The sequence below is a fragment of the Pinus tabuliformis genome, chromosome X (assembly GCF_031772625.1).
Source record: "Pinus tabuliformis cultivar Carrire ecotype Pingquan chromosome X, CPIR1, whole genome shotgun sequence".
NCBI classification, from domain to species: domain Eukaryota; kingdom Viridiplantae; phylum Streptophyta; class Pinopsida; order Pinales; family Pinaceae; genus Pinus; species Pinus tabuliformis.
The window spans coordinates 367,118,124-367,190,212 of NC_142308.1; the positions used below are offsets into that span (position 1 = coordinate 367,118,124).

The 72,089-nt window shown below is 34.1% G+C and overlaps 1 protein-coding gene and 1 pseudogene across 2 annotated transcripts; one reads left to right on the forward strand and one right to left on the reverse strand.

Annotated features, from left to right (window-relative positions):
- Nucleotides 1-369: 369 nt before the first annotated feature.
- Nucleotides 370-1,245, reverse strand: LOC149140024 (reticulon-like protein B21). The gene is made up of 4 exons (XM_089446994.1): nt 1,148-1,245; nt 986-1,060; nt 542-692; nt 370-452 (listed from the first exon to the last, which is right to left on the reverse strand). Exons 1-4 carry the CDS (start codon nt 1,237-1,239, stop codon nt 414-416), a joined length of 357 nt encoding a protein of 118 aa, XP_089303120.1. The 5' UTR covers nt 1,240-1,245; the 3' UTR covers nt 370-413.
- Nucleotides 1,246-38,245: 37,000 nt separating this feature from the next.
- LOC149140025 (alpha carbonic anhydrase 7-like) lies at nt 38,246-43,697 on the forward strand (annotated as a pseudogene). Its single transcript, XR_016265059.1, has 7 exons — nt 38,246-38,374; nt 42,298-42,457; nt 42,544-42,650; nt 42,743-42,845; nt 42,939-43,106; nt 43,207-43,260; nt 43,522-43,697. The product of XR_016265059.1 is annotated as an alpha carbonic anhydrase 7-like (transcript).
- Nucleotides 43,698-72,089: the final 28,392 nt, after the last annotated feature.

Here is a 72,089-nt window from a genome sequence, read left to right on the forward strand (position 1 = left end):
GGGTGATTTAATCATCTCAGAGCTTACATCATGTCTTCTTGTTGTTCTGTTTTGCTACATGCTACTTGCTCAAATACTTAATTAGGCCTGTCACTGTTCTATTTTGCTACGACCTAATCGCCCTGATATAATTAGATGTGTTGAATGATTATAACATAGACAAAGCACTGTAAGTATAAGACACCACCTTATCTAGTTTTGGCATCTCTGTAAGCTTCCAACAAGTTCAGAGTTCGAACATCGAAACGAGACTTAACAAATTATGAATCAATTAAGCGAGAGAAGAAAGAAAGAACTACATGAGATTTGAGCATATTCAAAAACCAACTTCAAAATCCAGCATGCAATTAATGATGCAATGGAAGGTGAGCTTGGAACTTACAAAGCTTTGCTAGAGTCCATATGGTCATTTTCTACCCACACTGTGCAAGCAACCAAATAATAGATGCCAACTTCCAAAAAATTTCCTTCTAAGGTTTAAGATGCAGAAAAGAAAACCCAAGAACTGGAGAACCGGAGATCTGTTTATCAAATAATGTACCTTCATAGTGGTAGCTGGATCGCCTGAAAAGAGTTCTCGGAGCTTGGCAAGCAATCCATTGACAAATGAAAGCACCAATCTAATGATAGAAAGTGCATAGGCCTCACTAATTGCTTCATAATTTACAAGGCTGCAGTCTTGTTCAAGTCCCCTGGCCAACATTAAATCTCATAAATCAGTACTTATCAATCTTTCACTTGGATCATTTTTTTAAAGCCTTGGAAAGGCACATTCTGCTGGAAATAGCCTATTCAATACCAGGAGGTGCTCAAAATCAAAATAAATAAATAAACGAAGCAAAATATTTGACGATTCGTGCAAGGGTAGAAATAATAACCGAGTGAAATGACCTTACAGAACATCCTTCAATGTGGCTACCGAGATAAAAGAAACAGGAATGTATTCATATGCCTGGAAAATGTTGAGAAAGAGAGAGCTTGTTACCTTTGCAAAATGTTCTTGTAGAAGAAAACTACAGCCAGGTATACAAGGGCTAAGTATGATACAAAGGTAACCAAGCTGCAACAAAATTCCACAACATTGTCAGGCGTTATCCATCTTTATCAGTGACATATTTCAGTAAATAATCAAGAAAAAGTTCTAGACCTGAAATGCAAGTCCTGGGTAAAGGATGAAGATATGACACAAAACGAGCCGATTCCAAACATTAATGCTGATTTCGGAGTATCCTTCCACATGATCAAATCAGCTGGAACACCACTAGCATTTAACCCCGTGCTATTTGAAATAATGATTAGTTCAATAATTAGTTTTTTAGTTAGAATAGCCCTCTAACTAAGTAAGCTTAAGAAAAGTATCTCACCATTCAGTCAGATCAGATTGGGCCTCCTTCAATCCGCTCCGTCTGTAGATCGAACCTGATAAATTAAATAAATATAATGCGTGGAATAAAATAAAATAAAATAAAAAAGTTAGTGGACTATGTGGGCCTTCGCATGAGAGCCACATGCCTTAACCACTCTATCCTATATCACCATTACATAGCATGCAATCCGTAACAGCGCCACTTAAATTTTGCATCAAGCTAACATATGTAACTAAGTTCAGAAAGCCAGCGTTTAATTCTGCAATGAATGTTCATTGAGCTTTACCTTTCGTGGCTTGAAAATGAAAAAGTTGTGTCTGTTTTCCTCACTGCCATCGTTTTCCGAATTTGTCAGCGCGATTCCATTGTTTATCTCATTCTCTGAAACTGTTTGTGTGATGCCAATAGAGCGAGTTCCGAGAGGGAAACAGAGCACCCACTTTGCAGAATTCATGGATTTCCCCCAAATCCATCTTGTCTCCTTAATTTCCCCAGAGGTTGCCACCAAACACCCAACAAGAATGGCAACCCGAATCGCTAGTAGTCCCAAATTTTAAAATGCTGGAATTGGGCCCAAGGGCAAGGGTTTCTTCCTGAAAATGAGAACCAGTTTGAGGAACAAAATGGCGAAGATATATAGAGAAGTAGAGCTAAGCAGGAACGGCCATGAAGATCCCCAGGCATTATGATCCCATCTAAAGTGCACAATTAAGGCATGATCTGCGAGCCCAGTTGTATTAGTATCCAAATCATAAGCCATCTATCGATCTAGCTTAGTAAACTAAGCGATGCTAACAAGCAGGATATAAAGAAGTGGAAACTAAAAGCAGCCACCCAGCTCTCAGTCCCGGCTGCTCCCGCCCCGTCAGAGAGCCGTAGTTGGAGGTCGAACAACGCATTTCGCAGGTGCTCTACGGGTATAGATCCAGATCTAGTTGCAGTCGAGGATCCTGTGTATAGAGAAGACCCATTCGAATTCAGAGCGAGGGCTTTGACAGGCGAGTTTGAGATTAATTTGAGTCCCTGTGTTTGGTTTTCCCGTGTAGGGTTGTTAACAGAACGTGCGACGAAGGCCCCAAAATTTTTCTCCATATTTTCACCGTGCAGTCATCCGACCCAGTGAAGGTCAACCTGTCCCGCCCGACAGCAATGGCGTTTACAACGTCATCATGAGCCTGAATCGTTTCGACGCACTTGAGGTCCGAGACTCGCCATACCTTCACAGTCATATCTGAGGAGCCTGAATACAAGAAACCATTGGTGTAAGCCAGACAGCATATCGCGCCCACATGCTTCGGGGACTTAGGGTTTGTCGACTTAGGGTTTTCAGTACCGCCTGACCAACATCCAAAAACGTCGCGCTTCGGCTTCATCCAGCGATGTATGTAATCCAGCAGCGTGAGTATTGTGGCTATTCGCTTGTGGCCATCCCCAGAACTCGAACCAGAGCGGCCTCACACGCGGATTTCGTGGTCTGCGTGGGCGCTGAAAAGCTTGTCCTCTGTAACTACTATTGCTCTCACCATTCCGCAGGGCCGAGGAAACAGCACCTAGTACCTCGGAATAACAGCTGTTGAACCATGGTGCATCATGGCATGCACCAGCTGCCAACATGCACAACCTTGTAACAGGGAACCAAACCTTACCAAACCTTAGCATACCCCTGCAGATAATACGAATCGAATTAATGTTAACATTAAAACCAGACCGTTGACGGTTAGCGATAATGCAGCAGGCGTAAAACCAATTTAAGCTATGCTCGAGCCTCTTCCGCCTCGGGAAGAGGCCAAATAAGATCGCAAAGTCTCAGGTGGAAATGGAACTTAGGTTATCTGGGCACATCGGCGCACAGGGCATTTGCAAACCTTAGCATAATCACCGAATAACCCTCGGCAGCGACTAAGAACTAATGCTATATCCCACCCGAACGATTACTATAGTCCCTGCCGAATGCCAGATGGCAGGGACTAATAATAATGGTTATATTATTTTTCTTCTCTACATCATTTCTATAATCTTCTAATTATATTGACAAGTACTCTAAAATTTATTATAGAGAAAATATTTTAGTGTTAGTAAATGAGTATAAACGTTTTAACCTAAATTTAATATAAGAGAAAAATTGTATTATTTGTAAAAAGAAATATTGTATTTATTATTAGTAATATTAATATCAACTCTACTAAAAAAATTAATAAATAATAAATTAATTCAATTTAATTTATTAATTTGTTATATTATAATTTTTTGTTACAAATATTTTTTTTTAAATCATAATAGGTATATCACATTAAAATAAATTAAAATAATAATGATTCATACATATAATTAATAAACATATAGAAATTATATATATATATATATATATATATATATCTCTCTCTCTCTCTCTCTCTCTCTCTCTCTCTCTCTCTCTCTCTATATATATATATATATATATATATATATATATCGAGTATGCCCTAAAATTGCTTCCTCTAACGCAAGGAAATGGGTTAAAGACTTAGAGGCATTTAGCAAGAGTGAAAGTGTTAATTTCAAGTGGCGTGTTTTTCCTTAAATAATAGAGATGAATCAACCTACAATTGCTAGGAGTGATCATAATGCCCATTACTGGTTTGACAACTAAGTTATGATGGTTACAATTGCTATCATAAACACAAAAACATGCATATCATATATCACTACTACATGAAAGGGTGTTTTGAGACATTTATTTAAGACAAAAATATCATTTCGTTTTAAAATTTATTTTTGTCTCAACTAATTTACCTTTTAATTATTTTAAATAAAAAATAGCTTGCAAACCCTTTTGCGAAAGAAATGGCATCTGGGCTTATGAGAATTGCTTTGGAATGCGAAAGGACGACTGGGGGAAATTGTTTTAGGAGCCAATTTGGACCAGGTATTGCAAACGGCCGAAAGACATGTTATTCCATGAGGAGAAATGATACAAAGACTGATTCCCAGTTTTTGGGCATAGTCCAGGCCATTTCCATGGGCATTGGGGTGCTTTCGTTGGAAGAGGGATCAAAGTGGGAACTCATGTACATGACAACCAGGTTTGAGAGAGTAGTGTGTTTCATAGATTCTAAGGGCTTTTACATCATGAATCCTGATGGTACTAGAGGACCGGAGTTGACCATTTTTCTTTTGAGGATTTAGATCTTTGTGTTCTATTTTGTTACATTTACAAATTTAATTCGTGATTATATATATATATATGAATTGATTTACAAGATTGTAAAATTGTGTAAGACCGAAACTTCCAAATTTATATATTCAATGTCTGCATTATGTTTCATACTTGATGTTCATGTGCCCTCAGTATCTGGATGTAGTTGCAGGTGGGCACAATCAAATTTTTGTATAATAAGATTTTTCTAATTGTTGGAATTCCCCAACACAAAAAGAGTTTTACTGATTTGAAATTAAAAATAAAACAATAAAAAAACCTTTTCAAAACCAAAACCACTAGTTAAAATTCCATAGAATTTCTCCTTCTTGTTCCTCCTTGTTCGCTTAACATCTGCGAGAGAATGTTTGTAGCTTTGATTCAAAACAATTTGAACTGTCTACTGGATTCATCATTCACATAGGGGTTATTAGGACATGGACTGGTATGAGTAGAAAAACAATGCCTCCCAATGCCATGGTTGACCTATGGTTCATAATGTTGGTGTGTTTCTGAAGAAGAAACTCGTTGCGCCTCTGTCGAGAGCCTGATAATGGTTTAAGATACATTTCTTCTATGGTTGGGTGATTTCGTGCCCTCCATGGGTGGAGATTAATGGAATTGGGATCTCGCTAATGAAAGCAATGTCACTGACCCAACACAGGGACAGGGTCGACAAGGAACTGGTTGAGGCCACTTATCTGAGCACAGATAGTGTTCAAACCATCACGACTTTTGATTTCAAGGTTTTTTATGATGAAGAAACCCTATTATTCTAGAATTCTCTGGAGAGGTTGAACATGAGTCTGGTCATTCGAGGGTAGGCGGAGGTACCAAAAGTAGGGTAGAATCCCAATTTATTATAGCTTAGTGCATAATTTAGGGCTTATAGCTATGGGAAATATCTAGTACTATGGTCGAACAAAGGCTTCAGGAACAATAAAGGTGTGCTTATCATGGGATGTGATTGTTTTAAATAAATTCTCTTGGATGAAGGAAATTAAAGGCTTGGATGAGGGGTTCTTACCATTAGCAATTGCAAATGGTGTTCCCAAATCCTATAAGTTCCTATTTCTTTTTCCTTGTAATTTCCATGTTTTACTTCCTAAAATGGTGCTCTGTAAGTTTTTACTAAATGCGGGTTGTCCTTTGGCATGCATAATAAACATAGCTGGCAGATGTCGAGCTTTACTCGGTCATTCAACATCATTAATGGATGAAAAGGTAAAAGTATATAGGGGTATGACATCGGATGAAAGAAAATCAAATAATATGTAAATGAACATTTCCTTGAGAAGCGTCTTTCGTAAACAATTGCTTAGCCCTGGTGCTTATGTGGGAATCCTTTGTTTCTTAAATAAAAAATTTAGAGTGCTGATTTTTACAACTCTTTGGGGTGTAAAGATGTATTCAAATGTGTATTCCATTGGAGGTGGAGCTCCAGGGCACCCCTGTCTAACAGTATGTTGTAGAAAGTAGAAATAATCCATGGAAAAGTGGTATCAAAGATCATGGGTTGGTTACACCCCAACACCCTGGTTGGGATTCATAAGTCAAGGCAACCGCTACTTCACCATAACAAAGGATGTGTATGGAGCTTGTAAGTCCTATTTATTTATTCTAATCATATTTATTAGACAATTTCTTAGCCCTCATGCCTATGTGATAATCCTTTGTTTTTTAAATAAAAAAATTAGGACACTGATTTTTACAGCTTTTTGGGTTGTAAACATGTACTGGATGTGTCTTTTGTGGGAGGTGGAGCTCCAGGGCACCCCTAACAAAAAGTATGCTGTAGAGAGTAGAAATAATACATGGAAAAGTTGGTATCAAAGGATTGTGCGTTGGTTACGCCCCAACCCCCTGGTTGGGATTGACAAGTACGGCAACTGCTACTTTACCAGAATAAAGAATGTTGATGGAGCTTGTAAGTCCCATTTATTCACTCTTTGTATTAATTCTTAGGGGCAACCATATTATTTGTATGAAAAATAATGTATTGGGTTCATAAAAAAACAATAATCGTATGGGATTTATGAGAGACTAAAGTTTGAACACGCCCTTTGTAGAATCAATAAATTTTGGATTACTTCAATTATGAAAACAACTTCCACAACCTGAATATCACTTTTGAATTCGAAATGTAATGGTTTGGTCATCGTTATTGGATAAAAAAATGAATTTTATCAATGTACATTGGGAAGGGAACTAAAACATGGTTTCATTAAAATTCCTTGGGAGAAACTTAGCCTCCCATAATGGTACCCTGATATTTGCTTATGCATGGGTAATGACAACATTTTCTAATTTAATTATCAAAGGTTAGGGCTTAAACTTGACTCCATGCTTACTAGTCACCCACATGTTCACCTTGGCTTAGGATGCTTGCACCATCTCTATATGAACTTTTGATCATGATTGTCTGGCCACATATAATTTCTGTCATAGTGGTTCTGCCAGTTGTTTGGGTCACTCTCTAGTTCACGTCCTTGAAAGGATCCTAGAATTTTGAGAGCAAAAAATTATGAAAATTTATAAGATCTGAAGTTGGAAGGCTAGCAAACTAGGGATATTCATACTTTTTATTAATTAGACTTATTAGATATATTCCCTTAAAATTGGAGTTCACCATATGCATAATAATCTCAAAAGATAAATGGACATTGTAGTATATCACTATCCTACTATCCATAAGACACCCCTTGTGGAGGTAAAATTTTATTAGCATTATTGTTGAGATGATGTTGTAAGATTTACTTGAGTCCAAGGCTGACTTCACTTTGTAATCACTATTATTGTGCTATTAGGTTCAAAAATCTTAAATCCAACATAGTCAACACTCAATTATTTTATACCCATACAATTAATGTTGACCTAATCATTGTAGTGGGTCCATAACCTCTCCTGAGGAAAGTTCCTTTGAGTTGTGTATAAACTCAGCTGTCATTTGTAAATTTGTAATATCATTTTGATCATTGATAAAAGTTCCTTATTCTTTAGGCTATGGGCACATATATCTTGTGTTAGGATCTCTTTTGATGGTGAATTTAACTTTCAAGTATTGTTATGGATATGGGTATGGCTCTCTCAGGTAAAATTTTATTAACATTATTGTTGAGATGATGTTGTAAGATTTACTTGAGGCCAAGGTTGACTTCACTTTGTATCATTATTATTGTGTTGTCAGGTTTAGCTTAAAGCCAACCTAGTCAACACTCAATTATATTATATCTAGACAGTTAATGTTGACCTAGTCAATGTAGTGGGTCCATAACCTCTCTTGAGGAAAGTTCCTTTGAGTTGTGTATAAACTCAGTTGTCATTTGTAATATCATTTTTTTTCACTAATATAAGTTACTTATTCTTTAGGCTATGGGCACATATATCATGCGTTGGGATCTCTTTTGATGGTGAATCTATCTTCCAAGTATTGTTATGAGTATGGGTATCTCTCTCTCTCTCTCTCTCTCTCATGCTTTTTTTTGTTTTAGATTGCACGCTAGTTGTGGTTTATCTTCTAATTGTACATATTTAGGGCTCGTTGGATCACAGTTTTGTTTGATTCTCTCCCCTTTTTCATGGATCTCTAACATTGTATTCGATCAGATGTGAACCTCCTTCATTTTACTTAGTGCACTTGATTTGAAGATGTTTGGCTAGAGGCATATTCGTAAGGGTTATTGATCTAGGGTTTTCTTTGTTTAGGGTTTCCTTCGATTTTCCCTATGGTCTAAGCCCTCTGTCAAGGTTCACTTTAGTGGCTGATTTAGAATTTCTTTTACTAGTAGCAATCGCTTATTAGCTCCTTAACCTTTTTTCCATATCATCCCTTATTTCACATTTTCTCTAGCATTATTTTATTGCTAGTAATTTTTTGGAGTTAAGTCAGTAACTAGAGGGCACTAATATAAGCCCATCTTCATAATCTACTAGTGTTGACTTCTGAGATGCCTCTAGTAGTATTTTTTGAAAAACTAGAATGGTTATAATCTATATGTAACGTTGTTGTGGTCACACCATACAACATAGTAATGCAAATAAAAAGGGGCTTTCCATAAAGCCAACCTTTCGAAAGGTTTCCAAAATTTTAAATTGTTTCTTATATATTGGGCCATTGTAACTTACATAAAGATATGGTTGAGAGTTCTTCTAGTGTAGATCCTAAGAAACTGGCATATTATGAGATATGCCTTACAAAACACAAATAAACCTAGAATCGAGATTTTTTTTTCATGTTATCAACTTCTTGCCTTATATATGTCAATAACTGAAGCTCCCAGTCCACATGTTGCATGTTCAAATATCCTAGAGATTGATGGACAATTTTTTCATCTTTTGCAATAACTGGAGTAGACTAGTTGATATCCTCAAGAGAACCTAAATGCTGAGAACTAGTGAGGCCTATGACCAATTGGTAAAGCATACCCTACCTAGCTTCAAGCTTCTCATTTTTACTTTTCCAAATTTTCACAATCTCTTGTAATTCTGCATGTTTGGAATTATGAGCTTCAACTTCATTAGAAATTTTATTATTCATATTTGAGATAAATAGCTAATTGTCAACGAGGATATGTTCATTTTTCATCAAAGCATGATGTGAACCTGATGTCTCAAATGAAAAACACTAACATGAGTGACTGTGTCAAGCCATCCTCCAAACCCTCCAGGATTTACATGAAATGAGCTTGAAAAGGCATGGTTCCAGACTTGAAATGATCCTCTATTATAGAATGGTGGATCCCAGATTTGGTAGCAAGTTTTCCAAAATATAGGCATAGAAAAAATCTTAGTGAACCAACAAAATAGTAACTGAAGGGAGGGATTTAGTCCCTGGAAGCCACTACCGTCCTTGAACCCAATACATTCTAGAACAAAACAGACTAGAATAATTGCACTTTCAATATCTAGAAACATTTTATGTCATTTAAGGTACTACAATGCCATTGCAAGTGATATGTGAGAGAGTACTCATGGATTGTGGTTTATTAATACCCATAATTTCAGATTAAATGCACTACGCCACCTAGTCTCTACTTGTGTCCTTCATTGAAATTTGACATTTTCTATTGAACAGTAGCTAATATCAATTATTCTATGGGATATGGGATGAAGACATTATCCCCCCTTTTTGTCTTTGCGTTTTCCTCATCTCGGAGAGCTAAATGATTAGCCAATTGGTCCACTTTGCTATTTTGTGCCCTTACAACATTAAAAGACTCTATTGACTATAACCTCCTTGCTTCCTTTTGATTTCTGAGCATGAGTCTTGCTAAGTTGTAGTCCTTGAGGGTTGTAAAATATTGCATATCCCTGATAATGATTATTGAGTATTATATAACCAAAATGTTCTTGATCCTTCTTGAATCTCAAATCTGAAGGCCTTGACAAAGTGACAATGTATCATCTTTATTATTAGTAGCTTCCATAGTCCCCACTCAAATTTAGTTTCATGGTTTCCCTTCAGATCGAAGATGATCCCCTCACACCCTTTCCACCCATGTTTTTTTTCCATTCTATCCAAATAGGGCATTGATATTAAGAGCTTTATTTTCTAACTAAGTGGGACTAGTTTTGGAAACTTATTTTAGGTTATTTAAGCCTATTTTATGCATCTAATTGCACAATATTGGATCATCTTCCATCACGGTCTATTGTTGTTCTATTTCAGGAATTTTCCCTATCAGTAAACCTATGAATTTTCACTAGTGGAATCATTATTTTTTGTGATTGTGGAACTATGGTTTTAGACCATTTTAGTTCCTTATTTTTGAAATAAGTATGTGAATCTTTTGGATGGTGGCATCACAGAGTTTTTATGACCAAGGAACTAGGGCTTCTAATCAACTTACTTTGTTGTTGATCTAAAGATTGTTTGCTAGTGGCATTGCCCTTATGGCTGGGAACTAGAGTTTTTGAATAATCTATCTTCTAGGGTTTAAAACCTTTATTTTGATAAGTTATTCCTTAGGTCTTTTAACAAATATTTTTAAGACTTGATGAAGGCTTCCTCTATGATGTTCTTGGAATACTTTATGAAGGATTCCTCTCCACTATTCTTAGAAGTTGGACCTGATAGAATCTTTTTATAGTACAAATATGATGGTGAATTTTTCATATTGGGCCTCACATGTTGTGAGGATATCACTATTGATCCCACCATATTTGGATTTTTTTGTGTTCTAGGAGTTGGCGGTTTTACAAAGGATGCATTGATTTATTATGATGGGAGGAATGATTTTTTACTGTTGATTCGTTTTGACATATGTGATCCTATGACCACTTATTGTTGAGGGGAAGCTGCATGCTTCCTCTCTTATATGTCTAGAGGATTTATCCCCACTAATTTTTGATAGATGGTTCTTCCATGAAGAAGTCTCAACCTATTACAATGGATTGTGTTTTTCCACATTATGACTCTAGATCTTTTTGGTTGACAACTCTATTTTTAGGGAAACCTTGATCCACTCTTTTTAATTTTAGTTGATCAACATGTTTTAGTGGATCTTTCTTCTTTACCTCTACTCAAGGCCACCTTTGTTAGGTTTTGAAATATTGGTGCAGGAAATAAGGTGTTTTGGGGGGGTTTATATGTGACATCTTCATTACATGGTCCATGGACCATACTTAGCATTAGAGGGGGGAATTGTTATGTAATGCTCTCTCTTTGAGGCCTCCTATTCAAATTAGGGGAATGTTGTGCATAACACCAACTTGATTTTTAGATAGGTATCCATATGCCCAATCAATTTTGTGTCTTGGCCATGACCAACCTATATCAAGCTAGGTATTCAAATAAATTCACTCTTAGTATTCGAGTTCTCTGGCTACTCACTTTGATTTCTCACTATGATCAAACCATCTAATCTCCTGGTAAACACATTTTTGAAATGTCAATAATTGAATGTGTTTCATAAGCCTGCCACTGGCAACAACAAAGCAGTACAATTGTAATGGTGTCACGAGGAGAGATGTAGCTACAAAAACTACAATAATTAGTGACTAGAAACTGACATCTTTACAAATATTATGTGTAGGCTTGTATAAGCTACCCATGATACTTGAAAACAAGAGATAAAAAGCAGGCAGTGAACACCCATTCACAATTGTTGCAATGGATCCCATTATGATCACTGGAGCCTTTGGCTTGTTGAGAGATGGTAAGTGTAAAATAAGAACATATTTTATGAGATTATGTTGATCGTATTCTACATCCTAGAGACTCTCTTCACTGGGGAAGGAAATTGGAAAAAAAATGGAGCAGTGACTACCACCAACTCCAGATGAGTCACTGATTATAGACCTAAGAGTTGACCTCCAAATCTCAACCTTGCTAATAGATTTTGAATTATCTAAATGTATTTCAAGTTGGACAGGATCATTTGAATGTTGGTCTTTTGATTGATGCACCTTATGCAAATTTATAAGTTGTGAATATGCATCATAAGGGATCTTGATGAGTCGAGATTGTGGACTTGGATATTTCATTTCTCATATTCATTAATATATTAGCATGGGGAAACAAGAAGAATCCTATCAGCAAACTTGTCATCAAACTTGAGTTAAAACTTAAAACTAGTGACATGAGAAGTTTAGAAGAGCCATTTTAGAAAGTTCATAGCCACACATGTTAAAATAATTGGAACAAGGTGGGGAGAACTCATTTAGTTATTAGATTTCTTATTTATTCTTTGTTTATAAAGGTGAAAAAATTAATGCAATGTACAGTTTTACCATTTTGAACAATGGTACCATGCTTAACCATAGCAATCATACTAAAATTTCTTGCAGTGGTCATATGATGAGCAACAATAAGTGTTTTTCTAGTTATCATAATTCTATTAGGAGCTTCTTGAACCATGTTTTTATATTCTACATCCAAGGCACTAGTGGCTTCATCAAGGAGAAGAATTCATGGATCTTTTAAAATATCCCTTGCAATCACAATCCTTTTTTTTTTATCTCCAGATAATTGGGTGCCATGCTCCCCTACCATTGTATCAAAAACTTGGAAATAACAACTATAATCATCAACAGATGCAATATCCATTTGCAAAGAAATACATATTACACAATGAAGAAACTTAGAAATAATCAAAGATCTTTATGAAAACCAACAAAACATGTGGCATATTTCCTATAAATTTTGCTGCATTAGCAAGATCAGAAACAACAAGTATTTCCTCTAGTGTAGCTCCATCTTTACCGTATGCAATATTCTTTTTAATAGTGCATGCAAAGAGGATAGGTTCTTGGCTTACAAGTCCATTTTTTTGTCTTATCCATTGAAGTTGAAACTGCTTAATATTGAAACTGTCTATAAGCACTTCACTAACTTGTGGACCATAAAATATCTCTATGAGACTTATCACTATGTATTTTCCACTTCCACTCTTTCCAACTAAAGCTGCAATGGTGCCTCTGGGTATTCTCAGTGAGAACGCAAAAACTATTTTAACATCAAGCCATGCTCGATACTTGAAGTATGTGTCTTTTAGTGTTGAAATATGCAGCAAGAAATTCTCAATTTCCTTTTGTGTTGATTAAATTGATAAAATCTGAATTTCCACATTAGCAAAAAACTTGGATACAATTAACTTGTGTGACATGGCTTATGTCACCCAGTTTACTCAGTAAATTTGAGTTGGAGGAGTTAGAGTTCAGTTAAGCATGTGTGATTGCTAATTTGTAGCAATATAGGCGAGTTATCTCAATTTGTTTTCAGTTAAACTAGATCCAACTATTGGAGGAAATAGTGTAAGGTCAGTTGTGCAGTGGGACTTTAGTCAAACTCAGTGATCATCCAATTAACTGATCAATTAAGCCAAAATAGCTAGTGCATGCAGAGAATTCAAGTCCCCCAGCTGTGGTGGAGATTCCAAGGCAATGTAACATCACTTGTAGACTATCAAATGATCAACCTTGAAAATTACACAATCCATTTTGGAGAAAATCCTAAATAATAGGGGCCTAATTTCTTAATAAATTGCAGAAGGAAATAGGGGCTCAAATAGAGGCAGAAATTGATTAATTTTAGGTTAGAGCTTCTCAGTGAGTAGGGAGATACACTATTCACTTGCAAGGTGTCCTCAATTGAGCAAAGAAATTGTAATACATCTCTATTCATCATATTAATGCAAACAAGCATTGGGGTTTTTAGTAGATTGATTTCCCTAGGAAAACTACTATGTGCATGTGTGTTATTTCTTATTGCATGTATGAATTTTTTTTTCTAAATTGTGAATTAAACTATGCAGAGCAATAAAGTAGCTTTGTGTCTTGTTATTTTGATTAAAACTTGAGAAGTTGCAAATATACACCATAATTTCCACATGGTATTAGAGTAGGATTTACATTAGAGCAGGAATTTCGAAGTTGTTTATTAGGAGAATCGAATTTGAAGTTCAGTGCAATAGGATCTCTTCCAAGCTGAGAAGATGGCCTTCAATGGAGTGAGGCCTTGGAAGGAAACTCCAATTTCATCGCATGGAATGGTCGCATGGAGGCAGTATTGGATGACAATGGATTGCTATAATACATCAAGACATATGTTGCAAAACCAGTGGAATTTGATTCCCATAACCCTTCTCAATGGAAGAAAGATGTAGCCAAGGTGAGGAGAATAATATTGGAGGGATAAAGGGATCACATTGTCTCAAATATCCATGGGAAATAAACTCCATTTGCAAAGTGGAAAGCACTGATAGAATTGTTTGAGAATAGTAGTGACCACAGGAAGTTGGCGCTCAAGGTTAAACTTCGAAATATCAAGATGTAGATGAATGACACTATTCCTTAGTATATGAGCAGGTTCACACAATGTCATGGTGAACATGGTGGGGTTGGTGTTAATGTTGCATAAGATGACTTGGTAAGCCTAACTCTTCTAGGCCTTCCCAAGAGTTGTCATAGCTACTAAGATTCGGTGAACGAGAGGGAGAAACTACCAAATTGGGAACTTAATGGTATGATTTGGTACAGGAGGAAATAAGGCAGAAAAGCGGTGATGCTATAATACACTTGTTTTTTTAGCATATTTTTAGCACTTTAAATTTTCTTATGTATTAAGTATGAACATTTTTTTAAAACGTTACTGATTTTCATCTTGATTTTGAAAAGTGTTGATGCGACATCAACACATTTTTTTAAAGAGTTTATTTTTGACACTTTAATTTTTTTTTATGTAGCAAGTATGAACACATTTTTTAAATGTTAGTGATTTTCATCTTGATTTTGAAAAGGGTTGATGCAACATCAACCATTTTTGTTTAGAGGGCTTATTTTTTACACTTTAAATTTTCTAATGTATTAAGTGTGGATATTTTTTTTAAATGTTTGTGATTTTCATATTGGTAAAAAAAAAAAAAATCAAAAACAACAACAACATGACCAAAAAAACTCAAATAATAAAAAAATATAATAAAAAAACACCCATAAAAAGTAAAAATAAAACAAAATTAAATTGTAAGAAAAAAAAAAAAAAAAAAAAACAAAAAATAAATAAAATAAAAAATATTTCAAAAAACATAAAATTTAAAGAAAAAAATTGAATATTAATAAAAAAAAGACATCCATAACGATTTTTTTAAGTTAAAATAAAAAAAATACAACCACACAATAATAATTAAAAAAACAAACCTAAACAAAATTATTAAAAAAAAATGAAAAAAGTATTTAAATTAAAAAAAAAAAGAGTTCAATTAAAAAACTAAAAAAAATTCATAAATATTATAAAATTAAAATAAAAAAAATAAAAAAAAAAAATGAAAAAAAGAAATAAAAATATTTAAATTAAAAAGAAAGAAAAAAAACAAAAATCAAAACAACACAATAAAATAAAAATTAAAACAAAAACTTTTAAAAATAAAAATTAAAAAACAAAAGTTGAAAAAAAATAAATAAATAAAGAAAAAAAAATTTCGGCCAGTCATCAGCGGGGTTGGTTGCAGGCGCGGGCTGCACATAGCCACCTCCCTGCTCGCACCCATGGCCAACCCCACCAATGGGTGGCCTAAAAACCTTTTTTTTTATGAATTTTTTATTTCTTTTCTTTATTTTGAGAAGAATCTTTGGCGAAAATCACATAGAAATATTTTTGCCGACGCGTTTCGAACCAACCAGTGTGGTTCATCGTCAGGACAAGTTGAATGGGCAGATCTTGCTATGCATTAAAAATAGATTGGGCAGAATGTCTAATGACCAAATTTCCAGATCAAGTAACGGCTAAAAAGATAACAGCTAGATTGACCAGGGAACGGCTAGTTAGACCATGAAGGGCATAATTTATTTAATTAAGTAAGTTCAGTTATTAACTTCTTAATAAATGGACCATTTTTATAATTGCAAATATATGCTAGAATAAGGGAGGTAATATATTATAATTATAAATATAAGTTAAGGGACATTTAAATCTTAATTTAAATTAAGAAAATAAATGAATAAATTAATTGGTTATCAAAGATGTTTATAAATATTAGTTAGTTGAATAAGTTAAAAATAGAATAATCTATAAATAGTTATTTCTATTTTAAAATAAAAGCTAAAGGACCTATATTTATGAATATATATTAAAATAAATAGATTAGTATCATATTTGAAGTCAAAGAATATCTCTATAAAAATATTAGAGATTGCAATATAGATTATTAAGGGTAAAAATAGTAAAAAAATAAAAATAAAAATAAAAATAAATAAAATTAAAAATAAACAAAAAAGTGTAATAGTCAAAAATAAATATTAGAGAATTCAAGTATTCAAAAATAATAATAATAATAAATTAATTAATTAAAAAAATATAATAATAATAATAATAAATAAATAAAATAAAAATAAAAATAAAATAAAATAAATAAAAAATAGAAACAAATAATAATAATAATAATAATAATAATAAAAAAATAAATAAAATCAAATAAATAAATCAAAACAAATCAAATCAAATAAAAATAAAAATACTAGTTTAAAAGTCAAAGGGTTTAAATATTAGAGAAATCAAGAATTCGAAAAAAAAAAAAAAAAAACTAAAGGGAGAAAGCGATTAGGAGGAGAGGGCTGGCACCTAGCAACTACTGATCTTCCAGCCCTCCTCTCTATTGAGATTGTTCGGTCTTTTTTCAATCTCAAGGGCTTCCCTAAATTTCCGATGATGAAATTGCGACACTCTAGCAATCACACTAGCTTCTTCGAAGCAAGACATGATGATTGGTTTTCTCCACATGCCCTGCTAAAGCGGAAGACTTGGTTCTCATATGCTTGAGGTCAGCTGCGTGCTCACTAATCCTTTGGTTAATGGAGCGACCAGTCTCACCGATATAGGGGGTCCCACAAGAACAAGGAATAATATAAACACCTTTCATGTCCTTGGGGTCGATAGGATCCTTCACAGATTTGAGGGACTTACGAATGGTGTTAAGAGGTCTAAAGGTTGCGGGGACATTATGCTTCTTAAGAATCCTCGCAATCCTATCCGTGGTCCCTTGGACATAAGGAAGATGTACACCAGGAATCCAATCCTTAGGTTCTTTTCTGGATAACGAATTCTTAGTAGCTTTGAGGAAAGCCTTTTGTCCCAAATGTCTGCTATAACCATTCTCAACAAAGACATTAAGGAGATGGGACTTCTCCTCCTCTAAGCTCCTTTCATCAGAGATCCTTATGGCACGAGTCGCTAGGGTGTTGAGAACACCCAACTTCTGGGCCGGGAAATGGTGGGAACTAGCATGAAGATACTGCTCTGTATGCGTTTTCTTGCGAAACACTCGATGGGAGAGGGAACCATCCTCATTCTTCGAGATAAGAATATCAAGGAATGGGAGGTAACCATCGACTTCTTGTTCCTTAGTGAACTTGATGGCTGAGGATTGATTATTGAGATGATCAAAGAAGAGATCTAACTCCTCTTGGCCATGAGACCAGATGACATTAGTGTCATCCACATATCGCTTCCAAAGCTTCGGCAGAAGACGGGCTGAATTTAGAGCCTTCGATTCAAAATCCTTCATAAAAAGATTAGCAACAACAGGAGATATGGGTGAGCCCATGGCAACTCCACAGGTTTGCTCAAAGAACTCACCTTCAAAACTGAAAAAGGTCGAAGTGAGGCAGATCTAAACCAACCGAGCAGTATCAGGATCAATTAGACGATTGATTACTTCTATGGCCTCATTTATAGGGATGCATGTGAAGGGGGAAACAACATCAAAACTGACAAGAATGTCCCCAGAGTCCAGCTTGATGTCCTTGAGCTCCTCAACAAAGGAAGCTGAGTCTTTAATGAAGGACCCTGTGTGACCAACTAAGGGTTTAAGCTTCAAGGCAAGGAACTTAGCAAGAAGATAGGTCGGACCTCAACCGATAGGGTGTGATTGCTAGAGTGTCGCAATTTCATTACGGAAATTTAGGGAAGCCCTTGAGATTGAAAAAAAGCCGAACAATCTCAATAGAGAGGAAGGCTGGAAGATCAGTAGTTGCTGGGTCCCAGCCCTCTCCTCCTAGTCGCTTTCTCCCTTTAGTTTTTTTTTTTTCGAATTCTTGATTTCTCTAATATTTAAACCCTTTGACTTTTAAACTAATATTTTTATTTTTATTTGATTTGATTTGTTTTGATTTATTTATTTGATTTGATTTATTTTTTATTTTTATTATTATTATTTGTTTCTATTTTTTATTTATTTTTATTTTTATTTTATTTATTTATTTATTTATTTATTATTATTATTATTATTATTATATTTTTTTAATTAATTAATTTATTATTATTATTTTTTTTGAATACTTGAATTCTCTAATATTTATTTTTGACTATTACACTTTTTAGTTTATTTTTAATTTTATTTTATTTTTTATTTTTATTTTTTTACTATTTTTACCCTTAATAATCTATATTGTAATCTCTCTAACATTTTTATAGGGATACTCTTTGACTTCAAATATGATAATAATCTATTTATTTTAATATATATTCATAAATATAGGTCCTTTAGCTTTTATTTTAAAATAGAAATAACAATTTATAGATTATTCTATTTTTAACATATTCAACTAACTAATATTTATAAACATCTTTGATAACCAATTAATTTATTCATTTATTTTCTTAATTTAAACTAAGATTTAAATGTCCCTTAACTTATATTTTATTTAAAATATAATTAGCTTATATTTAATTAAAATATAATCAACTATTCTCTATGACTTGATTTATTTTATAATTATAATATATTAACTCGCTTATTCTAACATATATTTGCAATTATAAAAATGGTCCATTTATTAAGAAATTAATAACTGAACTTACTTAATTAAATAAATTATGCCCTTCATGGTCTAACTAGTCGTTCCCTGGTCAATCTAGCTGTTATCATTTTAGTCGTTACCTGATCTGGAAATTTGGTCATTGGACATTCTGCCCGATCTATTTATAATGCATAGCAAGATCTGCTCATTCAACTTGTCCTGACGATGAACCACACTGGTTGGTTCGAAACGCGTCAACAAAAATATTTCTATGTGATTTTCGCCGAAGATTCTTCTCAAAATTGATATAGATCACAGAAGCCTAAATTCTTTTCTTTAATTTTTTTTTTTCATTTTTTTAATTATCTTAATGGTTATATATATATATATATATACACACACACTTTTAATCTTTTTAAAGTTTTTTTTAATTGTTTTGTTTTGTTTTTTATTTTTATTTTTAATTGTTTTTATTTTTTTTGTTTTCTTTAATTCAATTTAATTGTTTAGTTATGTATTTTTTTTTCTTTAAAAAATTTGTTTTGTATTTAAAAAATGTTTTTTTTTTTTTTTTTAATTTTAAAAAAATGTTTTATTTTTATTTTGTTAATTTAAATTTTTTTTTTAAATTATGTTTATTTTATTTTATTTATTTTATGATATTTAAAAAAATTGTCTTATTTTTTTATATTTATAAGTTAATTTTATGTTATCTTTTACATTTTTTTAGGTTTTTTTTTTTGGTGTTTTTTATAGTTGATTTTTTTGTCATGTTTTAAATTTTTTTTGTGCTTTATTTCTTATTATTATTTAAAAAAAAAAAAAAAAAAATTTATTGTTTTTTTTTTCCATATTTGAATTTTTGGTGTTTTTTATTGATTTTTGTGTTTTTTTTAGTGTTTTTAATTTTTTATAATATTTTTTTTCTTTTGTATTATTTTTTGTGTTTATTTATTTATTTTTTTCAATATTTGAATTTTTGTTTTCTTTTTTTATTATTTTTTGTGTTTTTTTCATTGTTTTTTCTTTTTTATCAATATTTGAAAAAAAACTTTTGTATTATTTTTTTGTGTTTTTATTGTTTTTGTTTTTTCTCAATATCTGAATTTTTGTTTTCTTTTGTATTTTTCATTTGTTTTCTTTATACATTTATTTGTTTGTTTTGGTTTTTATTTTCATTTTCTTTCTATAGGGTCTATGTCGATGCTTGTCTAACAACCTGATCCCATTATGGGCAATTTGATAATTGATTGTAAAATTTTCGTTATAATGAATCGAGCCTGCCCCCACAATGTATCAATTTCATGGTTGATTTTTAAGTTTTCATTATAACGAGTCGAGTTCCCCTACACCGCGTGTCAATTTGATGGTTGATTTATAAATTTTTGTTGCAATGTATCGAGTTGTCTTAGGCTAAGATTTTAAAATCGCTATATATTTAGCATTTAAAAAATAAATTACTCTTGGGTGTTCATTTTTAAAGTTTTTTGTCATAATTTTTTTTCATAATTTCATGCTTGAAATATTCTGGAAACTTGAAATATTTTTGTAGTCATAATTTTTGGTTTTAATTGCATGGTTGAAAAATTGTCAAGATTTTAATGTTTTTCTAAGTCATGATATTTTATCTTTAATTCTATGGTCGAAAACAATTACAATTTCAAGGTTTTTTAGAGTCAAGATATTTTATCTTTAACAACATGGATGGAAATATTTGGAACTATCAAGATTCGAGACATGATATTTTATCTTTAACATCATGTCTCAGAATTGTTGGAATTTTACAGTTTTTCAAATTCCGGATATTTTCTCTTTAACTCCATTGCTAAAAAATGTCAAAATCGTAACCCGATTTATTTTTTCTTATTCCGGAATAAACAAAAAAATATTACGGGTGTTTTTGTTCATCCATTTTTCAAAAAAAATAAAAAAATTACTTCCATTTAAAAAAAATGTTGAAAATTTACCCTAAAAAAAACATTGTTCTGGCAAAAATATTTTTCATTTTTGGGTTGTTTTTTCATGTTTTTTTGGGGTTTTTGGGTTCGAGTACTCGTTTTGAGGTAATAGTTCCTGTTTCAACGGTAACTATGTTCTTATCGCATGCATGACTAGCACAGTGATGGGGAGTGTATGGTACTTAAACTCGAGTGCATCGTTCCACATGACAGAGTGTAGAGAGTTTTTCAGTGACTTAGAAGAGAAATATTTGTAGATGCACATTGAGTTGGTGGACGACAGAAGGTACAACATGATCAAGATTGGTAGAGTCACCTTTCAGAGGGATTTGGGCTCCCCTCTCAGGCTAAATGATGTCATGTTCATTCTGGGCCTAATGAAAAATCTCATCTTTGTTGCATTTTTGGAAGACTGTGTTTATGATGTGATCTTTAGCAAAGGAAAGGAATTACTAAGACACATAGCCACAGACCAAGTGAAGTAGATCGGGGTTTGTGTGAAGAACCTGTATAATCTAGATGTGTAACTCTATGTTGCATTAAGCATTAAGGCATAGAAAGTGTGGGGTTGTGATGTTGGTGAACTTTGGCACAAAAGACTTGGCCATTTGCATCATGGCACCTTGAAGATTATGCAGCAAGTAACCAGTTGCCTCCCTAAAGGAACAATTGATCAACAAGATGTATGCAAAGGATGTACGTTGGGGAAGTACACAAGATTCACATTCCAAGATCGTGACAACAAAGCACATGTAGTCTTGGAAATGATCTACTCTGATGTCTGTGGACCTTTCTTGACAGCCTCCACTACCAGACACAAATATTTTGTTATTTTTATTGATGACTTCTCAAGGAATTGTTTAATCTTCTTCATGTGGAAGAAATATGATACATTCTTCAAGTTCGTAGAATTCAAGGAATTAGTTGAGAAAGTAATTGGAAAGACGGTGAAGGCTCTTAGGAGCAGTAATGGAGGTGAGTACGTATCAAATGAATTCAATAATTTTTGTGCGAAACAAGGAATTCAACAAGATTTCACAGCACTTGTCAGCACCCCAAAACCCATAGAAGAATGGGGTGGTTGAAAGAAAGAATCCTAGCATTGTGGGAGAAGTGAGGGTGATGTTGCATGACCAAGGCCTACCTCTACATTTGTGGGCTAAGGCATGCAACACAATAGTCTCTTTGCGGAATCGGAGTCCTCATTGGATTTTGGGTATGATTACACTAGTGGAGGATTTCTCCTTTATTGATTTCAAAAGATGGATTACAATGCTAGAAGACTTAGAGAAAATTCAATCAGAGATAGAATGGTTGGGTATTTACCAGATACTACACCTTAAATTAAGATGCAATCCAGAGGCTACCTGGCCCTTTGCAGACTCTGTCTTTGAACTCTCTGAAACAAACACAGAATCAAACTTAATGAGTTCAACCACTTTAGGTTCTTACCAGGGTTGTTAGGCCCTCGTACACGGGCTTTTCAAACTCGGCTCTAAAAGAAACTTTCTCCATGATGCAAGCAGATCGAACAAAGACATTCGCAGATGTAGAGCAGGAAGACTATCTTAAACTCATAAACCAAATACCCTCAACTCTGAATCCCCTAATGAGCCTTACTTCTCTCTTTTTATAGGATGAGAAAGGGACAAACATCACACAATTGTACTAAGATTCCGAGATGTGGATCAAATCACACCAAAAGTTGGAGAAGTGCTCTGAGTTTCAAAAAATCAGAATTTTTACAAAGTAGAGATTTTTCCAAATCCTAGAGAAAATATATTTACAATGTGGAGATTTTTGTTGTAAAATCCCACGAAAATCGGCCACTATCAAATTCAAGCGACACTACATTACTGTACACTATGGAAGCTTTTCAGGAGAAGCCCACAAGAACCCTTGGAGTCTTTGAAGTTATGTTCCCAATGGATTTGTACCGGGGAATCAACCATTATTATGATGGTATGCTACACTAGTCTCCCATGCTTTTGTATAAATCTTTCGGACAATCATTGGTTTCCTAAGGATAATCTGATAGTTTACTTTGGTTAAGACTAACCAATGTTGATGTCCTCTCATGAAGTAGCCTAATATGCGATCATCAGAGAAATTTTCTAGATCTACAATTGTCTTGCAGGGAAGGTGAAAACACTCCACATCATTACACTCCATGCACTACTCGCAATCACTTTGAAAGTCTCTTTCAAAGTACCTTGGATTTGCATGAGTTTATGTTCTGTTATGATTTTTTAAATATTTTGTGAGAGGAGAGGTTCAGTTGAGGTTCGCCGAAGGTTCAAAGAGGATCGAGGGACATTTTGCTCATGTTGGCAAGAGGTCATTGAAGAGCATTATTGCATGAAGATCTAGAGGTTCGTGTAAGTGTTCGTGTATTCATCACATAAGACATAGAAATTTTGACAAAAAGCTTCATTTTCTCCTTCAGAGGAAGCCCCTACTTCAAATTGGTATTGGAAAGTTTTCATGATATCAGTCCGATATGGAATGAGGGAAGCAACATAACCAAAACATTTCATAAATATTATACTATCAAAGTCAAGTGAAAATACATTATTGTACTTTGTGGAGGCTTTTCAGGAGAAGCCCACAAGAACCCTTGGAGTCTTTCAAGTTATGTTCCCAGTGGATTTGTACCAGGGAATCGACCATTATTATGATGGTATGCTCCGTAGTCTCCCATGCTTTTGTATAAATCCTTAGGGCAATCATTGGTTTCCCAAGGATAATCTGATGGTTTAATTTTGTTAAGACTAACAAGTGGTGATGTCCTCTCATGAAGTAGCCTAATATGTGATCATTAGAGAAATTTTTTAGATCTACAATAGTCTTACAGGGAAGGTGAAAACACTCCACGCCATTACACTCTATGCACTCCTGGGAATCACTTTGAAAGTCTCTTTCAAAGTACCTTGGATCCGCATGAGTTTATGTTCTATTATGCTTTTTTAAATATGATTTATGTTTATATGAGAGGAGAGGTTCATCTAAGGTTCGTCGGAGTCTCACTGCTTGAGGGACGTTTTTCTCATGTTGGCAAGAGGTCATTGAAGAGAATTATTACGTGAATATCCATAGGTTCGTGTATGGGTTCATGTAAGAGATCGTGTATTCATCACAAAAGACATAGAAATTTCACAACAAGCTTCATTTTCTCCTTCGGAGGAAGCCCCTGCTTCAAAATGGTATTGGAAAGTTTTCATGATATTAGTTTGATATGGAATGAGGGAAGCAATAGAACCAAAACATCTCATAAATATTATACTATAAAAGTCAAGTGACAAGACATTACTATACACTGTGGATACTTTTCAGGAGAATCCCACAAGAACCCTTGGAGTCTTTCAAGTTATGTTCCCAATGGATTTGTACCAGGGAATCGTCCATTATTATGATGCTATGCTCCACTAGTCTCCCATGCTTTTGTATAAATCCTTTGGACAATCATTGGTTTCCCAGGGATAATCTGATGGTTTACTTTGGTTAAGACTAACCAATGATGATGTCCTCTCATGAAGTAGCCTAATATGTGATCATCAGAGAATATTTTTAGATCTGCAATAGTCTTACATGGAAGTTGAAAACACTCCACGCCATTATACTCCATGCACTCCTGGCAATCACTTTGAAAGTCTCTTTCAAATTACCTTGGATCCGCATGAGTTTATGTTCTGTTATGCTTTCTTAAATATTCTGTGAGATGAGAGGTTCATTTGAGGTTCATTGGAGGTTCAACGAGGATTTGTATCTCCCAAAGATAAAAATATCCCAACGTCTATGTTTTTTAGCCACCATGTAACCATTCAACATGCCTCAAAACCTGTATAGAGGATTCCATTTCTATTTCCCTAATAAAAACCAAAGCAACACAATGACACCAAAGAATATTTTAGTGAATACTATTCTCTTTTCACAGGTACCATGACCAATGAAGATGATCCAGGATCCTTAGGACAACATCTTTTGCCTATATATGAACCTCTATCTAGCTAATTCACTAGATGTCCAACTCCTGACCTTAATGGCAAAGGAAAGATGCCAGAAACTCATACCTTTCAGTCTGTAACTTATAAGGAGTGGAATATTCATGGTTTGAGTGTTGGTCAAATCAGGAAAATGATTGACCAGATGTATACTGAATATAAGCTTATGTGTATGCGAGGAAAATCTAAAATTGAATCCTGCAAAACTCTCATCTAGTGCTTTACAGGTACCCTACAAATATGGTGGGAAGTACAATCTTCCCCTAAATTACTTGCGAAATTGGAAGCATAATTTGTTAAGGATGAAGATGGAGATGTTATCCACAATGAAAGTGGTGACCCCCAAAATAATATGATTGTAGCATTAACCTCCTTCATCCTAGAACATTGGTGGGGAGAAAAACTAGAAATTGCTAATAAACATGAGATGATTCTGATGAATCTTAAATGTAAGAAAATGTCCTAATATGAAGATTTCCACAGAGATTGGACACAAAGAATTTACGAAGTAAAAGAAAGTTAGAATGACCTGTGGAAACAAGTATATTTAGCAGCATTACCCTCCAAATTTGTTGAATACATCCAAAAATAAGAAATGTTCCAAACTTCTTTTGAAAACTATACATGGGGAGAAATATCTTGCAACATAACAAAAGCCTTGGTAGGACTTTGCACCAGCATGAAAGTTAATAAGTCCTTACAAAATATGTCTAGACAACTTGACAGCAAATCCATCTGTAGTAAATATGGATTTATTATTGATGATCCGATTGTGCCAAGACCAAAACATAGAAAATATCAGAAGAAAGGTCATAAATACTCGGCTAAAAGTCATCCTCATAAGTCAAACAGGCACAAAAACGGATCATATAAAATAGTTCCTAGAACACAACACTATGAGCCCAAAGATATCCATCTTAAGTCTCAAACAAAAAATATGATTACCTGTTGGTTATGTGGACAAAATGGACACACTACAAACAAATGTCCTCAAGGAAGAGAGTTAAGGACAAATAGAATGCCTCTTGGAGACCTAGAATCCACTTCAAGGAAGAAGTAAACCCGATGAAGCAAAATTGTTGTAGTTCGTCAGAATCATCTGATTCGAGTTTATCTGATTCTGAACATAGTGAAGAACAAGTGAATGTCTAACAGTGAAATTGCACATATACTAACGAGTGCAATTGCAACCCTTCTGAGGCAGACTCAGACTTTAACTCAGAAGCAGAGATAGAAAAGGCACCAACCAAAGAGAAAGTGTGTATGGCACACATTATTGATGATGATGAATCAAAAGTTCTGGCAAGCATCAAGATGCTTGCAGAAGGAGAAATGAAAGAAAAACTTCTAGAAACCTTTTTACAAATCAAACACAGAGATCTTGGTAATTCCCCAAAAGGTAATATTTCTAAAGCACTGTTTGTTGACGCTTCTTATGAGAAAAACACAAAATCCTTTCAAAGAAACAAACAACATACAAAACCAAGGTCTTTGACTCTAGGAGAAGTTAGTCATGAGATTCATCATTTAAAAAAGGAAATAGCTGAGCTGAAAGCAAAAATCTCTCAAATAGAAAAAGGAAAATGGCAAGAACCAGTAGAAAATCCTAATGTTGAGATTTTTGAAGAAATGCAAAATAGTGGCATACGATTTGGCAATATGAAGATCATGACCATTCAGTATTGGTATCATGATGTACTATTAAATGTTAATATACATGGAGAAAACTTCACTCTCAGAACATTAATAGATTCGGGTGCAAACATCAATGTTTTAAACAAAAAAGTGATCCCATCCAAATACTGGACACCTGCATATAGGAAATTCACTGGGGTAGGTACACATGATTTTCAATATGAAGTCTCTAGTGCAACTTTTTTTTTTTTTTAAATATTGTATGAAAATGAAGTATGCAGTCGGAAATATTCCAATTGACTGTATTTTAGGCAATATGTTTCTTGTTGTTGTTGAACCACATGGATCGTCCAGATTACGGGATGGAAAATCTGGCTATTTTATATCTGTCCCTGATAACAAAGGTTTCTTACAAACCATCACTTTGCCTTTTATTTCAACACTAATAATATCCACCATGGTTCAGACTATGCAAGAAGTTAATGTGATAGAAAGAAAACTGGGAGAATTAAAAGACTTCAAGTCTCTCTCAGAATAAAAGAACAACTACAATCCCCAAAGGTACAACAAAAAATCTCAGAGCTTAGAGAGCAATTAGAAAAGGATTGTTGTTCTGAAAACCCAAAAGCAACAAAGGTTTTCATTACCGTTCAAACAAGAATATGATGGAAAATCATGCAAAATCAGCGCCATACCTATGAACAATGAATACTGAACTTTGTGCCAAAAAGAAATCTTAGATCTCTTAAAAGGAGGATTGATCAGAGAATCTAGTAGTCCGTGGAAATGCTATGGGTCCTATGTAAATAAACACTCAGAACAAATTAGAGGTGTTCCTAGATTAGTCATAAATTACAAACCTATAAATTATGTACTAGAAGATGATACATATCCTATTCCCCACAAAGGAAGCTTAATAAGCTGAATAGCAGGAGCTAAGTTTTCTCCAAATTTGATATGAAATATGGGCTTTGGCAGGTTGTGGTAAAAGAAGAAGATAGATTCAAAACTGCCTTTAGCATTCTTGTTGGTCATTATGAGTGGAATGTCATGCCCTTTGGCCTAAAACATGCATCATCCAAATTTCAAAAGGTCATGGACCAGGTTTTCCAGCCATACTTTGATTGGTTTACTGTATATTGATGATGTGTTAATATTCTCTAAATTTGTAGAAGAACATTTCAAACATGTCCAGATTTTTACACAGGTAGTCAAGAGAAGTGGGCTCGTACTAAGCATGGAGAAAATGGAATTGTTTCAAACAAAGATCAAATTCCTAGGACATGCTATTGAGGATGGCCAAATCACATTACAAAAGCTTGCACTTGAATTCGCTGATAAATTTCCAAACATGATCACAAATAAAACACAATTGCAGAGATTCCTAGGCTACTTGAACTACATCAGCAACTACTATGAAGGATGTGCCCATGATAGAAAATTTTTAAATCAAAGATTGAAAAAAGATCCAGTGCCTTGGACTTTAGAACGTACCAATGCCATCAGAAAAATAAAATCTAAGGTAAAAACTTTTACCTTTTCTCTACCTTGCAGATGAGGATTTGCCAAAATTTTTAGAAAGTGACGCCAAAAACATTGGATGGGGAGGTATTCTCAAGCAAACTAAAGAAGGAGAAGAACAAGTTATACATTTTGCTTCAGGCACATGGAACCAAGCAGAACAAAACTATTCTACAATTGAAAAGGAGATAAAAGTTGCATGGAATTGTATAGACAAATTTGACATCAACCTCATACACAAAAAGTTTCTTCTTAGAATTGATGCTTTTGCTTTAAAGAAAGTGTTAACAAAAGACATCAAAAATCCTGGAGAATCCAAGTTTTCTAGATGGCAAGCTCTGTTTGCAAATATTTTTTTTGATGTCGAGCATATAAAGGGAGAAAGAAATTGTCTACCATATTTTTTGAGTCAGGAGTATTTGAAAAAGAAAATCATCTAATGGTTTTTTGTCACTGAATGGGACCCTAAAACATAGCAAGAAGAACTTATAAATATCCCAGACAGCGCCTCATGGCCAATCTATGATGAAAATTGGAAACCCACTAGGCAATTAAGAAACACCAAAGTAATGGATGCAAATCTACAACCTCATAAGGATTTACAACACCTTGTACCAGAAAGAAATATTTGCCCTAAGTCCAGCACTTGGATACATGATATGGTGTATAAGAATTCAATGATGTATTCTGATCTTGTAGACGAAGCATTAAGAGAATTTTTTCATGATATCGGTCTGATTTGGAATGAGGGAAGCAATAGAACCAAACAAATTCATAAATATTATACTATCAAAGTCAAGTGACAAGACATTACTATACACTGTGGATTATTTTTAGGAGAAGCCCACGAGAACCCTTAGAGTCTTTCAAGTTATGTTCCCAATGGATTTGTACCGGGGAATCAACCATTATTAGGATGATATGCTCCACTAGTCTCCCATGCTTTTGTATAAATGATTCGAACAATCATTATTTTCCCGAGAATAATCTGATGGTTTACGTTGGTTAAGACTAACCAATGATGATGGCCTCTCATGAAGTAGCCTAATATGTGATCATCAGAGAAATTTTTTAGATCTGCAATAGTCTTACAGGTAAGGTGAAAACACTTCACGCCATTGCACTCCATGCACTGCTTACAATCACTTTGAAAGTCTCTTTCAAAGTACCTTGGATTCGCATGATTTTATGTTTTGTTATGCTTTTTTAACTATTATGTGAGAGGAGAGGTTCATCTGAGGTTCGTCAAAGGTTCACTGAGGATCGAGGAACGTTTTTCTCATGTTGGCAAGAGGTCATTGAAGAGCATTATTGAATATCTAGAGGTTCGTGTATGGGTTCGTGTATTCATCATAGAAGACATAACAATTGCATGGTAAGCTTCATTTTCCCCTTTAGAGGAAGCCCCTACTTCAAATTGGTATTGGAGCTAGTAATGTCTAGTTCATAAGGAGTCTCAGAGTATTACTTTCTTTTAATGGGATCAGACAGTTTAGTATCGTTCTGTTACAATTCGTTTATTTTGTGAACGGGTTTTACACAAACTTTATTACAGAGAGAAGAGTCACTTTAGGTTTCATGTCTGAAAGAAAATTTCTCATTCGCAACTTTGGCACAAACTTTTCAAGATTATAAATGATTGAATCTTGAAAGGGAGGCATATTTTCGAAAATTGAAATCCGGTCCTCACAATAAGGAATGAAGTTTCTAAAATTAAGTTATAGAGAAGGACTACATAGTACCTAGTACATGATGCTTAGTTTAAATATATCTTAATTAAACTAAAAAATAATAAAAACAAAAACTGTATCACAATTATTTTTTAATAAAATTATACTCTATTATTGAATGTCATCATCAAAAACTAAGAAATATAATTAACTAATATTGTTTGTATTAACATATATTTGATTTAATATATAGGTTTATTTTATTTTATTTTATGTATATTTGTGTTTATTATATATATAATTAAATTTATTAAAATATGTTTTCATTATAATAATAATCCATTTCAAATTGGAAATAGTATAAAAATAAAATAAGTTAAATAAAAACAAAATACAATTAAAAAAATAGTAACTAAACAACCCATAATAAGACCTCAACCAATCACCTTGCAAATAAATAAATTTAAATAATAATTAAAAATAACAAAAATTGAATTCCCAATATTAAACTATGGATAAGCCACATAAATTTTTCTTCAAAGACAAACTAATACTGAGTCAAAAGAAAAACTTAATATCATGCTTGTGCAGAGGTATAATAAGTAAATTTATCTGAAAAAACTAGAATGAGAAGTTATAGATATTTTAATAATTATATGGTTTTCACCATTTTAATTTAATTATTAATAATTATTAGATAAATAGTAGAGATTTAATGTTAACTAAATAATTTAGAATAGTGTTAGTAATATTCACAAATCAAGAATAGTTATGCCTTTTTTAACTTTTTAATTAGATTGATTATTTTAAAAAAGTGTCATATGAACAAGTATTATATGAAATGAATTATGGTGTTTTGAGCATATTATATTGATAAGCCATGATATTGGCTCATAGTATTCACCCATGATTTGTAACAAAACCTATTTACAAATTAAAAATCTTTGTTTTATAATAATAATAATAAAGTTATAATTTTGTTGATTTTTATGATTTTCTTTTAAATTTAGCAATGTGAAATATATCCTAAAGTTTTTTTACACTTATTATGGATTGATGTTATTTAATTGTATTGGTGTATGAGACCCCCTTAATGTTATAGATAATTTTGATGTTTGAGGTAGATTGATAAATGATCATTATTAGGAAACGCATACCCTTAACTATACTATTCATTATTTGATTACAAACAAATTCAAGATTAAAAGTGCAGTTCCTTATGCTATCTTGGTAAGTGAAACAGGGGTTACTCCTATTGAAGCAAAAAAATGAGCAAATGGAAGAGGGTGGATGGCCTAAGGTTGTCTTTAATGACATATTGTGCAACAACAAAAAAGACTTGGATGTAGAAAAATAACAAATGGTTAAATGTGGTATTTGCTTGAACACGTGTGTCATAAACAACAAAGAGATAAAATCTTTCATTATGGATAAGTTCCATAAGCGTACTTGGGATAAGAAGCTAGGAAGAAAGAAAAAGTACTATATTGAGGTGTTTAATCCCACTTATAGTCATCAACCAAAAGCATACATAGAGGTCAATATCTCTTGGAGAGCCAAAATTCTTATTGTTCACTTAAAGACTAATTCTCATCAACTCCCTTGTGAAACAGGGCACTCGGAAAGGCCAAAGAAGTGTGGGAGGAAAGAGTATGCATTTTTTGTTCTTCTCGTAAAGTGAAAACAGAAAAACATTTCATTTTAGAATGTGAGGCCTTCAAAGACAACAGGGAAAGTTATGCAGATATGTTGATAGCTAGCTCTTGGGATGATCTATTTAGCCAGGGGTTTGTCAAGAAACTGGGAGCATTTATTCTGAGGCTTCACAGAAAAAGGGTCAAATATATCAAGCAGATGAAGAAACAATTTGTCCCATAGGCTATCTTTAGCCTTGTTAAAATAATTTTCTTTCTTTCTTTCTATTAGGCTCGTTGAGACTATACAAAACAAAGTGCAATGATTATAAAATAATTTTCTCTTTAGTCAATGTAAATAGCTATATTATTATTAATTTTGATGATAAGTTTCTTTTCACATATATAGTAAAAATAAAATCATGATTGAAATTTGTGAAAGTAGAATATATATATGAATGATAATTTCTTTTATACATATATAATAAAAATGAAACCCTATATATATCTATATTTATATTTAGATTTAAAAAAAAAAAAATTAAAACATTTTTAATGATTATTTTTACTCTATTTTAATGGTTTTTTTACTTTATTTTAAAAGTGATATCATTAGTTGTAGTCTTCTTTTTCATGGTTACAATTAATTGCAGCTATGACATCATTGAAAAAGCCTTCGATCAAATTTTTTAATAAGTATCCATTTTTTAATAATCTTCAAACTACAATTAATTTAAAATCAATATCTTAATTCTCATTAGATTTGAACAAGATACTCGACCAAAACAAAACCACCCTTAAACTAATTAATTTATGTCTTACAAGTAATAATTAAATAAAATATAAAATATATAAAACCACCCTTTAACTATATAAAATATTTAAATAATATTTGTTTATCAAAAATTTACACTTTAAAAAAATTGGATCTCTCTGCTCATCTTAGATCCTTATTTAAAATAAATCTATAATAATTTTAATCTTAAACTCATGTTAAATCTGGATCAATAATAAATCTATGCTAATTTTTAAATCCTTATTTAAAATAGATCAATAATAAATCTATGCTAATTTTAATGTTAGACAGCGCATATCAATCCATTTCCAATATTTTATATATATATATATATATATATATATAAATCTTAAACTAGCGCATATCAATTCTTAATAATTTTTTTTATATTTCATTTGAAATGATTTCTTTCAATACACCTTTATGACAAAGAGTTCGATTTGAGACTTGGACACCTGATCAAACTCAGCGCATCAAAACTGTTATGAATGGCTCTTACCTATTTCGCCGTAGCAAGAATCGAACTCGCGATCAATAGATGCATTGTATTTCATTTCACGTTTCCAATTTAAATTTTAAACCGCCAAATACAATGAGTTGGATCTAATTGCCCAGCTGGGAATGGAGCTCAATAATAAGATTCCCTTTCCTTATCTGATTCAAATCACGACGGACAATAACTTTCCATCTCAACCTGCAGCTTTCACGTCGAAATTCAAATTCATGCATCTGATATTTCAGCTTGAAATGGAAATACAACAGGGAAATGGTAATGGAATGAGCATACTGCCAATCTTTGTCACGGTGCGCGGAAAGCTGTAACAATTGTTCAAAATGAAAGTGACAGCTTCTTGTCTTCTTCTACAGTCCACAGTGCTGACCCTTTAATCCCATGAACTTGTGTCCCGATCACAATTCATAATCAGTGACCTCCGGTTTGCACAAAATCAGTGGTGAGGCTTTTAAAAGTTTTGTGGTCAACCATAAAAACTGGTCAAAAACGCAAAAACAGCCGTGACCGTTTTCAGTAATTAAATGCAATATCTAAATAAAGGAATGCAAAATTCAAATACCGCACTTTTGTGAATCTGGCGCTCCTTTTTGATAAAAATGACAATGACCATGTTTGTATTAAATGAAATAAAATCTATTGGTCACCGTTTCGAAAAAAAGTCTGAACCAAGAGAGTTTGGTTCTGCAAAACGCTCTACATTGTTCATGCACATTACACATTAAATAGAAAACATGGTTTTAGGGAAGTGAGAACAACATCCTAAGAAATAGAAACTAATTCCTATCTTGAGGTTACGTGAACCAACTCTACTTATTCTAGGATATTTTCCATTATCTTCAACACTCCCCCTTAATGGAGAATGGGTTCACAAATATCCCTAACATCTCCCTAAACATTTGAAACTTAACTTTTCCAAGAGACTTAGTGAAAATGTCTGCAACATTATCACATATATTACAATATTCCAAATGGATTTCTTTGGATTGCACTTTCTCCCTGACAAAGTGGAATTGTGTATCAATATGTTTAGTGTTTTTGCGAAACACCGAATGGTTGGCAAGTTTGATTGAACTTTGATTGTCGCATCTGATTGTTGTTGCATCTATCTATTCTTCCCCAACATCTTGGAGAAGTCTCCACAACCAAACTGCCTCAAACGTTGCTGCACGCATGGCTTAATACTCTGCGTCCACTGAGAACAAGGAGACTGTGTTCTGCTTCTTGCTGCTCCATGTGATCACCTCATATCCAATGTTGAATGCATAACATGTTATAGATCTGCGATCATCTACATTTCCAGCCCAATCTGAATCTGCAAATCCTGCCAATCTAACATCAGAGGAGTCAGTGTAAATAATACCGTAATCTACAGTACCTTGTAGATACCTCAAAACACTTTTCGCTGCATTCCAATGGCTTTCAAGTGGCTTAGACATAAATTGACTTAGCACACTGACTGCATAAGCCAAATCAGGTCTAGTGGTGGTTAGGTAGATTAGACTCCCAACCAGTTGTCTGTAAAGTGTTGCATCCACCGCTTTTGAGCCATCCTCACACTGCAATTTGATGTTCTGCTGCAATGGTACCGCTGTAGGCTTACACTGATCCATCCTAAACTTTTCTAACAGGCCTTTGACATACTTTGCTTGGGACAGAAATGTTTGACCTGAATCTCTCCAGATCTCAAGACCTAAACAGTATCTGAGTTCACCGAGGTGTTTCATTTCAAACACCTGTGACATTTGTTGCTTGATTTCATCGATTAGATATGTAGCATCACCTGTAATGATCAAATCATCTACATACAATGAAATCAACACTACACGCCCTTGTTCATCTTTCATGGTGTAAAGATTAGGGTCATTTTTACTTCTCTTATAGCTAGCTTGCAGAAAAAATGAATCAATTCTTTCATACCAAGACCTAGGAGTTTGTTTTAGTCCATAAAGTTTTTTCTTCAATCTACAGACTAAATGTTCTTTTCCTTTCTGGACAAACCCTTCTTGTTGCTCTAGATAAATCTCTTCTTTTAGTTCTCCATTCAAAAATGCAGACTTTATATCTAGTTGGTGCATCATCCAATGTTTCTTAGTAGCTAAAGCGATTAACATTCTGATAGTGTTCAATTTAGCTACAGGGGCAAATGTTTCTTCATAGTCTATCCATTTTTTTGTGAGTACCCCTTTGCTACCAACCTAGCTTTTAGCTTTTCTATGGTTCCATCTACATTAATCTTCGGTTTATATAACCATTTACGACTTATGGTTTGTTTTATTATAGGAAGTTCAACCAATTCCCAAGTGTTATTTCTGAATATTAAATCATATTCCTATTCCATGGCTGTTTTCCATTCACTACATTCATTTGCTTCTTTATAACTAGAAGGTTCAACCACATTCATCATACTAGTTATAAAAACATTTTCCCTATATCTTGTAGGCATTTGAGCTTTCCTACCTGATCTCCTGAGTGGTGGGGTGGCTTCAAACCTTATTTGATCATCATTTTCTTTTTCTTCATGCTGTTGTTGTTGCTGTTGCTATTCATCATTTGCCTTTGTGTGCCGCTGACCCTGATTTGTCTCTGCTTCTTCTTCCACCAAGTACGGAATTTCCAATTCCTCATTGTGCTCATCAGATTCTTCATGATCTTGCTCATAGAATTTGACGTCTCTACTAACAAAAATTTTGCGAGTAGAGGGATTAAATAATCTGTAAGCTTTATACTGTGAACAATACCTTATAAAGGTACATCTGATGGCTTTTGAATCTAATTTTCTTCTATCTTCCTTTGGAATGTGGGCAAATGATTTAGATCCAAATATTCTTAAGTGTTTTACTGCAGACTTAAATCCATATAATGCTTTATAAGGAGTTTTAGACTCAAGACTCTTTGTAGGACTCCTATTTTTCAAATAAACTGTTGTATTCACTGCTTCAGCCCAAAAATAATTCGAAAGATTCTTACCTTTCAACATACTTCTAGCACATTCCACGAGTGTTCTATTCTTTCTTTTTGTTACTCCATTCTACTGTGGAGTATAGGGTACTGTGAATTGCTGCAAAATTCCATGATCTTTACAATACTTGATAAACTCATCCTTCCCGTATTCTCCCCCTTGATCAGAACGGAGAATTTTTATCTGTTTCCTTGTTTGTCTTTCAATCATATTTTTAAACTGCTTAAAGTATTTGAAGGTATGACTCTTCTTACTTAAGAAATACACCCAAGAAAACCTCGTATAGTCATCAATAAACAGTGGAAAATACAATGCACCTTCTAATGATTTTGTTTGCATGGCTCCACAAAGGTCTGTGTGCACTAACTCAAGTATATCCCTTTGTTTCTTTTTTACTCGAACATGGAATTCTTCTCTATGCATTTTTCCTAATGTACATGCATCACAATCATTTTGTACTTGCTTTAGCATAGGAAGATCTCTTACCATTTCCTTCTTTTGTAGTAACAACAAATCATTGTAGTTGATGTGGCCAAATCTCTGATGCCATAGCTCTTCTGTAGTCAGGCTCGCTACTGTCAATGCTCGAACTGGTGTAGGTCTTACATCCAACTTGTACAATCCTCCTGTTTGGATTCCTATAGCAATTGTCTTCATGCCATCTAGCAGATATTTAATATAACAATTAAATTTAAAGAATTCAAATTTCAAATCTTGATCTATAATCATAGATACAGAAATCAAGTTCTTTGTTATGCCAGGCACATACATAACATTATGAATTTGTTTGATATTACCATTAGGTAGAATGATAGAAACTTTCCCACACCCTTTGATTTGATGACTTCTATCATCACCTAGGTAAATCTGTGCTCCTTCGTTGATTTCTTTAAAATCTTCGAACCAATGCTTGTTCCCTGTCATGTGTGTTGACACTCCTGAATTTATATACCAGATGTTTGCATTAACATTCTCATCACGATCTACCATGAACAATCTGAAATTCTGCACATGATTGTCATTCGCGAGATGACCTTCATGTCTTTTCTACGTCTGTTGTTCTTCATGATATTTCTTCTCACTGCACTCCCTGGCAATATGACCCAGTTTTCCGCAATAAAAACATTTAGTTTTAGAATAGTTTCTATTCAGATGCATACCTTGGGTCCGATTCGGTCTTTTGTGTGAGTTTGCTCCTTTTCGCTGTTGTGGACTTTCTTTCTCTTTGAAGAAGTTTTTCTTCGCCATCAATGCAATATCGACACTCTGGGGCTCCAAAGTCGATCTTCTTTCTTCTTTCTGCATTAGTATTCCTGTCAGCTCTTCAAAATTTGGGATCTTCTCTCTGGCATTTATCTCAATAATGAACATTTGGTAATCATTAGTAACACCATTCATGGTAATTATTACAAGATCTGTATCATCAACTGTATGACCAATGTCTGCCAATTTTTTCTTCAGATCTTTGAGCCTTGCTACGAATGAAGCAATTGTTTCATTCTCCTCCATCTTCAAGGATAGGATCTTACTCTTGAGGAATAGAAGACGATTTGAATTCTTGATCTCATACAACTCCTTCAGAATTCCGCAAATCTCGTTAGTTGTCTTATACTCTTTGATGTGTGGTATGATGCAGTGTTTCACTGACATCTTCAACAACGTCCTTGCTTTACCTTCTCACTTTTCCCAATCTTGGATCGATGCTGGTCCAGCCGCGGGTTTCGGTTCATCCCCATTCGCAATCGTCCAAGCACTTTGCATGTCTAGTAGAGTTTGCATCTTGAATTTCCAATTTGCATAATTGGAACCATCGAGCTTTTTATGCTCATTCAAGCATGCTTCAAACATATTGTTATTCATCTTGACGATTTAGAAGAAAAAAATTTCGACAGGTAAAAAAAAAAATGTTAGATTTACCCCAGATCTATGCCAAAGACAGATCATTGATCTTCAATGTTGTTTGATCTCGCAGCACACTCGGAGATCACCGTGGCTTCCTTCACAGCCTCCAGACAACCTTCTGTTGTCAGCTTCTGCAGCCTTCTCTCAGAGCCTTTTTGTTGTTTACACGATCGTCGCAGATGTACATCAATTTTCTGAGACTGTCGCAGATGTACACCTAATATCCGAGACGTCATCGTAGATGTATGCCTAATATCCAAGATTGTCGCAGATATACACCTAATATCTGAGATTGTCACAGATGTACACTGAAAACCTGCGACAGTCGAAAAATAAAAATCGCGAGAAGTGTAATAGTGCTATCGTCGCGCCTATCCACTCAAAACCTGTGACGATTTCGGTTTAGTTGCACCCACTAGACAGCGTACAGGTTCCTCAGCCTTGACGCTCTGATACCATGATAAAAATGACAATTTTGTATTAAATGAAATAAAATCCCCTGGTCAGCGATACGAAAGAGAGTCTGAACCAAGCGAGTCTCGCTTTGCAGAACGCTCTACATTGTTTATGCACATTACACATTAAATAGAAAACATGGTCTTAAGAAAGTTAGAACAACATCCTAAGAAATAGAAACTAATTCCTATCCTTAACCATACCAACTCTACCTATTCTAAGATATTCTCCATTATCTTCAACACTTTTCTCCTCATCACTAAACGAAAAATGAAGCCCTATGGATAATGATTATGTTTTATGCATGGAGCCCTATGGATAATGATTATGTTTTATGCCATATCCAAATAAAAGAATGCAAAATTCAAATACCGAGCTTCTGTGAATCTGGCGCTCTTTTTCTCCGCATCATTACGCACAGCTCCATGCCGGATACTACTGTCAGAAATGCATTAATTTACGCCAAAATTGACGGAACATGCGAAGACTTCACTGAAAATTCCCACGCTTGGCGTGTATTTGATGTCTGTTGCCCGGTCTTTGCGTCCTCGCAAGTCTCGGCCGTTAATATTCTATGTCTTTAATGGCGCTCACGAAAACTTTGATCCATTTCGCTTTCGAGTTTTTTCTTCTTCAATACGATTGGTGCTCATAGATTTCAGGAGTATCTACCACGCTTTCTGGCAAATTGTATGAATTAAGTCTAAATATATTTATTCCAGAAACTTCAACGCCGTGGCCCTTAGGACAGGCAAATTAAGAATGAATATCGTTAGCTCTAAATGATGCCGAGACTGTCGAATTTTGTTTCTTTAAGCTTCTGCTTTGATTATATGATCAAGCTTCTGCGGTCATTATATGATTAAGCTCTGGAAAGGCGCTGGCGCACCGAGGTCCGTCCATGTAGCTATCATAATTACACCAAAGTGATTAGAGAGCGAGTTTCATGTCGGTGTGCGGAGCCTGTGTTAGGGTTTCACTCTGGCACCACTAACTTCTCCAAAATATGGAGCATTGAAACTCGAAAGCGACACAGACATTTTAAAACTGAAAAACATCAGTATGTCTTAGCGTGCAAGGTGGCCGCCTAAGAAGGAATTATGGCAGCAGATCAGTAGATTCACATGAAGATTCCAGTAATTTTGACGTCTAAGCTGGACAGACCGATTATAAACAAGTTTAGTGCAGGCTACAATCATGTTCGACTTCCGTCAATCTAAAACAATCGGAACACAAATTCAGATCCAAGTTTCTCTGTGCAGTAGAGGCAGGGTTGGAATTTGTATAAGTTTCTCTGAGCAGTAGAGAGAGGGTTGGAATTTGGATTTCCTTTTAACTGTCATACTTTTTTTTTTAATATGTTTTTATTTTTATTTTACTCAGCAAAAAACTTTGTGTATAAAATTTTGCCTTTCCAAAATAATATTTTCATAATAAATTAACCCATTTACAAATAGAGGCTTGATTAAAAAAATACCCTTCAATAATATAACTATTTAAAAAAAATTCATATATTTATCCTAATTACAAAATGATCATAACACACACATCACTTATTTATTTTAGAAAATATTATGCTAGGTATGTGGGTTTGACAAAAAGTTGTTATCAATCAATATGAGACACTATAACTGAAAACAAAATTATATCATGCCAAAAAATTAAAAGAGTAAGTTAAAATAATTCATAACATACAAATTTGTGCTTTATTAATGGGTTTTAGGATTTCATTTTGAGAGACACATGTTCAAATTTAATAATGAAATTGAAGGGAACACTAACATGGGATAACCGTTGCTCACTGGTATTTGAGAGTGAGATTTGTGAGGTGGTGTGGACAATGATTATTAGGCTCAAAGCTCCAAAGCTCCAGGGTATTTCACATTCATTACAAGGGAGTAGCTCGATCCATGGTGGAAACAACGAGAGGGACCATGTGGTTGAATGAGATTGACATATTGCTAGTTTGCTAGCTATAAATGGATGGCCAGAGGGAGGCGAATTAGTCCTAAGCCTTGACATCAAAAAATCTACTTCGTTGAGCATCAGCTGTAACTTAAGCATGTGAGTGTATCGGGAAGTAGTGAATACATAAATATAGTTTTTTCCTGAGTTTTTCCTTGATGACAATTCGTCAGAAATTCATTCATTCATGCTGCAGGTATCTTTGTCTTACCATTTTAAGGGATGGAAGATGTGAATGACTTAAATCTCTTCTCCTGGATGTTGATGGGTAAGATGTGAATGCATTGAATCTTTTCTCCTTGATGCCGAAGGGTGAAATGAATGCAGTAACCCAATTAACGTGTTTTGTTTGGGATGGAATAACAAGTTCATGTAGAACAGGTTAACCTATGTCTTGGTCTCACAAAATAATGAAATATTTCTTGATTTAACTTGCACAGTTCTAGTATTTGACTACTTGGTGAGACACAAACACATCATACTTTTGAAGTATTCTTCTGCCACAAATTAAGGGCCTTTTTGCACTCCTTAACAGATTAAATTATGTATTAAAGTCTGGTTGTTTTGCACTGTGCTTAGTGAGTCAACGGTCAACCCCATTTTCACTAAATCCTAGGCAATTTTTACTCTCTTAAAGCCCCTGGCGAGGTCCATTAAGAAATTTATTTGATTTAGCTATTTTTAATGCAATTATAGAACAATTTACAGAAAAAGAATTTAGTAGAACAGGTCTCTGAGAAATGACCTGAATAATCTTATGGAGTAGCTTGAGCTAGTTTCTTTGGATCTATGCAACTGAAGTATATCTTTCGTATATCTATGAAAAGATTAAGTCTTTGCCTAAATGTGGAATGTGCAGCTTTAGTTTTCTAACTATCAATAAAATGTGTTCTAAAAAATAATGTAACATTGTAATACCCATTGCCCCTACAAAAAAAAGGATGAGATGGCAAGTCTTACTCTATGAGTTGAATCGATGTCCTACTTGTAATGCTATGCAGATTTCGATGATTATAGAGATCCAAGTCTCACTCTATGAGTTGAATCGTTGTCCTACTTGTAATGCTATGCATATTTCGATGATTATAAAGGTTAATAGTTTTTTAAGAGACTTTCACTTACCTCTCTGTGACATGTTGTCCCTTAAGGGTAACTGCTACGTTCATTAAAATGGATAAATTCATCCTAATATGACACATATTTTTTCTTCTCAAAGAAAAAAATTCGAAGTCGCTGACATGCTTTAAACATCTACCATATGCTTTAAACATCCACCATAATGGATTGTAGTGTATGCCGAAATAAATAAAGTGAAACTGTACTCTAACCAGATATTATTATGCAGAATAAAATGTGTTTACATACTAGGCGAACTGGTGCAGTGATTTTAACATCATTCCATATGAACTCAATTACTCATGTTCCATTTAGTTTCGATTTTCCCTAGTGATATTGTTCATATGCGATTTATATTGATTTGAACCTTGTACGCAACAAGTTGCAAGTTTGTCAATTACAACTCATCTCAGATCAAGTTGTAACTCATCTCAAATCTGTATTATTAATACAAATAAACATACAATATAACAAAATTTAAAGCGAAGCGAAAATAAATAGGATTTAATAACGTTTTGAGAAAATTATTGCCCATCAAAAATATGTTTCCCACGGTTCCAAGCACGTTCGAAAAGACAGACATCCAGAAATTTTAGGCGTCAAATATGGGCAAAATGCCTCATGACAGGCAAAATGCCGGTCAAATTCCATCCCCGAGTAGAGGTTGAAGTTTCAATGTATCAGTTGAAACTTTCAAAGTTTCAATCCATAGAAAGTTAAAAAGTAATCAACAAGCCTTTCTTCATACCAGTACTATCTAAACTCTCGATTATACGAAAATATTTCGAATATCGTTTTCGGGATTTGAGCCCTGGTTCCATTGTGAGGAAGAAGCGGGAAAATAAAACTATTTGAATTTCTTTTAGAAATTTGAATCTTGGTTGTGGGGATTCTAGAAAATGGATGAGAAGTTGTTTAATGTAGTGAGATTTTTTGGAAGCTTTTCTCTTGGGTTTCCCTGGTCTAATTTCTCTAAAATCCAGCAGGAATTTATTGAAATCACAAGTTTAATGGGGTAACGCTTGCATAATCTAAGTGTCCTATAGGTTTTTCAAGTATTGAATACATATATACAATAAAAAAAACCCAGTTTAAATAACACAAATCAAGATTTCACCTCAAAGCACTCTAAAGTGCAAAAAATTGCACTAAAAACAAGTTTGTTGTTTAATTAGGCCGATAGGCCTTCCTATGCATTAACAATCATCAACACTTTTACCCTGCTCCGTTGGATCAGGTGAAACACTTTCAACCGTTGATTTGAAGTGTGACTGCTTTTTCCAAATATCGGTTATCTCACTGCTTTTTCCCATTCTTTTATTCACTCTTGAGGATATTTCACTGCTTTTTCCCTGCCAGTTGTTGTTGCTGTTATTCTTCCCTGGCTTTTGGCAAGCAATGTTCTTCTTCCCTGGCTTTTGGCAATAACGGGACGGAGCAGTCTCCCATCGATGTGGTGAAGAGCAACGCCATATTATCTCCATGACCTCGGCACGCTCCACAGAAACTATTACCCTGAAAATGCAATCCTTGTGAACAGGGGTCACGACATCATGGTGAGTAATGCAACCTTTTTTTTAAAGCTTCTGCAGAAAGGTTTCGGGTTCGATTCCCTCTTACTCCTATGGCTGTGTTGCATCAGGTGAACTGGGCTGAAGGCGCCGGTAGTCTTGAGATACAAGGGAAAAGCTTCACACTGTATCAATGCCATTGGCACCACCCGGCGGAGCACACCATAAATGGAGAGCAGTACAATCTCAAAACCCTCTTTTCCATCTTTGCTACACTAAATTATACTCTGCTATTTAGGCGTTGCTCACAGTTTTGCATTGAAATTACAGGCATCCACTAGAAATCCATCTGGTGCACCAAGCGGAGGACAGCGAAATTGCCGTGATTGGAATCATTTACAGGGATGGCCCGTCTGACCCTTTCCTGTCGCAGGTATATTTGTGAAATCTCATTTCACTCTCTCTCTCTATATATAATTATGAAGCGATTATATTGTGCTGACTATGTTGGGGGTATAACGAACAGTTAATGGATGTGATCCACGCCATTGCGCATATGGAACCGCCAGTGGAACCCCTTGGTCCGGTGAATCCGAATGACATAAAATTCGATGGCAGTAGATATTACAGGTACATGGGATCTCTCACCACCCCTGCTTGCACCGAGGGAGTCATTTGGACCGTGATTGACGAGGTATTTCTATGATCCCCCTTCTCGTTATCGCCGAAACACAAATGTGCGTTCATGGGTATCGACCCTGTGACCTGAGACTTTTTGACTAATCTATGTGCAGATAAAGACAGTGTCGGAAGACCAAGTGAGGGCCCTGCAAGCAGCTGTCCATGATGTAAGTACTGGGTACTCGCTTCTTGTTAATTTATGGCGAAATACAATTAACTGTATAATATTATAGTTTGCGTTATCACTAAAGCTCAGATTTATTAATGTTTACACAGATTTATTATTTCACATATTTATTGTTTTAGAATAGTAAGTTTAAAATTATGCATTTATGTTATTTTAGATAAATATATTATGATGTTTAATTAAAAATATATATATTCTATAAATTGAAGTGAATTAATATTCAATTTATTGTATTTTGCAGGGTTATGATCAAAATGCTAGACCTATCCAATCCTTAAATGGAAGAGTTGTTGGCATTTACAGTCAAGAATGGATTTCTTCTTGAATTGGAAAAATGTTGTACCTTTATAGGAATAATGTTGTGCCTTATATAGCATAACTATTTCTTAAATTAAGAAAGCATGACAAAGTATAGTTAATATACAGTACATGTAATAGTTTTATTAAACAAGTGTTGCATGCAGCTGGTAGTCCCTGCCTAACCATATAATATGCCATTTGTTAAGGCTCATAACCGTTTTATACACATGGTATCCATGGGAGGGTTAGAAGTCTAGCAAAAACCCTATTTCAGGATATCATGAACAAATCACTTTTATCTTCACGTTAGGATAACTTCACACAAAGTTTGGGGTGAATTGAGAAATGTATGACGTGTAAACTAAGGAAGAGAAAGTCAATTTAGGAATTAAGTTGAATGTCTTTGGTACAACGGAAGCAAAATTCTTTTATTTCCTCAAGTCGTACCTGTAACGATTGAAAATACTATAGGGGATTAGTATGTTTAGGTTTTATTTCCTTCCTCTTCAACCTGGGGATATCAAGATAAAAACATTAGTAATATAAAATAAGAAGAGTCATATTTGAATGTAAAACCATGGAAGCGAAATATGTGGAAATATTGAGAAATAAAATTGTTTAGATACATGTTCAAGACAACCATATCTCCGGGTAAATCGGCCCATTCAGCTACGCATAAACAAAATAAGATTAGTAAACTAAACAAAATAAGATTAGTAAACTAAATTATAACTTAAGATACCTCTCTCTACATAAGAAAAGCATAAAAATTGAATGATCCTAATTTATAAAGGTTAAAATGGAAACCAACATTAATTTAGTGTTAGGGTTTCACTACATGTAAACCCTATTCGTACGAAGAAATAAAATTGAAGAAAATACATAACTAGTCTGTAGTAGGATAGAAAGAATTCAACACTACAATAATGGAAGAAATTTTGGTAATTAGTGAAAAAGTATGCCACTCTAGCCATTGTGTGCTATCGTGCTCTACATGACACTGAAGATATGTTTGATATAATCCATTAATATGGTTTTGAGACAAATTAGACATTGCAGGGCTTTGAGCCAAATTAAACCCGAAGATTCCGGAAGATCCCAACATTAATTCATAACATTTTATGTAAATTTAATAGGCATCAAAACACATTTTATCCAAAGTTCACTCACGGCCTTGCCATGCAATTGTGTCACCGCCTTGCTGCCACCTTTGAGCTACTCATTGCCACCACCTCTCAGAAATTGGACACCTATCATAAAAAATAAACTCTTAATCCCTGAGATACCTATTATACTAATTGCGAGAAAATTTATAACAATCATGATTCAAATAGGACCTATTGCTAGAGTAAAGGCTCAAATTTTATGCTTTTGAATTAGACTGCGGTAACTAATTGGGACTACAACAACTAAATTATACAGTGTAGATAGAAAACACTTAAAACTGTTTAGAGGGAGAACAAATTATCCCATTCCGAAATATATGAATACAGATCGAAAATTGACCAGGTGTGAAAGTAAATTGCTAAAAAGTCTGTAACTTACTAGCAGCAAGCTTAAATAATGCTGAAGCCGGAATTCTACTTGATATCTTTGAAGCAGAATTCTTCTTGATATCTTGCACGCAGTTACTCCGGAAAACTCTGACCAAAAAAATATTCGCACCTATCTAAAACCTAGAATCAGCACAAAGAACTGTAAATTCAAAACCCCATCTAGAAGTCGCCGGGAATCTTGTAATAGATAGATATCAGCAAAACACAAAAATTGCAGCCAAGCTAAATAGTGTTATAATTTGGATATAACACAAAATTCTGAAATACGAACTGTGGAATATAAGAAGATAGAATGCTTATGAAATATTACAGGAGTGCTGAACACCGAGCAATACCCAGTAGAGCGAGTTAGCTCCAGGTGGTGCTAGGAGGCTAGCAAACCTGGTGCAGTCCCCCCAAACTCAGATGGAAACGTAATAAAGAACAAATTTTTCAAATAGATATTTAAGCGGCCAATTTTCATCTTAACAAATTGGGATAACATGATAAGAATCTTACAAGTAAAATACTATTATAAAAAACATAAATATATTCTGAAACTGGGTAGAGCATAGAAACAATATCAGCATCCTTTCCATTCAAATAGTGTTCTGATATTACATAGTGGATAAAGAAGAATATGCAATGGATATTTCTTATATAATCCCAAAAGAAAGAGATGGGCCATCGTCTATATAAATTGAACTCGAAACGAGTAGGTTTCATGTAGTTCCCAAACTATAGAGGTCTTCTTTACATAATTACCGTCGCACTATAAACAATCTTTGCAAAAAACCAACAAAAGATGACATAGATTCAGCAACAACCTTTCCGCGAAAGTCTAGGTCTGCTGACCGACTCTTAATCATATTAAGACAAAAAGGCCTTAGAACGACATACAACCCTTTACCATCGTAAGCACAAATGGAAATAAAGAAAAGGATGCAACTTGTGTCGACTCAAGCGCTAAAGGCCAAAGAGGTTCAGGCCATTGTGAAACCACTCACTAGAAAGAATCATCAAGCCTTTTTAAAGCTCAAAAATGAAATAAAGGGAACAACACACCTAGGCAATTGTAAAAAAGAAAAGAAACCTTGTTAAATCACGACAGAGGATCAATATTCTCGAGCACTAACGCTCCAGAAGAAATCTTGAATGCTTGTATAAACGAATAGGCACCTGTATTAGTGAAATCCAAACAACATTTTGAGTCTCGAGAGTAGTTAATGGTGGAATAGCCATGCACATAGTCACCTGGGCGAGAATATGGAGTGAGAAGAAACCTTGCTCCGTGAATTGATCCTACAACAATACACAAAAGAAGGAAAAGTAGTCACGAACTTTTCCTGGGAAAAATTATAAACCTGTGGACAATAGAAAACTCACCTGTAGAGAAATGGGATAAACCATGCCAAACTTCAGATGCTGGGACAAGAACCTCGGACCCAATTCTACTGTGGAAGCGTAGGCCTCTGCACTAAGAAGACAGAACATTAACATACATAAGGCAATATTTGCAGATAAAGTCTGAACCCAATGTTGAACAATGTCTTAATTGCTAAAAAGTCTGTAACTTACTAGCAGCGAGCTTAAATAATACTGAAGCCGAAATTCTACTTGATATCTTTGAACCAGAATTCTTCTTGATATCTTGCACGCAGTTACTCCGGAAAACTCCGACCAAAAAAATATTCGCACCTATCTAAAACCTAGAATCAGCACAGAGAACTGTAAATTCAAAACCCCATCTAGAAGCTGCCGGGAATCTTGTAATAGATAGATATCAGCAAAACACAAAAATTGCAGCCAAGCTAAATAGTGTTATAATTTGGATATAACACAAAATTTTGAAATACGAACTGTGGAATATAAGAAGATAGAATGCTTATGAAATATTACATGAGTGTTGAACATTCCAGTGGAAAATGTGGCTTCTGATGGGTTTGCTAGGATTTCATACCTTCCTCTTCAAGCCATATTTCCAATTCCCTTCAAATCATGTTTCGGGTTCCCTTCAAATCATGTTTTTGGTTCGAAATGTTCTGGTTATAAATGTATAAACGTTCAAAGTTCAGTTCTTCAACTGCAAATGACAGCGTTGATGTTTCCACCGGCTGTCAACCTCAACCACATTAAATTTGGTGAATTGATTAAGCAGAATAACATAGGAAATGGGGAGTGGGATTAAGAGTTTATTTTTTATGATAGGTGTCCAATTTCTGAGAGGTGGTGGCAGTGAGTAGCTCAGAGGTGGAAGCAAGGCGGTGACACAATTGCATGGCAAGGCCATGAGTGAACTTTGGATAAAATGTGTTTTGATGCCTATTAAATTTACATAAATACACGCGACTCCGACTCCAAACTCTTTAGCCTAAGTTTTCAGAAAAGTATACTGTGCAACCGGCAATAAGAGGTCGAAACACAAACTCTGGATAAAAATCTATTGAGCAGAAAATTTTATTTCAAACATTGGCTTAAACCTAACATGTACGGGAAATTTTACTCGGTCAAAACTAATTAATCGCTGGTCAACGATCGATCGATCGCTATTAGTCCCATGCAGGGACTAATAAGGTAGATTAGGTATATGGGAGGTTGTTATGATTATCATCTTCATATTACTTATAAATAAATATGAAGTCTTAAGATAAGTCCTTTTTATGACGTGTGGAAGAGTATTATATTTGAAACTTGGGTTATTGAGTGGTCATTCATCTTTAAACGCCAAGTAAGTGTATTATCTTTATAAGTGAAGTGTATTTTTATATGAAAATAGCGTTGTATGGTGTTTTACTTTAAATATTTTTATATAATCTAGTCGACCTAAATTATCTAGCAGCATTTTAAATTCTAAAATATTTAACCATTGGTACGAGAGTATTTTATTTTATTTTATTTTGGTAAGAGAATGTTTTAATTTAATTTAATTTTTATTTTGCAATTTTTTAAAAGAAAAAAGAAGATGGCAACATTTATAAGTTAATATTTGAAAAGATGAATTGAAAAGATGAGTTTCTCTTAAAGAAAAGTATTTATGTTAAAACAAATAACATTAAAATTCAAGATTGAAAGTGAGGATATCGTTTATTTATAGTCATTGATTTTATGGCTTTCAATGAAGATATCGTGCATGTATCTTTTGGTAGAGTGCCAAGATTTATACCTAGATTAGTGCCTATAGATCTGATGGCCATGGAGTTTTATAATTGTAGTTATAATCAAAGCTTTAATAAATATTAAAAAAAAATTGTTATTTCAAATTTCTAGTCTCAAAACCCTATCTCTAATAATTAGAATAACTTTTTCTTACATGGATATATTAGCCTTTATTAGTGAGGACTATCTAGTGTTACATGTAGATTATGTGGAAGATACAAATTCTTTTTGCACATTTTCTTGAGCTTGCTATGGATTATCAAAAGTATATCAAATAACAGTTATTTAAAGCAGAAGAATTCCATCCCCCCAAAAAAGTTCATATAGTACAATTCAATAGGGAGCACCAAATACACAAAATGCATGAAGCCCATGAATCAGTCCAAACTATACAAATTTGTAGTGGGGTTGAAGATGGTTTATGATGGAGCTCCTTAGACCACTTCAACATGACAACTAACCATTGTACACGTGACCCTAATTCCTAGGCTTACTTCAACATTATGATCAACATGTATTCATGGGACTTTGATTTATGGTGGTACTTCATAATAAACATTTAGGACAATTGAAGGTGTGATTTAGGGGTGTGATGGGGCAGTGAAGGGCATATTATATCAATAATAGCGAATATCATTCAATGTAAGATGGACTAAGTATACTTTGCTTATTATTAATAAATAAGGCCCAACATGGTAATTGATATTGAATAATGTAATAAGACCTTATTAAAAATAGTCCACTAAGTAATTTTCCGATACCTTTCCAGCAGTATATCACACATGCTCAAATTCTTTTCGAATGAGAAGTTGTGATTTTTTAAAGTTCATGATCGGGAAAAAGGCCTAATCAGGGGGTCGAGACCCACAAACCCCAAATTCGTTGAACGCCATGCAATTTTCTGAGTGGATCAAGGTTCTTTGGTAGATCAGCAACAAACAATGCTCCAACATGCACAATGTTTATTTTGTTAAATGTCATGAAACTTTGTGTATATCTAATGGATCGCATGGTTATACGAAGGAATGAGTGGCAAATAGTGTTTCAACATGCATGATTGTTAATTAAGGGAGTGCCTTAGCACATAGGCCTACTCCAGCCAATTAAAATTCGACACATCAATAGGGTGACATGGCAGTGTCACAAGGAGCACATGTTTTTATGGAGTTATTCTTCGACCTACCACTCTTCAAGTTCTTACAAAGTATTCATCTTTGTCTAGGATTCTTTGACTGCGAGGCCAAGACCCTTTCTTGGGTTTTCTTATAGTCATTAGGGTTTGAATGACTCGAGTTCCTTTAACTTGTTATTTTAAGCCTCCCTCTCGGTAGGTTGTTTAACAAGTTTTTCGAATAGTTTTGAACTATAGTTATTCATACATTGTATTATTAAGTGAGTATGGTTGGTCGACAGAATGACTTTTCTTTCCAAGAAACCCTGAAGCTTGTCTCAACTTTTGAATTGGGGTTTCTCTTACTGTCGGAACTCTGACACTTATTATAAAATGTCTCTTTAGACTTTAATTCTAGTTCTATTTAAGGACTATCAACACACAATCTTTCCTCCATGGTGTGATGATGACATTATTGTTTATTCCCTTATGTTTATATTAATTATTACATAATCGTTTCTTTCCTTAGAGGAATTTTATTTCTACATTTAATATTTGATTTTGCATGGTGAGGTTGATGTATATATTCTGCAAATTAAAGAAAAACACTTTTGCATTTATTCTTAAAGTTCTTTCAATTTTATGCATAACAACATGCCTATTTTTTTTTTCATTTTTAAGCATATCTATCTACTTTTAAAGCTTTCTTGCTAGTAATAGAGATATCTAATGTATATCAATTTATTTATTTTCAAAAGGATTTGAACTCTTTCTTTCACTGTACTTTCAAATAGGTAGATGAGAATGCCCAAGTATTTTGGCAAGCACTGATTAGTATTAAGCATCTCACAGAGCGCGTTCTCACTTTCATCTCATCATTTTCTTCAATACTCTGCATTGCATTGGCTTGCCTTGTTTCTTGTTCAAGTTTATTTTCTTTGTTGCATGGCCATGCATTTTGGATTTTACAGTGTTTTATTTTTGTTGTGTTTTTCTCTGTTTTGAATTTAGTTTATGTTTTTTTTAAAAGAGCGTTTGCATGGTTTATCCTGGAGATTCTATTTTGTTGTTGTTATGTTGAGTAGAAGAATCAGTAGAGATGAAATTCTTGATCCATTGCAATGAAATTCTCGAAATTTTTTATGGATAGAAGTAGGTATGCTTTTGGTTTTCAATATCTATGGGTTTTACTAATAAATTTCTACAGGGAAAAGAAGTGTGGTAGATAATGGCTATGCATGGAACCCAATTTTTTCAACAGTTTCAATCCATTATTTCTTTATTATGGTGAAGCTGTGGAAAAATCGCAAGGGCTTTAAACGTAGAGATAGTGCTTTTATTTTATTTGGCAGTTTTTGCTGAATGGTTCTACCCTACCTATTAATTTTGCAATATGGGAAGAGAAGAGTTCGCCATGGAGGGATAATATAAGATGAGAAGCTTAAATAATACATTCAATGTGTGCCTTGTAATATAGATATAAAAAAACATCTAAATAAAAGTAATTGCACAATGATCCAATCCAAGAAAACAAGGTTTTCCAGAAACCAATTAACTCTTCTAGAAAAATTCAACAACTCTAATTTAATAATCCTATCGGCTTCTCTTTGTACCTTTTGGAACAATTACTAGTTACTATAATAGTCACATTAAATGTGGTTAATATATAATTACATAAATACAACCACATAGTTGATATACCCTTATAAATGAAATATTAATATTAATATGATAATATTAATGTTATTATCAATAATATAATAAATTTAAAAGTTTATGAAGTTATTATAAATCTTCGAAAAGATTAATAAACCCAAGAAAATAAACACTATAAGAATATTTTATATTTTAAGAATATAATCTTTTAAATTAATAACAAAATGCAACGATATAATTTTTCTGAAATTTTTAATTTTTCTAAATTTAAAATATTTTTTTGTATTGTATATATAAGTTTAGTATTTTGAAAAGTTCTCAAATATTTAAAACCCGAAAAGTTTACTGCTCAAACTTATAAACTTTAAAACAACAGAATACAGTATTTAAGACCTTTCGATTCAGAAACTACAAATTCAGTTGTAGATTGCGTCGTTTTTGTTTGTGATTTCTTTAATAAATTGCGTATTCCTACCTGCATTGCATTATAATAGAGAGAAACAAAACATCAATTCGAAGCTTTTACGTATTTAGACGAAGAAATAATTAGTGTAATAAAGTTTGCTTTTGGTATTGTTTTAAGTAAAATTTGGTGATAAATTATCTGTGACATTGTCCATTTTTGTTATCAAAATTATATTTTTAAATGTGTGTGAATTCAATATCTTATTAAATTTTTAGGATATTTGGATTGTGAAATAAGTGTGAGTAAAAAAATCAATATTTTAAATATTTAAACTACAATGTTTTTATAAGGTTAAAATGTCTAATCAAACCGAGAGTATGTAGAGCATAGTCAACTTCTCTCCATCAAAGCGAGTGCCTTATAAGAAAAAAGGTTTCAATTTAATGTTAAATATAATCTTAAAATTAATTAATTATAACGATTATATTATTTTCCTTTTATACATAATGTTTATAATAATTTAATTATATTAGAATTTTAGTGTTAGTAAATGAGTATAAACATTTTAACATAGACTTAATATAAGAGAAAATTTGTATTATTTGTAAAATGAAATGTTACATTTCATAATAATAATAATATCAATTTTATTAAAAAATTAATAAAAACTAAAAATAAATAAATTAATTCAATTTAATTTATTAATTTGTTATATTATAATTTTTTATTACAAATATTTTTTTTAAATCATAATAAGTATATCACATTAAAATAAATTAAAAATAATAATGATTCATACATATAATTAATAAACATATATATATATATAGTATGCCTTAAAACTGCTTCCTCTAACATAAGGAAATGAGTTAAAGATTTAGAGGCATTTAGTAGGAGTGAAAGTGTTAATTCCAAATAGCATGCTTTTCCTTAAAAAATAGAGATGAATCAACCTGCAATTGCTACGAGTGATCATTATCTCCATTACTGGTTTATCAACTGAGTTATGATGGTTGTAATTGCTATCATAAACACAAAAAAACATATCATATATAACTATTACACAAAAAGATGTTTTGAGACATTTATTTAAGACGAAAATATCATTTCATTTTAAAACATTTGTTTTGCCTCAACTAATTTACCTTTTAATTATTTTAAATAAAAAATAGCTTGCAAACCCTTTCAAAAGAAATGGCATCTGGGCTTATGAGAATTGCTTTGGAATGCGAAAGGACGATTGGTATGGGGGATACTGTTTTAGGAAATGATCCGGACCAAGTATTGCAAATGACTGAAACACATGTTATTCCATGAGGAGAAACTATACCGAGACTGATTCCCAATTTTTGGGCATAGTCCAGGCCATTTCTGTGGGCGTTGGGGTGCTTCCGTTGGAAGAGGGATCGAAGTGGGAACTCATGTACATGATAGCCAGGTTTGAGAGAGTCATGGGCTTGGTAGATTCTAAGGGCTTTTACGTCATGAATCCTTATGGTGCTAGAAGACCGAAGTTGAGCATTTTTCTTTTGAGGATTTAGATCTTTGTGTTCTATTTTGTTACATTCACAAATCTAATTCATGATTATATATCTATATATATCTATATATCTATATATATATATATATATCTATATATATATATATATATATATCTATATATATATATATATATATATATATATATATCTATATATATATATATATATATATATATATATATATATATATATATATGAATTGATCTACAAGATTGTAAAATTGTGTAAGACGGAAATTTCCAAGTTTATATATTCAATGTCTACATTACGTTTCAAACTGGATGTTCTTGTGCCCTCGATATCTGGATGTCATTGTAGATAGGAACCATCAAATTTTTGTATAATAAGCTTTTTCTAATTTTTGGAATTCCCCAACACAAAAAGAGTTTTACCGATTTGAAATTAAAAATAAAACAATAAAAAACCTTTTCGAAACCAATACCACTAGTTAAAATTCCATAGAATTTCTCCTTCTTGTTCCTCCTTGTTCGGTTAACATCTGTGAGAGAATGTTTGCAACTTTGATTCAAAACAATTTGAACGGTCTACTGGATTCATCATTCGCATAGGGCTGATTAGGGCATGGACTGGTATGTGTAAAAAAAATGCCTCCCAATGCCATGGTCAACCTATGGTTCATAATGTTGGTGTGTTTCTGAAGAAGAAACTCATTGCACCTCTGTCGAGAGCCTGAGGATGGTTTGAGATACATTTATTATGTGTAAAAAAATAATGCCTCCCAATGCCATGGTCAATCTATGGTTCATAATGTTGGTATGTTTCTGAAGAAGAAACTCATTGCACCTCTGTCGAGAGCCTGAGGATAGTTTGAGATACATTTCTTCTATGGTTGGGTGAGTTCATGCCCTCTATGGGTGGAGATTAATGGAACCGAGATCCCACCAATGAAACTAGTGTCCCTGACCCAACGTAGGGACATGGTCGACAAGGAATTGACTGAGGCCACTTATCTGAGCACACATAGTGTTCAAACCATCAGGACTTTTGATTTCAAGGTTTTTTATGATGAAGAAACCCTGCTACTCTAGAATGCTCTGGAGAGGTTGAACATGAGTTTGGTCATTTGAGGGTAGGTGGAGGTACCAAAAGTAGGGTATAATCCTAATTTATGATATCTCAGTGCATAATTTAGGGCCTATGACTATGGGAAATATCTGATACTGTGCTCGAAGAAAGGCTTTGGGAATAATAAGGGTGTGCTTATCATGGGTTGTGATTTTTTTAAATACATTCTATTGGATGAAGGAAATTAATGGCTTCGATGAGGGGTTCTTACCATTAGTAGTTGCAAATAGTCTTCCCAAATCTTGTAAATAGCTATCTCATTTTCCTTATAATTTCAATTTTTTAATTCCTAAAATGGTGTTATGTAAGGTTTTACTAAATGTGGGTTGTCCTTTGGCACGCATAATAAACATAAATGGTGGATGTTGAGCTTTACTCAGTCATTCGACATCAGTAATGGATCAAAAGGTAAAAGTATATGGGGTATGACATCTAATGAAAGAACATCAAATAATATGTAAATGAACATTTCCTTGAGAAGCGTTTTTCTTAGACAATTTCTTAGCCCTAGTGCCTATGTGGGAATCCTTTGTTTCTTATATAGAAAATTCAGGGCACTAATTTTTATAACTCTTTGTGGTGCAAAGATGTATTCAAACGTGTATTCCCTGGGAGGTGGAGCTCCAGGGCACCCCTGACAAACAATATGTTGTAGAAATTAGAAAGAAGCCATGGCGAAGTGGTATCAAAGATCATGGGCTAGTTACAACCCAACACCCTGGTCGGGATTGATAAGTCAAGAAACTGGTACTTCACCCTAACAAAGGATGTGGATGGAGATTTTAAGTCCTATTTATTTATTCTAAGCATATTTATTAGAAAATTGCTTAGCCCTGGTGCATATGTGAGAATCCTTTGTTTTTTAAATGAAAAAAATTACAACATTGATTTTTACAACTTTTTGGGCTACAAACATGTACTGGATGTGTCTTTTGTGGGAGGTGGACCTCCATGGCACCCCTAAAAAAAATTATGATGTAGAGAGTAGAAAGAAGCCATTCCAAAGTTGGTATCAAAGGATTGTGCATTGGCTATGACCCAACACCCTACTTGCGATTGACAAATCTGGCAACTGCTATTTTACTAGAACAAAGAATGTGGATGGAGCCTGTAAGTCCTATTTATTTGCTCTTTGTATTAATTCTTAGGTGTAAGAATATTATTTGTATGAAAATTAATGTATTGGGTTCATAAAAAACCAATACTTGTATGGGATTTATGAGAGACTAAAGTTTGAACACACCCTTTGTAGAATCAATCAATTTTGGATTACTTCAATTACGAAAACAACTGTCACAACTTGAATATCATTGTTGAATTTGAAATGTCATGGTTTGGTCATCGTTATTGGATCAAAAAAGGAATTCTACCAATGTACATTGGGTGGGGAACTAAAACACGATTTCTTTATAATTCCTTAGGAGAAAATTATCTTTCCATAATGGTACCCTGATATCTGCTTATGCATGGGTAATGACTGCATTTTTGGATTTAACCGTCAAAGGTTAGGGCTTAAACTTGACTCCCTGCTTGCTAGTCACCCACGTGTTCTCCTTGGCTTGGGATGCTTGCACCATATCTATATGAACTTTTGATCATGATTGTGTAGCCACATACAATTTCGCTCATACTGGTCCTGCCAGTGGCTTGGGTCACTCTCTAGTTCACCGTCCCTAAAAAGGTCCTATACTTTTAAGAACAAAAAATTATGAAAATTTATAAGATTTGAAGTTGGAAGACTAGCTAGGTATATTAAAAGTTTTGATTAATTAGACTTATTAGATTTATGCCCTTAAAATTGGATTTCACCATATGTAGAATAATCTCAAAAGATAAATGGAAATTGCAGTATATAATTATCCTACTATCCTTAAGAAACCCCTTGTGGAGGTAAAATTTTATTAACATTACTGTTGAGATGATGTTGTAAGTTTTACTTGAGTCCAAGGTTGACTTCACTTTGTAATAACTATTATTGTGTTGCGAGGCTTAGCTTAAAGCAAACGTAGTCAAAACTCAATTATTTTATACCCATACAACAAATGTTGACCTAATGATTGTAGTGGGTCCATAACCTCTCCTAAGGAATGTTCCTTTGAGTTGTGTATAAACTCTGCTATCATTTGAAAATTTGTAATATCATTTTGATCACTAATAAAATATCCTTATTCTTTAGGCTATGGGCACATATATATTGTGTTGGGATCTCTTTTGATGGTGAATTTAAATTTCAAATATTGTTATGGGTATGGGTATGGTTGTCTCAGGTGAGAAAGAATAACTTTATTGCTAAAATGATGTTGTAATATTTACTTGAGGCCAAGGTTGACTTCACTTTGTATCATTGTTGTTGTGTTTTTAGGTTTAGCTTAAATCCAACCTAGTCAACACTCAATTATTTTATACCTAGATAGTTAATGTTGGCCTAGTCATCATAGTGGGTCCATAACCTCTCTTGAGGAAAGTTCCTTTGAGTTTTGTATAAACTTAGCTATCATTTGTAATATCATTTTGATCACTGATATAAGTTCCTTATTCTTTAGGCTATGGGCACATATATCATGTGTTGGGATCTCTTTTGATGGTGAATCTGTCTTTCAAGTATTGTTATGAGTATGGGTATGTCTCTCTCTCTCTCTCTCTCTCTCTCTCTCTCTCATGTTTTTTTCTTTTTTCTTTTTTCTTTTTTAGCTTACACACTCGTTGTGGTTCATCTTCTAATTGCAAATATTTATGGCCTGTTGGATCAAAGTTTTGTTGTTGGTTTTGTTTGATCCTCTCCTTTTGTTTTTTGGTTCTCTAACATTGTATTAGAGCAAGTGTGAACCTCCTCCTTCATTTGACTTAGTGCACCGAATTTGAAGATGTTTGGCTAGAGGATTTTCCTAAGGGTTATTGATTTAGGGTTTTCTTTGTTTATGTTTTCCTATAGTTTTCCCTATATTCTAAACCCTCTCTTAGGGTTCACTCTAGTGGCTGATTTAGAATTTTTTTTACTAGTAGCAATCGCTTATGAGTTGCTAAACCTTTTTTCCAGGTCATCCGTTATTTCCATGTTTTCTCTAACATTGTTTTTTTGCTAGTAATTTTATGGAGTTAAGTTAGTAGCTAGAGGGAACTAATATAAACCCATATTCATAATATACTAGTGTTTCCTTCTGAGATGCCCCTACTGGTAATTTCTTAAAACTAGAATGGTTATAATTTATATAAAACGTTGTCTCGGTCGCACCATACAACATAATAATGCAAAAAAAGGGGCTTTCCACAAAGCCATTCTTTCAAAAAGTTTCCAAAATTTTAAATTGTTTCTTATATATTGGGCCATTGTAACTTCCATAAAGATATGACAGAGAGTTTTGCTAGTATAGATCCTAAGAAACTGGCTTATTATCATATATACCTTACAAAACATAAATAAACCTAAATTTGGGAAAAAAATTATTGTTATTAGCTTATTTCCTTCAATATGTTAATAATTGAAACTCTTGGTCCACATGTTCTGTGATCAAATCTCCTAGAGCTTGATGAACAATTTTTTCATATTTTGCAATAACTGGAGTAGACTAGTTGATATCCTCGAGTGAACCCAAATACTGAGAACTAGTGAGGCCTAGGATCAATTGGTAAAGCATACCGTACCTAGCTTCATGCTTCTCATTTTTCTTTTCCAAATTTTCACAACCTCTTATAATTCTTCATGTTTGGAATTTTGAGCTTCAAATTCATTAGAAATGTTATTATTAATATTTGAAATAGATGCCTAATTGCCAGCGAGGACATGTTAATTTTGCATCAAAGCATGATTTGAATCTGATGGCTCAAATGAAAATGACTGAATTTAGTTACTTTGTCAAGCCATCCTCCAAACCCTCCAGAATTTTCATGAAATGAGCTTGAAAAGGAACAGCTCCAGACCTGAAATGATCCTCTATTGTAGAATGGTAGATCCCAGATTTGGCAACAAGTTTGCCGAAATATAGGCATAGAAAAAATCTTAGTGACCCAAAAAAATAGAAACTGAAGGGAGGGGTTTAGCTTCAGGAAGCCACTACTCTCCCTGAACCCAGCACTCTAAAACAAAATAGACCAAAATAATTGCACTTGGAATATCCTGAAACATTTTATGCCATTTAAGGTCCTACAATGCCATTGCAAGTGATATATGAGAGAGTACTCAACAATTGTGGTTTATTAATACCCACCTTGTCTCTACTTGTGTCCTTCATTGCAATTTAACATTTTCTATTGAATTATAGCTAATATCAATTATTCTATGGGATATGGGATGAAGATATTACCCCCCCTTTTGTCTTTGTTTTTCCTCATCTAGAAGAGCTAAATGATTATCCAATCGGTCCACTTTGCTATTTTGTGCCCTTAGCACATGAAAAGAATCTATTGACTGGAACCTCCATGATTTCTTTTCATTTATGAACATGATCTTGCTAAGTTGTAGTCCTTGGGGTTGTAAAGTATCGCATATCCTTGATAATGATTGTTGAGTTTAATATAACCAGAATGTTATTAATCCTTCTTGAATCTCAAGTCTAAAGGCCTTGACAAAGTGACAATGTCTCAGCGTGATTATTAGTAGCTTCCATAGTCCCCACTCAAATTTAGTTTCATGATTTCCTTTTAGATAGAAGATGATCCCCTCCCACCCTTGCCACCCATGTTTTTTACCATTCTATCCAAATAGGGCATTGATATTAAGAGCTTTATTTCATGACTCGGAGGGACTAGTTTTGGAAACTTATTTTAGGCTATTTAAGCTTATTTTATGCATATACTTGCACTATATTGGAGTGCCTTTCATTAGTGTTCATTGTTGTTCTATTTCAAGAAATGTTCCACTAGAAAACCTATGACTTTTCACTAGTGGAATCACTATTTTGTGATTGTGGAACCATAGTTTTAGACCATTTTTGTCCCTTATTTTTGAAATAATTGTATGAAGCTTTTGGGTGGTGGCATTATAGATTTTTTCCAACCAAGGAACTAGGGCTTCTGATCAACTTAATTTGTCACCGATCTAAAGATTGTTTGATAGTGGCATTGCCCTTATGGCTCGAAACTAGGGTTTTTGGATCATCTATCTTCTAGGGTTTAAAACCTTTCTTTTGATAAGTTTTTCCTTGGGTATTTTAAAAAATATTTGGAAGAATTTACGAAGGCTTCCTCTATGATGATCTTGGAAGACTTTATGAAGGATTCCTCTACACTATTCTTCGAATTTGGACCTGATAGAATATTTTTACAATACAAATATGATGGTGCATTTTTCATATTGTGCCTCACATGTTCCATGTTGTGATGATATCATTATTGACCCCACCATATTTGAATTTCTTATGTTATAGGAGTTGGTGGTTTTATAATGGATGCATTGCTTTATTGTGATGGGAGGCATGATTCTTGACTATTGGTTCATTTTGACATATGTGATCCTATGACCACGTATTCTTGAGGGGGAACTACATGCTTCCTCCTATATAGGTCTAGAGGATCTATCCCCACTAGTTTTTGATAGATGGTTCTTCCATGAAGAAGTCTCAACCTATTACAATGGATTGTGTTTTTCCATATTATGACTCTAGCTCCTTTTGGTTGACAACTATATTTTCAGGGAAAGCTTGATCCACTCTTTTTACTTTTAGTTTATGAACATGTTTTAGTATATATTTATTCTTTACCTCTACTCATGGAAACCTTTGTTAGGTTTTGAAATATTTGTGTAGGAAATAAGGTGTTTTGGGGGGGTTTATATGTGAGATCTTTATTACATTGTCCATGGCCCATACTTAGCATCAAGGGTGGGTTGGGGGAGGGGGGAATTTTTATGTAATTATCTATCTTTGAGGCCTCATATTCAGATTAGGGGAATTTTGTGCATAAGACCAACTTGATTTTGAGATAGGTATCCATATTCCTAGTCAATTTTATGTCTTGGCCATGACCAACCTATATTAAACTATGTATTCACATAAATTCACTCTTAGTATTCGATTTCTCTAGCTACTCACTTTAATTTCTCACTATGATCAAACGATCTAATCTCATGGTAATTTTTTTTTTGAAATGTCAATGGTCGAATGTTTCTCATAAGACTGCCACCGACAACAACAAAGCAATACAATTATAATGGTGTCACAAAGAGGGATGTAGCTACGAAAACTACAATAATGAGTGACTAGAAACTATAATATTTACAAAGATTATGTGTAGGCTTGTATAAGATACCTATGATACTTAAAAACAAGAGATAAAAAGGAGGCAGTGAACATCCATTCACAATTGCTACAATGGATCCAATATGAGCATTGGAGCCTTTGGCTTGTTGAGAGATGGTAAGTGTAAAAGAGGAACATATTTTATGAGATTATGCTGACCATACTATACATCCTAAAGACTCTCTTCACAGGGAAAGGAAAATGGAAACAAAATGGAGCAGTGACTGCCACCAACTCCAAATGACTCATTGATTATAGACCTAAGAGTTGACCTCCAAATCTCAACCTTGCTAATATAATTTGAATTATCGAATTGTATTTCGAGTTGAAAACGATCATTTGAATGTCGGTCTTTTGATTGATGCACCTTCTGAAGATTTATAAGTTGTGAATATGCACCAGAAGGGAACTTGATGAGCCGATATTGTGGACTTGGATATTACATTTCTCGTATTCATTAATAGATTGGCATGGGGAACAAAGAAGAATATTGTCAGCAAACTTGTCACCAAACTTGACTTGAAACTTAAAAATAGTGACATGAGAAGTTTAGAAGAGGAATTTTACAAAGTTCATAGCCACACATGTTAAGATAACTGGAACAATGTGGGAAGAACTCATATAGTAATTAAATTTCTTATTTATTCTCTATTTATAAAGGTGAAAAAATTTATGCAATGTATAATTTTACCATTTTCAACAATCGTACCATGCTTTACCATAGCAATCATATCAACATTTTTTACAGTGGTCATAGGATGAGCAACAATAATTTTTTTCTATTTATCATAATTCTATTAGGAGCTTCTTGAACTGCGTTTTCATATTCTACATCCAAGGCACTATTAGATTCATCAAGGAGAAGAATTCATGGGTCTTTTAAAACATCCCTTGCAATCACAATCCTTTGTTTTTGATCTCGCGATAATTGGGTTCCATGCTCCCCTACCATTGTATCAAAACCCTGGAAATAACAACTATAATCATCAACATATGCAATATCCATTTGAAAAGAAATACATATTCCACAATGATGAAAGTTACAAATAATCAAAGATCTATATGAAAAAAGAAAAACATGTAACATCTTGCTTATAAATTTTGTTGCATTAGCAAGCTCAGCGACAACATGTATTTCCTCTAGTGTAGCTCCATCTTTATCGTACACACTATTATTTTTAATAGTGCATGCAAAGAGGATATGTTCTTTGTTTACAAGTCCAGTTTTTTGTCTTACCCATTGAAGTTCAATTTGCACTTAGTATTGAAATTGTATATAACGACTTCACCAGCTTGTGGATCATAAAATATCTCTATGAGACTTATCACTGTGGAATTTCCACTTCCACTCTTTCCAACTAAAGTTGTAGTGGTGCCTCTAGGTATTCTCAATGAGAACCCAAAAAATATTTCAACATCAAGCCATGCTCGATACCCGAAGTATATGTCTAAAAGTGTTGAGAAATGCAGCGAGAAATTCTCAATTTTATTTTTCCTTGATTAAATTGAGAAAATTTGAATTTCCACATCAGAAAAAAAACTTGGATGTAGTTTACTTGTGTGACATGGCTTGTGTCACCCAATTACTTAGTAAATTTGAGTTGGAGGACTTAGAGTTCAATTAAGCATGTGTGATTGCTAATTTGTAGCAATCAAGGTCAATTATTTCAAGTTGTTTTCAGTTAAACTAGTTCCAACTTTTGGGGGAACTAGTGGAAGGCCAGTTGTGCAGCGGGACTTCAGTCAAACTCAGTGATCATCCAGTTAATTAATAAGTTAGCCCAAAATAGATATTGCATGCAGAAAATTCAAGTTCCCCATTTGTGGTGGAGATTCCAAGGCAGTGTAACATCAATTATAGACTAGTATTGAGTGTACAGGTATTCCATGCAGTCAAATGATTGACCTTGGAAATTGCGCAAGGAAATATCGGCTCAAGAATAGGCAAAAATTGGCTAATTTTGGGTCAGAGCTTCTCAATGAGCAAAGAGATAGGTTATTCACTTGTAGGTTGTGCTCAGTTGAGAAAAGAAATTGTAATACATCTCTATTCATCATATTAATGCAAGCAGGCATTGGGGTTTTTAGCAGATTTCTTTCCCTAGGAAAACTATTGTGTGCATGTGTGTTATTTCTTATTGCATGTCTAAATTTTTGTTCTAAATTGTGAATTAACTTCTGCAAAGCAGTAGAGTAGGTTTGTGTCTTGTGATTTTGATTAAAACTTCATGAGAAGTTGCAAATATACACCATAATTTCTACATGGTATCAGAGTAGGATTCAAATTACAGGAAAAATTTCAAATTTGCTTCTAAGGAGAATCAAATTTGAAGTTCAACGTAGCAGGATCCCTTTAGATATGAGAAGGTGACCTTCAATGCACTGAGGCTAGAGTATGCCTTGGAAGGAAACTCTAATTTCATCGCATGGAATGATAGCATGGAGGTAGTATTGGATGACAATGGATTGCTAGAATACATCAAGACATATGTTGCAAAACCAATGAAATTTGATGCCCAGAACCTTTCTCAGTGGAAGAAAGATGTAGCCAAGGTGGGGAGAATAATATTGGAGGAAATAAGGGATCACATTGTCTCCAATATCCATGGGAAATAAACTCCATTCGCAACGTGGAAAGCACTGATAGAATTGTTCGAGAATATTAGTGACCACAGGAAGTTGGCACTCAAGGTTAAACTCTGAAATATAAAGATGCAAAAGAATGAAATTATTCCACAGTACATGAGAAGGTTCATATAATGTCATGGTGAACTTCGTGTTAATGTTGTAGAAGATGACTTGGTAAGCCTAGCCCTTTTAAGCCTTCCCAAGAGTTGGCGTAACTACCAAGATTCGGTGAACGTGAGGGAGAAACTACCAAATTGGGAATTCTTATGGTCTGATTCGGTATAGGAGGAAATAAGGTGAAATACCTGAGATGGGACTTCATCCAATGGAAAGGATGAAGAAAAATTTACATTGGTTGGAAAGTGAAAGAAAGGAAAAGGGAATAAATATCAAACTATGCTAGATTCTAGTTAAGGAGGAAAGAAGAAATATTTATCCAAAATTAAATGCTTTCATTGTCATGAATTTGGGCACTATGCCATGAAGTGTCCACACAAAAAGGTAACCAAGAAAACCTTAGGGGGCACAAATGGTGAAGCCTTGACTTCACAATTCGAGTTTGACTTTACCCTTATCACATGCATGGTCAACACAGTGATAGGGAGTGTGTAGTACTTGGACTCAGGTGCATCATTCCACATGACAGAGTGTAGATATTTTTTCAGTGACCTAGAAGCGAAAGATTTACAGATGCACATTAAGTTGGGGGATGACTGAAGGTACAACATGACTGGGTTCCCCTCTTGGGCTTATTGATGTCATGTTCATTTTGGGCCTAAAGAAAAATCTCATCTTTGTTGCAATTTTGGAAGACCATGGTTATGATGTGATCTTTAGGAAAGGAAAGACATTCTTGAGATACATAGCCACAGGATAGGTGAAGCAAATCGGGATTCGTGTGAAGAACATGTATAAGCTAGATGTAGAATACTGTGTTGTATTAAGCATTAAGGTGGGGAACACACGGGGTGTGATGTCGATGAACTTTGGCATAAAACACTTGGCCATTTGCATCGTGGTGCCTTGAATATTATGCAACAAATAACCATTGGCCTCCCCAAAGGAGTGCTTAATTAGCAAGATGTATGAAAAGGATGTACCTTGGGGAAGTACACAAAATACACATTCCATGATTGGGATAACAAAGCACATGTAGTCTTGGAAAGGATCCACTCTAATGTCTGTGGACCTTTCTTGACAGTCTCCACTGCCAGACACAAATATTTTGTTATTTTTATTGATGATTTCTCAAGCAAGTGTTGCATCTTCTTCATGTGGAAGAAAGATGAGACATTCTCCAAGTTCGTAGAATTCAAGGCATTGGTTGAGAAATAAATTGGCAAGAATGTGAAGGCTCTCATGAGAAATAATGGAGGTGAGTACGTGTTGAATGAATTCAATATTTTTTGTGCGAAAGAAGGCATTCGACGAGAGTTGATAGCACCCCACAACCCATAGCAAAATGGGGTGACTAAGAGTAACAATCGTAGCATTGTGGGAGAAGTGAGGCGATGTTGCATGACCAAGGCCTACCTTTGCATTTGTGGGCTGAGGCATGTAACACAATAGTCTATTTGTAGAACCAAAGTCCTCATCAGATTTGGGCATGATTACATTGGAGGAGGCTTTCTTTGGGAGAAAACTAGATGTGTCACACTTCAGGATTCTTGGAGCCTTTGTTTATTGCCATGTCTCCAAAGAATCAAGGAAGAAGCTTGAGTTGACAATAGAATTGGGGGTATTTGTGGGTTACACAGAAACTCCACACAACTGTTGTGTGTACTTTCCATCCCTCATAATGATAATTATGTGAAGGTATGTAAAGTTTTATGAGGAGAAAACCATGCAGTTCTCTTTTGAGAGAGAGCTTCAGATCCCACCAGAAGAGGAGATTTTAGCTTCAAATGACAAGCCTCAACAAGTTGTGGAGTAGCCACAAATTGAGGAGTAGAGAGTGGAGATAGTCACTCAAGGAAAACCATCTGGAGAAAGCCAAAAAAGAACAAAGGAAGTTGAGAGAATTGTGTAGGATGTGAGGGGGAATGTGGGTGCTCCTTCAAATTTTCACAGGTAGAGAAGGTCACCTGTTCACTGCACTAGATGATTTGAAATTGATTAAGGATCTATAAAAAGCCTAAAATTCAAAGTTACTGGATTCAAGTGGAAGCAATGCCATTACGTATAGATCTCGGAAATGATCCCAATGAAACTTGAATGAGCGCATTTGGCCTCTAGATGAATGAGAAACTACTTGTTGAAGTTTGTGACGAACTAATGCATGTGGCATTTTTACTGGTTGACATGGCATTCATAGTCAGCAGGTCCAAAGCTCAATTTCAGTTGCAGGTGCAACATCTCCAGTTTGGTTGCAAGGTGAAATATTGGGTTGAATGGGTTAAAAGGCGATTTGTTTTATATACATGGTGATGACATATATATCAAAATTTCATAGTATTATTATTTACAAAACCCATGTAAAAGCTATGTAGCGGAATGACGCAAATATGATATGGGTTATAAACCTATGTTTAAACCATGGTAATAGAATATATTACAAACCATATGTTACAAAATATGGTAGAGCTTAATATTACAAGTTTTTAAACCATTTGGGTAGATGGTTAGTGAAACCACCGCGGAGTTTCTTTACAGATCACCCTAAACCCTAAACTATATGTTATAATGCACCATTTATAATTATATGGTTATAACAAATACATATGAAATTAAATCCATTGCTATGTTTTCCATTAGGGTTTAGTCACCAACATAATATATATATGTGTAATTTTATGTGATGTAGGAGACGAGAGGTGAGCTTGGCTCCTTGAGAGGAATTGTAACATTCTATGCAGCATAAGAGTTTTGGAACAACTTTGAAGACTTGGAGGCGAAACTTTGCAAGCTTATTTAGGGAGTTGTAGGAGGTCTTTTTTTGAGCCGCCAGTTGGATTGGAATTTTGAGGTTGAGAAGAACATAGTTGGACCAGTCAGAGATCCTTTTGATGTAACTTTGATGTAATTTTATGGCTTTGAATATTTAATATAAAGGCGTCCCTGTTGAATACCAGGGCCCGGAGATGTAGGCTTGAAGATAGCCAAACTTTGTTAACAATTCTTGTGTCACTTTTTTTTACATGTGTTTGTTGTTCCATTTTACTGCAAAATATCTATCAGTTCTTCATGCTTGTGTGCTTAATGGTGTTTTTAATAATTCATGTATTTACACTTTCTAATGTTAATCAATTCACATTTCAATAAACAATGAGATTTGGGATCATTTGGTATCAGAGCAAGGTTATTGATAATTGTGATTTGTAAGTGTGCATGATCACCAGGAGAAAATAAAATCTTGGCGAAGGAGAACTTGTTGAAGGACATCCAGAAGTTGGCTTGAGACGAAAGACAACTCGAGGAGAAGAGATGGCTGAAGAAGTAAGCTGTGAACATCCTTTTGGATCTGATGCGGGCTTTGTGGATGCTTTCATGACCTTGCAAGCCATGGTCGAAGAAATGTATCGAGATTTTAAGAAAGCAAAAGATGAAGATGAAAAACCTAAAGACGAAGAGGGACAACCATTACAATCTAGAAAAGAAGGTGAAAGTGACAAAAAAGAACCTATCACTTCTCTCTTGAATCCATCTAAAACTTCGAAACTATTGTTGAAGCTTAATGTTAAGTTCAAGTTACCCATGTATAATGGAGAAGTTGATGCCAAGAAACTTGACAACTGGGTTAGGAAAATGGAGGTATATTGTAGCATGCAATGGATCACTGAAGGTGAAGTCAAAATCAGACTAGCTTTACTTCATTTAGCAGGCACATCATTGATTTGGTGGCAAAGTAAGTTGCAGAAATGTACACAGCATATCAGTAAGATTTTTCCATCATGATTCAATTTTATTACTGCACTTAGAAAGAAATTATATCCATTGGGATATAAGGAGAAAGCTTTAATAGAATGGCAAGGATTAAAATTTAGGAAAGGTCATTCAATGCAGGAATATACAGATGAGTTTCATAAGAAGGTGTTGATGCTAGATATTCCTTTCTATACTCAAGAAACTCTAATGAAATTTATAAGAGGATTACCTGAGTATATTCATAATACTCTATTTATGTTCAGTCTTACTAACCTAGATGAAGTGGAAGTACAAGAAAATTACATTGAAGCAGGTAAGTTAGGAGTTGGGGTATCATCAAAATCGACAACTAGAATGGAGAGTAAGGGAAAAGGGAAAGCGAAGAAAGAAAAGTTTAGCAAGAAGGAGGTTGAAAATATCTCTTGCAAAAATTGCAAGAAAGAGGGCCATGATGAAGACCATTGTTGGAAATTGAATCCTGAAATGAAACCGAAGTGGATAAAAAAAGGGAAGCAAAATGTTGTGGCAACAACGAAATCAATGGACCTAGGGTCAAATTCAGGTGATGACGCACAAATCATATCAATGGTTATGAACAATAAATCTGATGAAGGTAATGATCGTAATAGTTCTAGACGCAAGCTATTTCATATAAGGGTTATTATGAAACATACAAAGATCAACACATTGTTAGATATTGGATTTCAACTTAATCTAATTTCAGAAAAAGTGGTTAAGCAATTGGGATTGAAAACCATATAGCATCGTAAACCATATACTTTAATTTAGATGAAAAGAAATCATAAATTATGAGTGACTGAGTAATGCATGTTACCATTTGAAATAACTTCTCAATTTAAGGATAAGTTGATGTGTGATGTGGTAAAACTAGATACATGTGGGATGGTCTTGGGTAGCCCGTATTTATATGATAGGAAACTGATCTTTTATATGGAACATAATCAATATCACTTGTTCAAACAAGGAATTAAATATTTTGTACATTCTCATCACACAAAAGTAGATGAATCTCTTTCTATAGTTGAACAGTTAAAACAAGCAGCTTATGCCAGAAAAGATGTCCTTGTAATAGTTCATATTAGGGGATTTTGTGCATAAGACCAACTTGATTTTGAGATAGGTATCCATATTCCTAGTCACTTTTGTGTCTTGGCCATGACCAAACTATATCAAACTAGGTATTCACATAAATTCACTCTTAGTATTCGATTTCTCTAGCTACTCACTTTAATTTCTCACTATGATCAAACCATCCAATCTCATGGTAAACAAATTTTTGAAATGTCAATGATCAAATGTGTCTCATAACACTGCCACTGGCAACAACAAAGCAATACAATTATAATGGTGTCACAAGGAGGGATGCAGCTACCAAAAATACAGTAATGAGTGACTAGAAACTAAAATATTTACAAAGATTACGTGTAGGATTGTATAAGATACCTATGATACTTAAAAACAAGAGATAAAAAGTAGGCAGTGAACACCCATTCACAATTTCTACAATGGATCCAATATGAGCATTGGAGCCTTTGGCTTGTTGAGAGATGGTAAGTGTAAAAGAGGAACATATTTTATGAGATTATGTTGACCATCTTATACATCCTAAAGAATCTCTTCACAGGGGAAGGAAAATTGAAACAAAATGGAGCAGTGACTACCACCAACTCCAAATGACTCATTGATTATAGACCTAAGGGGTGACCTCCAAATCTCAACCTTGCTAATATATTTTGAATTATCGAAATGTATTTCAGTTGAACACGATCATTTGAATGTTGTTCTTTTTATTGATGCACCTTCCGAAGATTTATAAATTGTGAATATGCACCAAAAGGGATCTTGATGAGCCAAGATTGTGGACTTGGATATTACATTTCTAGTATTCGTTAATAGATTGGCATGGGGAACCAAGAAGAATCTTGTCAGTAAACTTGTCACCAAACTTGAGTTAAAACTTAAAACTAGTGACATGAGAAGTTTAGAAGAGCCATTTTACAAATTTCATAGCCACACATGTTAAAATAACTGGAACAATGTGGGAAGAACTCATTTAGTTATTAAATTGCTTATTTATTCTCTATTTATAAAGCTGAAAAAAATTATGCAATGTACAATTTTACCATTTTCAACAATGGTACCATGCTTAACCATAGCAATCATATCAACATTTTTTACAATGGTCATATGATGAGCAACAATAAATGTTTTTGTATTTATCATAATTCTATTTAGGAGCTTCCTGAACCACATTTTCATATTCTACATCCAAGGCACTAGTGGCTTCATCAAGGAGAAGAATTCATGGGTCTTTTAAAACATCCCTTGCAATCACAATCCTTTGTTTTTTATCTTGAGATAATTGGGTGTCATGCTCCCCTACCATTGTATCAAAACCCTGGAAATAACAACTATAATCATCAACATATGCAATATCCATTTGAAAAGAAATACATATTACACAAAGATGAAAGTTACAAATAATCAAAGATCTATATAAAAAAAGAAAAACATGTGACATCTTGCTTATAAATTTTGCTGCATTAGCAAGCTCAACAACAACATGTATTTCCTCTAGTGTAGCTCCATCTTTATCGTACACACTATTATTTTTAATTGTGCATGCATAGAGAATATGTTCTTGGTTTACAAGTCCAGTTTTTTTTCTTAGCCATTGAAGTTGAATTTGTGCTTAATATTGAAATTGTATATAACCACTTAACCATCTTGTGGATCGTAAAATATCTCTATGAGACTTATATTTGTGGACTTTCCACTTCCACTCTTTCCAACTAAAGTTGTAGTGGTGCCTCTAGGTATTCTCAGTGAGAACCCAAAAAATATTTCAACATCAAGCCATGCTCGATACCTGAAGTATATGTCTATAAGTGTTGAGAAATGCAGCGATAAATTATCAATTTGATTTTTCTTTGATTAAATTGAGATAATTTGAATTTCCTCATCCAGAAAAAACTTGGATGTAGTTTACTTGTGTGACATGGCTTGTGTCACCCAATTACTTAGTAAATTTGAGTTGGAGGAGTTAGAGTTTAGTTAAGCATGTGTGATTGCTAATTTGTAGCATCCAAGGTCAGTTATCTCAAGTTGTTTTCAATTAAACTAGTTCCAACTATTGGGGGAACTAGTGGAAGGCCCGTTGTGCAGTGGGACTCCAGTCAAACTCAGTGATAATCTCGTTAATTAATAAGTTAGCCCAAAATAGATAGTGCATGCAGAGAATTCAAGTTCCCAACTGTGGTGGAGATTCCAAGGTAGTGTAACATCAGTTGTAGACTAGTATTGAGTGTACAGGTATTCCATGCAGTCAAGTGATCGACCTTGGAAATTACACAATCCATTTTGGAGAAAATCCTAAATAATAGGGGCCAAACTTCTCAAGAAATTGTGCAAGGAAATATGGGCTCAAGTAGAGGCAAAAAATGGCTAATTTTGGGTCAAAGCTTCTCAGTGAGCAAAGAGGTAGGTTATTCACTTGCATTTTGTGCTTAGTTGAGAAAATAAATTGTAATACATCTCTATTCATCATATTAACGTAAGCAGGCATTGGGATTTTTAGCAAATTTCTTTCCCCAGGAAAACTATTGTGTGCATCTGTGTTATTTCTTATTGTATGTCTTAATTTTTTGTTCTAAATTGTGAATTAACTTCTACAAAGCAGTAGAGTAGGTTTGTGTCTTGTGATTTTGATTAAAACTTCATGAGAAGTTGCAAATATACACCATAATTTCTACATGGTATCAGAGTAGGATTCACATTAGATCAAAAATTTCGAAGTTGTTTCTAAGGAGAATCAAATTTGAAGTTCGGTGCAGTAGGATCTCTTTAGGTATGAGAAGATGATCTTCAATGGACCGAGACTAGAGTATGCCTTGGAAGGAAACTCTAATTTCATCTCATGGAATGATCGCATGGAGGTAGTATTGGATGACAATGGATTGCTAGAATACATCAAGATGTATGTTGCAAAACTAGTGAAATCTGATGCCCAAAACCTTTCTCAGTGGAAGAAATATGTACCCAAGTTGAGGAGAATAATATTTGAGGGAATAAGGGATCACATTTTGTCCAATATCCATGGGAAAGAAACTCCATTCACAACGTGGAAAACACTGATAGAATTGTTTGAGAATATTAGTGACCACGGGAAATTGGCATTCATGGTTAAATTTCGAAATATCAAGATGCAAAAGAATGACATTATTCCACAGTATATGAGAAGGTTCACACAATGTCATGGTGAACTTCATGTTAATGTTGTAGAATATGACTTGGTAAGCCTAGACCTTTCAGGCCTTTCCAAGAGCTAGCATAACTACTAAGATTTGGCGAACGTGAGGTAGAAACTACCAAATTGGGAATGCTTATGGTCTGATTTGGTATAGGAGGAAATAAGGTGAAATACCCAAGATGGGACTTCATCCAATGGAAATGATGAAGAAAAATTTACATTCGTTGGAAAGGGAAAGAAAGGAAAAGGGAATAAATATCAATCTATGCCAGATTCTAGCTAAGGAGGAAAGAAAAAATATTTATCCGAAATTAAATGCTTTCATTGTCATGAATTTGGGCACTATTCCACGAAGTGTCCACACAAAAAGGTAACCAAAAAAACATTAGGAGGCACAATAGGTGAAGCCTTGGCTTCACAATTCGAGTTTGACTTTACCCTTATCGCATGCATGGTCAACACAATGATAGGGAGTGTGTAGTACTTGGACTCAGGTGCATCGTTCCACATGACAAAGTGTAGAGATTTTTTCAGTGACCTATAAGAGAAATATTTACAAATGCACATTTAGTTGGGGGATGATAGAAGGTACAACACGTCTAGGCTCCCCTCTCGGGCTGAAAAAAATATCTCATCTTTGTTGCAATTTTGGAAGGTTGTGCTTCTGATGTGATCTTTAGGAAAGGAAAGACATTCTTGAGACATGTAGCTACGAGATAGATGAAGCAAATTGGGGTTTGTATGAAGAACATGTATAAGCTAGATGTGGAAGACTGTGTTATATTAATCATTAAGGTGGGGAACACACGAGGTTGTGATGTCAGTGAAATTTGGCACAAAAGACTTGGTCATTTGCATCAAGGTGCCTTGAATGTTATGCAACAAATAACCATTGGACTCCCCAAAGGAGTGCTTAATTTGCAATATGTATGCAAAGTATGTACCTTGGGGAAGTACACAAAATACACATTCCATGGTTGGGATAATAAAGCACATGCAGTCTTGGAAAGGATCCACTCTAAT

Bases quoted from the DNA above. Each gene is read 5' to 3' on its own strand.
- LOC149140024 (XM_089446994.1), bottom strand. From the start codon at position 1,239: ATGTGGAAGGATACTCCGAAATCAGCATTAATGTTTGGAATCGGCTCG. The intron at 1,061-1,147 runs GTCTAGAACTTT...ATTTTGTTGCAG, and splicing joins ACCCAGGACTTGCATTTCAG to CTTGGTTACCTTTGTATCAT. The intron at 453-541 runs GTACATTATTTG...ATTTTTTGGAAG, and splicing joins ATCCAGCTACCACTATGAAG to TTGGCATCTATTATTTGGTT.